This window comes from Macaca fascicularis, chromosome 11, assembly GCF_037993035.2.
Source record: "Macaca fascicularis isolate 582-1 chromosome 11, T2T-MFA8v1.1".
Lineage (NCBI taxonomy): Eukaryota > Metazoa > Chordata > Mammalia > Primates > Cercopithecidae > Macaca > Macaca fascicularis.
In genome coordinates this window covers 138,354,336-138,426,159 of record NC_088385.1, presented here as the reverse complement: position 1 = coordinate 138,426,159, position 71,824 = coordinate 138,354,336, and the positions used below count along the sequence as shown (strand labels likewise).

At 51.5% G+C, this 71,824-nt stretch overlaps 1 protein-coding gene and 1 long non-coding RNA gene across 2 annotated transcripts; one reads left to right on the top strand and one right to left on the bottom strand.

Annotated features, from left to right (window-relative positions):
* Positions 1–13,169: 13,169 nt before the first annotated feature.
* Positions 13,170–14,154, bottom strand: LOC107126849 (uncharacterized). The gene is given in 2 exon segments (XM_015431909.3): positions 13,170–13,944; positions 13,947–14,154. Coding segments are annotated over 2 exon segments (693 nt in total). The 5' UTR covers positions 14,043–14,154; the 3' UTR covers positions 13,170–13,347.
* A 25,333-nt stretch (positions 14,155–39,487) lies between these two features.
* LOC123567704 (uncharacterized) lies at positions 39,488–68,902 on the top strand. The gene is made up of 3 exons (XR_010579664.2): positions 39,488–40,156; positions 66,082–66,197; positions 68,184–68,902. It is a non-coding gene; the product is annotated as an uncharacterized lncRNA (long non-coding RNA).
* The last annotated feature ends 2,922 nt before the right edge of the window (positions 68,903–71,824 follow it).

The window sequence follows — 71,824 nt, the reverse complement described above, 5'->3', positions numbered from 1 at the left end:
TGAGACGCTCCCAGGCTGTGGGGTTAGGGGCAGCAGCCGGTCAGTGTGCATGGATTTTCATTTGTCTTTTTCAGGTTCTGGCTGTGTTTTCCCCCAGAGGAGGCCTGAGAATCTCAGAGGCTGCAAGAGTTCCACGTCCTCCAGGACTCTCTTTAGTTCCTTTTCTAGGGAGCAAAGGCCACTCCTACCTGCCCAGAGTCAGGAACCTCATTGGGGTTTGTGGGAGCAGCTCTGATTTGTTTTATTCCAGCATCATTTTTATCTGCAAGGAATTGGATTATAATTTTGAAACCATTTTTTTTGGCACTAAACAGAAATACAATCCAGGATATTATGAACATGCAACATTCAGAAAACTGGGAGAAACTGCTTATTGTCATGTGTCATTTAGAAATATCGGATGGTGGGCCAGGCATGGTGACTCACACCTGTAATCCCAGCACTTTGGGAGGCCAAGGCAGGTGAATTGATTGAGCCCAGGAGTTCAAGGCCAGCCTGGGCAACATGGCAAAACCCTGTCTCTACAAAAATAAATAAATAAATAAATAAATAGCATGGTGGTGTGTGCCTATATTCCTAGCTACTCAGGAAGCTTAAGTAAATGGATTGATTGAGCCTGGGAGGTTGGGGCTGCAGTGAGCCATGTTTATGCCACTGCACTCCAGCCTTGGTGACAGAATGAGATCCTGTCTTAAAAAAAACAAAAAACAGAAGCTGTCCCATTGATGTCAAGGACACCATAAAGATGCCTGATATCACTGTCACAAACAGTATTTAATATAGGTCCTCGATAATGCATAGGACTAGAAAAGAATAAGCATAGATATTGAAAAGGAGGAGACACCATTAACAATATTTGCAGATATGTCATGGCCTACGTAGAAAACCTCATTAACCAACATCATAAATCATAAGGACTAAAAGAAAAATTGCAAATACAAAACACTTCTTACTGATCAGCACTGTCTGATTAGAAGATGCAATAGAATACGTAAGATTCCATTTACAATAGCAGCAAGACGTTTAAAACATGTGCTAGTAAACCTAATTCATGAGTGAGATCTTTGTGAAGATGATTGTAAAACTCTCCTGCAAGCCGTTACCGTGCTCTCGGGAAAGGGAGGAGGAAGCTGCTACCCTCCTGAGCAGGGAGCCTGAGACTGCACAGTCGTCCATTCTTCTCATTCGAATCCACACGTTCCGCGCAGCGTCAACCCACATCTCCACACACACTGTCAGGGACATTTGCAAATGGATTCTAAATATACCATGAAGAGTAAGTGCTAAAACAGTGCAAAAAGAGAGGAAGAAAGAGAGGAAGAGGACGAAGAGTGGAGAGCAGTGATTCTCTCCCCCTTTTCAATAGATAATAAAGGCACTGTGAGTGAAACACCGTGGCACTGGCAAAAGTAGAGCAAGAGATCAATAGGATATAATGGAAGGTTCAGAGACAGAGCTGTTCGCCATGAACTTAAGATGCAATAAGGGAGCTGTTTCACACCCTAATGGGTGGCAACGAATGGTATTGAGATGCTTGCGTGTTCTGTGGGAGCAAAAATAAAATCAAGCCTCAACCTCACACCATTACCTAAAACAAAGACAGACTTAAGACCTAAATATAAAGCAGAACTATACAAACGATGGACAGAAATATAAGAAAATAGGCCGGGCTCAGTGGCTCATGTCTGTAATCCCAGCACTTTGGGAGGCCAAGGCAGGTGGATCACTTGAGGTCAGGAGTTCGAGACAAGCCTGGCCAACATGATGAAACCTCGTCTCTACTAAAAATACAAAAAATAGCTGAGTTTGGTGGCACATGCCTGTAATCCAAGCTACTTGGGAGGCTGAGACAGGGTAATTGCTCGAACCTAGGAGGCAGAGGTTGCAGTGAGCCGAGATCATACCACTGCGCTCCAGCCTGGGCAACAAGAGTGAAACTCTGTCTCAAAATTAAAAAAAAAATAAATAAAAAAATAAGAAAGAAAATGTAACCTGGGTATCAAAAGAACTTAAACAAGACAAAAACACATAGGGCTAAAATGAAAAATACATACTTTTGTCTACATCAACATTTAACATTTCCATGTCAGTAAAGATACAGTGAAGAGATTAGCTACAGACTCGGAGAAAACATTACACGACATAGAACAAAAGATTCACACACAGAATCTATAAATGCCTTCCTAGAGTAATACAGAAAAGGTAAACAACCCAGCAAAAATTCAGGCAAAGGACACAAACAATTTATGGGAGAGAAATGACAAAGGGCAACATGGAAAAATGCTCAACTCAGTAGGAATGAGGGCAAACAAGTTAAAACAAGATGCAATGTCTCACCTATCTGATGGGAGAAATGAGGACATGATCATGTCAAGTATTAGCCAAGGGCGGGGCGCGGTGGCTCATGCCTGTAATCCCAGTACTTTGGGGGGCCAAGGCAGGTGGATCACGAGGTCAGGAGTTCGAGACCAGCCTGGCCAACGTGGTGAAACCTCGTCTCTACTAAAAATATAAAGTTAGCCAGGTGAGGTGGCACAGGCCTGTAGTCCCAGCTACTTGGGAGGCTGAGGCAAGAGAATTGCTTGAACCCAGGAGGTAGAAATTGCAGTGAGCCAAGATTGTGCCACTGTACTCAAGCCTGGGCAATAGAGTGAGAGTCTGTCTCAAAAAAAAAAAAAAGAAAAGAAAAAAGAAAAAACTATTAGCCAAGATGTGTGGAAAGAGGACTCGTGTATGCTGTTTGTGAGAATGTAAGTTTGAACGGTCTTCTGGAGAACCATCTGGACGTATCTATTGGCGCAAGAAGTGCACACATGCCGTGGTTCCCAATTTCACTTCTCAGCATCTACATGAGCATGGGCAAAGGAGGCGGGTGCTAGACTGTGTGCTGCCACGTCAACAGTCATCCTGGAGACTTGGGGAAAAATAAAACTTTAGTGTCTTCCAAGGGGGATTTGGTTAAATAAAGCCTATGGTATGCCCATGTTGTGGAATATTGTGTAGCAGCTGATGCAGAATGGTAGAACTATATATATGGATGTGGAAAGATTTCTAAGGCTTGCTGTTCTACAAAACAAGCAAGAAAGAAAACATGGCCCCAGTGTGGAGGGTGTGTGTGTGTGTGTGTGTGTGTGTGGTGTGTGTGTGTGGTGTGTGTGTGTGTATAAAAGCCATGGTGAAGGGGGCAATTATCTCCATCCACATGGATGTATGGGTGTAAAAGCTTAGAAACCCTCTGGAAGAAGAGTCCCCCACCCAGGCCACAGTGTTTCTCTGGAAATGAAGAGGAATGTGGTGAGCAGGAGGGAAAGGACGGGGTGGAGTCAAGAATGACTTTCACTTTAATCTTCAAATGCACAGTTGATATTTGCAATGATCTTGAATCCATGTATGGGGAAAAACAGCAAAAACAACGTCTTTGCTCTAGGGGATGGTGTGTGGCTGGGAGATTAAGGAAAGGGTCTATGTGAGAAGAGGGGCGGGGCAGGAGGAGATGGGGTTTGAAGAATCAGGCAGGATTTACCCATCACCCTTTTTTAGTAGTTATTTGAGGCATCACTTACACTCAGTTAAATAACAAATCTTACGAGCACAGATGGATGGGACTTCACATATGTACAGGCCTTGTGACCACTCCCAAGTTAAGGCACAGACATCACCACCCCCAGGAAGCCCCTCACGCCCTTTCCAGTCCACACCCAGAGGTCACTGCTCCTGTGATCGGTTTCCACACAGTCTTGCCTGCTCAGAAACCTAAGTGACAGGAACCGGAAATAAATGGAATTCTGTGACGTGTAGTATTTCATGACTCCCATTTTTTTGTCAACATGATTTCTTGAGATTTCTCCCTAAAGCTGTCGTTCTCAGGAGTGATTGTAGAATAACATTGCATTGTATGAAGATTCTGCTATTTGTTCTGCATTTGCTTGGGTTGTTTCTGGGTTTCACTATTTTGAACAAAACTATTGTGTCATTCTTGTGTAATTGTTTTTTGTTGACATATTTATGTATTTTTCTTATGTTCCCAGGAATGAATTTTCTGGGTCATGGGGTTACTCTATGTATAATCTTCTTAGAAGCCATCTAAGAGGGTGTCTTAGGGGTCCAACACTGCACCCTCCTCCACAAAACCTATCAAAGAGGGTGACTTAGGGGTGAACTATTACTCCGTCCTCCACAAAACCCACCCAAGAGAGTGTCTTAGGGGTGTACCATTGCACACTCTTCCCACAGAACCCATCAAAGAGGGTGTCTTGGAGATGCACCATTGCACAATTCTCCACAGAACCCATCCAAGAGGGTGTCTTAGGGGTCCAACATTGCACACTCCTCCCCAGAAGCCATCCAAGAGGGTGTCCTAGGGGTGCACCATTGCACACTCCTCCCAGCTACACACAGGAGTTGCAAGGGCCTCACTTGGTCTTCAGCAGGAGGTCAGCTGTTCCAATTCTAGCCATTCTTGTGGACATGTACTGGAGCCTGGCTATGGTTTAATTTGTACTTCCCTGATGCCTGTCGATGCTGCACAACTGTCCCTGTGCTTATGAGACATGTGAGAATCCTCTTTTGTGAATTGACTAATCTAAGTTTTTGACCAATTTTAGTCATCACCTTAAAGCATCTAATTAATAGAGTCTCAGGTCACACACTCATGATTCTAAAATCTAGACAGAGCAGAGTGTAGAGAACACTTTCTCTGTTCTGTGAGTTTATCTTTGCTTAAAGCTGCGTCTGTTTAAGTCTGCGTAGCTCCTCCCCTCTCCCAAACCCGGTTTCCTCTTGTGTGAAATAGCGCAGGCCATGACTGAGTGCTGCTCTCCTGCAGCATCTGGGCAGGTGTGGCTCCCCTGGCTGGGCCTTGGAAACCTCTGGAGGCTCTAGGTTGATTCCTTTGCCTGTCAGTCAATTTGCTGAAGGGCAGGATTGGAGGTGGGAGGGGCAGTCGGCCTCCAACTGCAGAGGGAAGCCGCCCAACCTCCCTGAGATGCCATGAGGCTGAATCAGGAGAGTCTGCGAGTCCTTCAAGGGGTGGCCACAGTGCGGAGAGTTGAATTCCAGGAAAAATCCCATTTCCTTCCCTGGCTCAGCCAGAGAGCAGCCAGAGGGCAGGGGTCTCAGATCTCTTGGTGTGTGCAGTGCTCAGCCTTTTGTGCAGTCAGGGGAGGAGCAGACATTTGACTGCAGATGTGAGTAAAGGGTTGCTGGGTTGGAGGTGATGGAGCTGCTGTCCCCATTGAGAGATGTATCCCATCCATGGCCCTGTGGCCAGGTTCACTGTGGGGTGATCCCCTGCCCCCATGGTGCCTGTGCACTAAACACATAAACTTCTCTGCCCAGGATGCCACAAAGCCCATACCCTCATTTTGGAACTCAGCATCTTCTCATCCCTGTCCTGGGACTCAAATTCATTGCTCACAGAAGTTCAAGGCAGAGAGAGATATGGGTGAGGATAATGGCGGTTTAAGCTCCCATCTCTGAACACATTTGACATTGTAATGAGGCAGGTTCAGCAATACACTGGAAGTGATTGATATCGACAGGAGAAATTCCCGTCTTCCAAGCCAGCTCTGCACTCTTATCCCAGGTACCACATCAGCAGCAGGAAAACAAAGAGAGGCACAGGCAGCCTGGTGCCACATTCTGGGGGTGAATCCAATGCAGGAAATGTTGCCACAATTAGCTGAGAAACCGTACAGGTCTGTCTCTGGGAGTCAACCGGGGGCTCTGCAGAGAGGACCCTGAGCAACAATTAGTTATGGGACAGAAGGAATCCTCTCATGGCCCCTAAGAAGGTACCTCTCATGGTGAAGGAAAACGGGGAATTGGAGGCCCTAAAGCTTTGCTACTCTGGGACCAGCAGCATCAGCATCACCAGGAGCTTCTCAGAACTGCAGACTCTCAGGCCCTCCCTCCATATCTGCCCCACCTGTGGATTAGAGCCCCACGTGGGATCTGGACCCACGGATATCCAGAGTGAGGACAATCTTCCCCAGCTCTCCTTGTGGCCTTGTGTGACCAAGTGACCCATTTCTGACCAATGCACTAAGATAAGAGGCCATGGGAGCCACTTCCTGGTCATTTCCTGACAGAGGTGAGCCCTCCCCTTCTCCTCCTCTCCTCCACTTCCTCAGCTGTGACATAGGAATGATGATGATGGTGATGATGGTGATGATGATAGTGATGATGGTGATGAGGATGATGGTGATGATGGTGACAATAATGGTGATGGTGACGATGATGGTAATGATGGTGATGTGATGATGGTGATGATGATGGTAATAATGATGTTGACGATGATGATGATTGTTACAATGATGATGATGGCAGTAGTGGTGACGATGGTGATGATGATGATGGTGATGATAATAGTGATGGTTATGATTATGATGATGATGATGGTGTGGTGATAATGGTGGTTATAATGATTATGATGGTGATGATGGTGATGATGTTGATGATGGTAATGATTGTTATGATTATGATGATGGTGGTGGTGATGATGGTGATAACGATGACGGTGATTATCATAGTGGTGATAATGATAATTATGATGGTGATGATTGTCATGATGATGACGGTGATGGTGGTGATGATGATGATGATGATGGTGATGATTATTATGATTATGATGGTAATAATGGTGATGATGATGATGGTGGTGGTTATAATGATGACGATGGTGATGGTGATGGTGATGATGATGGTAATAATGATGTTGATGATGGTGATGAGTGTTATGATTATGATGATGATGGTGTTGGTGGTGGTGATGATGGTGATAAAGATGACAGTGATGATCACGGTGGTGATAATGATGATTATGATGGTGATAACTGCCATGATGATGATGATGATGGTGATGATTATTATGATTATGATAGTAATGATGGTGGTGATGATGATGGTGATGACGGTGGTTGTTATAATGATTATGATGGTGATGGCAGTGATTATGGTGATAATGATGTTGATGATGGTGATGATTTTTATGATTATGATGATTATGATAATGGTGGTGGTGATGATGGTGATGATGGTGGTGATGGTGGTGATGATAGTGATGATGGTGGTGGTGATAATGATGATTATGATGGTGATGAGGATGATGATGATGGTGATGGTGATGATAGTGATGGTGATGATGGTGATGTTGGTATCCCAGAGAGAGAAGAGCATGAGGTGCGATCATGACAAGGCTCAAAGCACAATCCCACCACAAATGCTGTATGAAGTACACTTATTATTATTATAATCATCTCAAATTATTAGGTATGTGGAGACATTCCCCTCCCAGGGGCCATCTCCCCTATCCTGGGCTCCCTCTTTATAAACAGGAGCTGAGCTCCCCTATAGAAAACTTCCCTTCTGGTCTTCCCCTCAGCAGCACGCCCTCCATAGAGCATGTAAACATCCCCCAGACAAGGAGGAGACACAGGTGGGTCAGGTCCTGACCCTGTACCAAGGGGGTCACTGTGCCTGGCATCCTGGAAAGAGTCATTAATATAAGGAAACTTGTGTCCTTGAAATAGGCCATGATCAATGGCATTTGAGTTGTGCTTGGCTAAGGGATGGGATAACGGACATCAGATGGCAGGTGCTGAACCATTTTACTAATGAAGCCTCTGCCTTGCCCACATCATGAGAAGTTTTCCAGTGGCTTTGGAGCCGCCGCTTTTTGTTTGTTTGTTTGTTTTCCATAGAGATGAGGGGGAGGTCTCACTATGCTGCCCAGGCTGGTCTTGAACTCCTGGCCTCAAATGATCCTCCTGCCTTGGCCTCCTAAAGTGCTTAGATTACAGGTATGAGCCATTGTGCCTGGCCCAGGGCTACTGCTTTAAGGGAGGTGCAGCTGGTCTCCCAGGCTGCTGTCTGCGCGTCTTAGTACATTAGCGTGGAGGGGGCAGGCAAAAATGTCACACACCTGCTGAATTCACTGGCTGATTATTAGTGAGGTGGGACATCTTTTCTTTTGTTTAACTGTTTTTTGATGTTCCTTTTCTGTGAATTACCTGCTCATAATATCTGCTCAATTTTCTATCGCTCTTTCTTTCTGTTTGTTATTCACTTATGGAAGCCACTTAGATGTTGCATATAACAAACTGTTGACTATTAAGCATGAGGCAAACATCGCTCCTCAATCTCACCTATGTCTTTTCATTTGCGTATGGTGGTGGTGTTTACAGGAAGAGGTCTACAGTTCATCGCAAGGCTCTAGAGGAAATCAGGATATGCCAAACTGAGGTATGCCATTTTGGCATCAGAATTCTTTTGAGCAGAAAGCACTAGAGTTCCTAAAATTCTCTATCTGCCTAAAACCAGAGCCTCCCCAAACAACTCCATTGTCGTAAGTCTCTCCCCAGGAGCAACTGTAATCTCTTTTTTTTTTTTTTTTTTTGAGACGGAGTCTTGCTCTGTAGCCCGGGCTGGAGTACAGTGGCTCTTCTTGGAGGTGAGAAGCGCCCCCGCCACATCCCGGCAGACATTGTCACAAAGGACCATGTCTCCCATCTGCCCTCCCGAGGGCCCATTTATCTTTCAGTAAAGTCCTTTGTGTTTCCGTAAGTGCGCCTCTGCCCTCCCCACCCTCGTTAGGATGAGATGTGAGCTCCAGAATCTCACTGCTCCTCTGGTGTTTGCTTATTTCTGGGACACCCTCATGCATGTGAAGTTTAAAATGTCCAAATGCATGCTTTTTTCCCTGTTGATTTTTTTTGTTTTTCTTGAGACAGAGTTTAACTCTGTCACCCAGGCTGGAGTGCAATGGCGCATCTCAGCTCACCGCAACCTCCACCTCCCATGTTCAAGCAATTCTCCTGCTTCGGCCTCCCGAGTAGCTGGGATTACAGGCATGTGTCACCATGCCTAGCTAATTTTGTATTTTGTTTTAGTAGAGACAGGGTTTCCCCATGCTGGTCAGGCTGGTCTCGAACTCCCGACCTCAGGTGATCCACCCGCCTCGGCCTTCCAAAGTGCTGGAATTACAGGCATGAGCCACCGCACCCAGGCAGTTTCTTCCTGTTAATGACTTTTGTCAGTTTAACTCACAGGCCCCCAGCCACTGAACGTGAGAGAGTAGAGGAAAAGTTTTCCTTCCCCTACAGTTCTTTGAAATTAGTTTTCTCACCTAAACCTCCACTCTGCTCTCCCAGCAACCAGTGAAGGTTTCTCCATTAAATTTAGTTCAGGTCAAGGCTTTGTAAAAGCAGAAACCCAGGAGGAGAAGAAAGTCTGAGCAAAACCATTTTCCTAGCAGAGTTTCTGTTTTAATAAATTTCCCCAGGAGATGGGTTTCAGCTGGAGGCCCTTTTAACCAAGTTGATCTTTGCCCAGAGGGTGGGGGGAGATCTGTCCCTGACGGGCCCGTCCCTGCCGGGTTCTTTGAGGCTCTTCCCAGTGTGAATTAAAGGGTCAGGGCTAGAGCTTGGAAAAATCTCCTGGAGAATCCACAGAGCTGGGGGCTGGGGCCAAGGTCTGAGGTGCGGCCTCTGGAGGGGAGCCCTGGAGAACCCAGCTGCCCTGGGCCAGGCCTCCTGCTCTGGGCCGCCCTCTCCGCTGACCCAGTCCGGGTGGAACAGCCACAGGACACATGTGGGTCTCGAAGACTCCTGTCCTGCACTCCTGGGGAACAAGGCAGCTGTGGCCCCTGCTCTTTTCCTGCCTGGGTCACTGTCTTCACCAGGTGAATGCATCTCTTTAAAGCCTAGGATGGAGGCTGGAGGCTGGGGGATGGGAATGGGAAGGGGACTCCAGGAATCCCCGGGAAGGAGGAGGAGGAGAAGGTCCCGGCCTTCGGAGCCCAGTGAGGCCCCATCCCCTGTGAAGGCTGCACTCACCCTGAAGTGTGCCTGTGCCCCAGAGATTTGTTTCCACGTCGGGGTCTCATCTGGCCAAATTCAGGAGCCTCCAGGTGAACCAGGGAACGGGAACCTGTCATGGAGGGGATTCCCCATCCCGGTTAAATATTTCCCACCCCCACGTCCTGAGCTGGAACTGGGGCCTCCTGTCTACGTGGTGGGTGTTCTCATGAGGGGAACCCTCCTCCACTTCCTGCCAATCATACACTTTTTAAAAACAAATCCACAAATTAAAACATTTTGACAAGCCAAAGAGTTGTGCATGTAATGCCCAATGAATGAGAAAAGAAATGTGAAAAATTCAGCCTTATTTCACTCTGTGTCACAAAAATGAATGTGTTGCTCAGGCTCATAAATTTTCGAAAGGAGTTTTTGTTAAAAAAAATTGCAGCCTTCAGAAATGTTGTCTGCTCACAAGGCTCTGAAACAAAAGCATGCCCTCCTCCAAGCAGGAGAGAGCCCAGCTCTGCTCCCGGGCACACCCAGGGCCTTCACCCCAAATAGTGGATCCTGTGGGACCCTTAGCACTGGGGCCCTGGGGCACTGGGTGCTGGGCCTGCATGGATTTCTCAGGCTTGCTAGAATTCCGTGCTTCCCAGCAAACACCTTCATGCGGGGGAAGCCAAAGGAGAAGGCTCAGGGAGAATGGGGTCTAGAGAAATGACAGGTGCCCTGTCCTGGGGGAGTCAGGAAGGGGTACTGCAGCTCCTGGTGTGGCGCTTCCCCCATGCACAGTCCGAGCCCCCCACCGCTTCTGCAAGGCCCATCTCAGCTCCGGGTCCAGGCTGAGCCAGCGCTCTCTGTTTCCTCAACTGTGAAATGGGTTGCTCAACCCACTTGCAGGGTTGTTGAAGCTCAGGCCATATCCTCGGGGACAGTCAGTTCTGGAAGCCACAGGCTGTTGTCTGCAAATGTGCTCCTCAGATCGCCTTCCCACCCACAGCCCCTCAGCCCACCGTGGTACCAAGTGGCCAAAGTCTAAGGCCATACCACCCTGAACACCTACGATCTCGTCTGATTTCCGAAGCTAAGCAGGGTCGGACCTGGCTAGAACTTTGATGGGAGACCAAATGGCGAAGGCACTGGGCTTTCTTCTTCAAACCCCACGACCACAGCGCGATCCACAGGGACACTGTTGGAGGCCACGTGGCTCACAGGCCTGTCCCGGACCCAGCACTTTGGCGAAGGCAGTGGGGATCCCGGTTGGCCGCCCAGGGCCACAGACCCTCCCAGAGCCAGACGCGGAAGGGGAGGGAGCTCTCCCAGGAGCCTCACGCGGGACACTGAGCACAGCCCTCCCCGCACACGCGGTTATGGATAAACGGAGACTTGACACATTCGTGGATTCTGTTTTCCCGGGAGGGTCGCTGGGACCGGTGTGAATTCTCCCGTCTCACCCCGCAAATCCTACTAACAGGCATCCGCGAGCTTTCTCGTCTCCACTTTGGACAAGTAAATTGTGTTTTCTCTTTAAAATGACAAATAGCGCGAGCTTCTGGCGCCCGTGTCAGACTGGAACAGACGCTGTCCCACGGGGGAGAGACGCTGGCGGTTGAGAATTCTCTGGAACCCCCAGCGGCGCTGACATCCCAGCGCGGAGCCCGCCCCGCGCCTCCCTCCCCGGCTTCGGGTCCCGCTCGGCCCTGCCCGCCCGGGCTGCGCTCCTGGCGAGTCTGCGGCCCCCACGCGGCCCTGGGACCCAGCGCGGGTCTTCTGCGGACGCCTCCAGCCAGCGCCGGGTCCCCGCCCGGAGGACGCTAGTTCGTGTCCTCGAGCAGGAGAAGCAGGTGGAGACAGAGCCGCTTCCTGCCCTCCCCGCCCGCCGCCCCACAGCAGCCACCGAGCCTCGACCTGCGGCTCCCGAATGCACAAAGTCCACGCTCCTGCCCGGGACCCTGAGTCAGGGCCTGTCCCGCCCGCCGCCCCCTCTACGGCCCTGACCCCTCCTGGGCACACCCGGCCCGTCCCCGGAGGCGCCTCGGGCTCTGCCCTGCGGTTCCCCATCCCGCGCGGCTTCCTGCCCTCCGTGGGGGCCGCTCTTCACCCCACAGGCCCCGCAGCTGGAGAGGCCCCCGCTGGCGCCCCCCAGATGCCCACGAGGCGCTGCCCGGTTCTTCCCTTCCCACCCTCCACGCCTCTGGCTTCGTCTCATCCCTTCTTTAACGGATGCACTTATTTCAGGGGAGCTCCAGGAGGGCAGGGATTTTCTTTCGCTTTTGGATCTGCAGAGCCCAGGACAGCACCTGGCACGTAGTAGGTGCCGCAAGAAACGCCTGTTAAAGGAAGGAAGGAACGAACCAACGAGCATTGCAGAAGGACTAAATGAAAGATCAATTCATCCCGTGTCATGATAACAGGCACCCTCTTTCCTCCCGGCCCGAGATTGGAGAGTTTGTTTTCATCCTCCTGTTGTCTGACACAGCACAGAGCAATCCTGAGACACAAAGCAGTGAGCCTTTCAAACTTTTTGATAAACATGGAGTCTTGCTATTCTGGCCAGGCTGGTCTTGAACTCTTAGCCTCAAGCGATCCTCCCTCCTTGGCCTCTCAAAATGTTGGGATCATAGGCATGAACCACTGTAACCAACCTCAAGGCAGGCTTTCCAAGACACAAGATTGCGCCTATCAACTGTAACCACGGAAACCATTCCTTAGTTTATTGTCACCGCCATTCCTAACTCTGATGTGAAAATCCCTGCTTTCCTCAACATAACCCAGTTAGGGTCGCACTCATCACGGGGCCCCCATTGCCTCTGGCGCACCCCATGACTGACGTCTGTGGGGCCCTTCCTGGTGGGCTTCGAGTTTCAGCTTCTGCACCAGGCCTGCCTTTCTGCATCGGTCAGGGTGGGTGTCCTGTGTGGATTGGACCCTCTGACCCCCCCACCCCGCCGCTGCAGAGGGGCTGTTCCTTCCCTTAAATCCCTTGTGCCTGAATCCACCCTGTGTGTTCCCTTTTCTCAGCAGGACGTTTTAAAAGCCCAGACCCCCTCCTTGCAGAGCAAATGTCCAGGCTTCGGTGGTCACTGTCACATCCCAAGATCCCCCTTCATCAGGGGCCACTCTTGAGACTGAGCTGAAGCCCCCTGTAGAGATGAGCTTGGTGGGCTCAGGTTTAGGGAACTTTGAGGTTCACTGCCCTTAGGAGGGGCCCTCTCCAGTTCTCCACAGTCCCCACCACTCCCCACTCCACTCCTGGGGACATGCACTCCCACGTTCTGCCTGGGCCCTGGGGGCATTTGAGCCCTGGGCGCGTCCTGAGTCGGTTTTGAGGCTGGGCTGTGTGCAGCCATGGAAGGCCGTGGGCATGGCCAGCTCACTGCTGGGGGCCTGGTTTTCTCACTGTCCAGCTGTGTGGCTCGGGGGCCCCCATGTCTATGTCTCAGTGATGACAACGCTGGCCGTGTGGGTCCTGGTGGGCCTTGAGTGAGTTCCTCTGCTCAGACCTGAGTGCTTAGACCTCGCCCTAGCTCTGCCCTGTGACCTTGGCAGGTCACCCAGGGTCAGCTTTCCCATCGGAGTGTGGGGACTGGAACCAGCCACTCCCAGGTCCCTCCTCTGAGGTCTCTCTTGGCACTGGTCTTGGGGATAGGGCTTCAAGGGACTCTGTCCTCTCTCTCCCCTCTGAGTCCCACTTGCCATTGTCCTGCCCCCTGAGATGAGGGCATGGACGGCCGGGTACAAGACGGGGCAGGCAACCTTGCAGTGGTGGTAACCCTGTGCATTAAAGCCGGGCCTGGCACGTGGACCTCCTGTGACCTTCCCCACAGGCCCGTGAGGCCGAGCTCAGCACTGCCTAAGGCCACACCGTCCATGTGCAGTGGAGCTGGGGCCCAGGCTGCCCACCAGGGCAGTGACTGCAATGGTGGCAGCAGGGAATGGTCACTGTCGTGAGCTGAAGCCAGGTGCTGCACTGACCTTGAGGGAGGGCTCCATGCTTCCCCTTCCCACAGCTGCAGTGAGGCCTAGGAGAGCGGGGTCGGCTGTAGGTTTGAGTCCTGGGGTGCCCCTGGGCTGACAGGCCCTGCCTAACCTGCTCCTCCAGTGCCCCAGCCCTGCCCCACCCACCTCCCCTCCTCTCACTGCCCCCCCTGGCCAACTCTGCTGCGGTCTCGGTGCCTTCCCAGCCTGGGCATCATCTGGTGGGAGGAAAGTGAGGGCCCCAGACTCTGTGTGATCCTGGCACATGACTGTGATGTGAATCCTACAGCAACCTTGAGCAGTGTGCTACCTGGGCTACTGCACCTGGCAGCCCTGGTTCCTCTTCCTGCTCCTTCATTCTCCCTCAGACCTCTAATTTTCACTGAGATTTTATGTTTCATTTAACAAATGTCTGTCTCCCTGCTTGAACAGAACCTCCATGAAGGGGGAAGGGAAGAGTGTCTGTTGTATAAAAGTTGTATTTCAGTGCATAAAACAGTGTCTGCCTCAAAGGGAGGGCTCGATAAATATCTGTCGAATGAATACTTGCCTGGGTCAGCAAATGAATGGCTGAATGAATGATTTCCCCTTCCCCTTGGCACTGTCTGGAGTCCCCAGAACAGGTGTGGGCAGCAGTCCCCGGGCTGTGGCCTGTCCCACTAGACTCGGGGTCTGATGCTTGGTCTGGGTGGAGATCACCCACCAGGCTCCCAGGTTGATCCTCTGCTCACGGGAAGCTGCATCCAGCCCAGCTGCCAGGAGCTCACTGCAGGGTGGAGGGAAGAGCAGGGACGATCTGCGAGTGCCTGAACAGTACACAGGAGCCGAGAAGCCGCTGCTTAAAATGCAGGCGTCGAAAAGAGTTTCGATTCCTTTTTTGAGTTGAATATGAGATTTCTGAGCAGCCGTGACAACTTGGGGTTGGTGGAGACGGGGAGTCCATTCCTCAGTCAGATGGAGGAGGGGGTCCCCCTGGATATCCTCTCGGGGCTCGAATCCTGATACTTCATCTCCTTCCACCTGCCCTGGGTGTATCTGGAAAGCTCCTGGGAACAAGTGGGTCCTTGTTTTAAAGGTTGTAAGTTGAGAGCACGTCACACAACTGCCCGGGGTCGGCTCTGACGGGCCTCAGTCTGCTTGCGATGTCACACAGGAAGCCCCTGGGGACTCAGCCACCCAAGCCCTCCTGGGTCAGACCAGATCACTGGGCCCCGCGGGCTCCTCTGTGAGTCCAGCATCGTTTCCTGCGCAGTAACCAGGCCGGGTCCCCGTGGGCTCTGACTAGGGGACAGTGGGACTCGGGGTTGGGGGCCTCATTTCCTGCGCAGTGACCCAGGCCGGGTCCCCGTGGGCTCTGACTAGGGGACAGTGGGACTCGGGGTTGGGGAGCCTGTGTGAGTCATGGCTTCACTGTCTACTGTGACCGGGACCCCCAGGGGGATTTCTGGGGCACGCATTCGCCCACTGCACTGGGGTTTCTCTTTCAGAAACACAACACCCTGAAAGGCAAGAAATGGGGAGCTGCATCCGCATCCCAGGGTCCCACCAGCCCGGAACATCCCCGCCGGCCTGGAATTCCACCCCACGTGCCCCGCTGGTCCTGGGCCTGTCCCTATGACCAGGAGATGGAGTCCAGGGACTCCCCAGGCCTGGGTCACACGACTGCCCTAGGAGCCTGGCATCAGGGAGCGGTGCTGTGTGCACCCCCAGGTCCACTGAGAGTAGGGAGGGGGCTTCCCCACAGGTAGGTGGGGATGGAGGGTGGTCCGAAGATCAGGAGACGGAGCCCCACCCCTCTTCTCAGGTGAGCAAAAAAAGCTCTGAACAGTTAACTGAACTACTTAGGGTGGCTGGCGGGAATCTAACCAGGTCTGCCTGACTGTGTGTCTGCCTGTGTGTCTCTGCTGTCTCTCCATCTATCTGTCTGTCTGTCTGCCTGTCCATGTGTGCCTGTCATCTGTCCACTCATCTGCCTGTCTGTGTGTCTGTCGGTCTGTGTGTCTGCCTGCCCATCTATCCGTCTGTTGTCCATCTCTCCATCTGTCTGTCTGCCTGTCTGTCTGCACAGCCCCTGACTTCACACTCAGGCTGCGTTTGCAGCAGCCGTTTCCCATCTGAGCATCTGTGTCCTCCTTGCTGAGTTGGAGGTAGGAAGTCACATTGACATTCTGTGTGTGTGTGAAAGTAAATAAAATTACAGACACAGGAGGAGCAGACCGTCTGCTTCTTAGAGATAATGAAATGACTTCTGGCCATGAGCAAAGTGGACACACTGTCTCCGGGGTCAGCAACCCCCTGCTGGGCCCAGGTCCCTTCTGTGTCCTGGGGTGTGAGGCTCTCGGGAGGCCATGGTCGGTAGAAAAGGGTCCTCTGAGTGGGCCGGGGCAGACAGGAAGCCAGAGCCACCCAGGGAGTCCCATGGGGGCCACTTAATCATGGAACTCGTCACAGAGGGGCTGGAGGAGCTGCAGAAGAAACGGGGTGGGGCAGTGACCCCGAGTTAGGCATCAGCAGGAAGCCACTGCCATCCAGGGCTGCAGGGGCCGGAAAGGGGTGAGCACAGCCAGGGACTGGGCGGCCAAGTCCAGGGCACCAGGCACCAACGTCCCTGTCCTCTCCCTGTGGAGCCATACCAGGTGTGCTGAGTTCCTCCAGCAACGTGACGTGATGGCACAGTGAGACATCGCCCACCAGGGAAGCCCACGGAGACTCAGCGCCCAGCAACTATGGGGCTGCTCACGGGGGCACCTCTGCCTGGCGCGCACAGACATTCCAGATCCCCAGAAGGCAACGGGCTGAGGATAGACCACGTGGTTTCCACAGGAGTTTAGACACAGGAGCTCCTCACTATTGAGGGAGGCTGTTTGTCTGTGCAGGGAACTGCTGCAGTTAGATTCCCAGACACCAGCCAAGGGCACCCTCACCAGCAGGCCTTTCCCTCCTGGTCTGGGAATATGTTGAAAGCCCTTAAACAAAGAACGTAAGAAACCTAGGACCAAAGCACCCAAGATTCAGTGTCTTTTTTTTTTTTTTTAACACCTGTATAGCGTCTCACTCTGTCGCCGAGGCTGGAGTGCAGTGGTGCGATCTCAACTCACTGCAACCTCTGCCTCCTAGGTTCAAGTGATTCTCCTGCCTCAGCCTCCTGAGTAGCTGGGACTATAGGCAAGTGCCATCGTACCGGGCTAATTTTTGTATATCTAGTAGAGATGGGGTTTTACCATGTCGGTCATGCTGGTCTCGAACTCCTGATCTTGTAATCCCCCCACCTTGGCCTCCCAAAGTGCTGGCATTACAGGCATGAGCCACCACACCCAGTCAGCGTCTTGTTATTCCACGTGTCCTGCAGCACAAACGCTGGAATCTTGCTCTGAAGAAACAGTATCCTACGAAAAATAAGGCAGAGGCTGCAGAATATGCTGCACGCTGGCCACGAGAATGAAAGAGGCCAAAGAAAAACATCAGGAACAGACTGCCGGGAAATGCAGATCCTCCAGCGATGAGCTTCTACTTTTAAGTCTGCATCCAGGCAAAAATAAGATTTTTTGAGTAACAAATAAGATCAGACCCTTCCAAAAGAAAATACCTATAGAAGATGCACAAAAGAAAATAAGAAAGAAATCAAAGCAGGTCAGTACAAAAAAAAAAAAAAAAGAAAGAAAGAAAGAAAGAAAGAAAGGCAGCAAGAGAGGAAAAGAGGAACAAATAATTATAAGACAAACAGAAAACAATAAAATAACAACAGTAAGTCCTTCCCCGTCAGTCATTAATTTAAACGTAAATGGGTCAAACTCCCCAGTCAAAAGACATAGAGTGACTGAATGGATAATAAGATGCAGCTATATGCTGTCTACAAGACACTTTATATTTTTTTATTTGTACAAATTCATGAGGCACATGTGAAATTTTGTTACACATATATAATGTATAGTGATCAAGTAAGGGTATAGGGTGTCCATCACCTAAGTACAATATACTTTTGTTAACTATATGAACCCTACTCTGCTATCAAACCTTGAATTTATTTTTTCTATCTTATTGTTTTTTGTACCATTCAACAAACTTTTCTTCATCCTCCCCCTATCCCCACTCACCCTTCCCAGTCTCTGTTGTCTGTCTTTCCACTCTCTAACTCCACACCACTTTAGATATAAGGACATACACAGGTTCAAAATGAGAGGATGAACAAAGGTACTCCATGCAAATGGTAAACAAAAGAGAGCAGAGGTGGCCACACTCATGTGAGACAAAATAGACATCAAGTCAAAAACTGTCACAAGAGACAAAAAGGACTTTATACAATGATGAAAAGGTAAATTTACTGGGAAGATATAGCAATTATAAATATATATATGGACCTATTAACAAAGCACACTAATATGTAAAACAAACTGACGGAACTGAAGGGAGAAATACACAGAAATGCAGCAGGAGGTCTCAATATCCCATTTCCAATAATGGATAGATCAGCCAGACAGAAGAACAGGGAGACGGAAGACTTGAGCAACAGCATAGATCAACTGGGCCTGACAGACACACATAGCAACAGCAGAACACACATTCTTCCTAAGCACACATGGAACATTCTCCAGGAAAGATCATATGTTAGACCACAAAATAAATCATAAGCAATTTAAGAAGACTGAAATGCTGAGTATCTTTTCTAAATATGGGATGAAACTAGAAGCCAACAGCAAAAGGAAAATTGGAAAATCCTACAAATATGTGGAAATTAAACAACACATTCTTGAATAATCAATGGATAAAAGAAGAAACACAAGGGAACTAGAAAATATCTTGAGGCAAACGAAAATAAAAACACAACATACCAAAGTTATACATTAGGTACAAACATATGGTACTAAGCAAAAGCAGTACTAAGAGGGGTGCTTACCATGGTAAATGCCAACTTTAAAAAGAGAAAAAAGAAAACCCTCAAATCAACAACCTAACTTCATACCTCACAGAACTAGACATAGAACAAATTGAATCCAAAATTAACTTTAAGAGATATAATAAAGATTAGTGTCAAAATAAAATAGAAAATAGAAAAACAATAGAAAAAAATCAATAAAACTGAGCTATTTTTTGAAAAGAATCAATAAAATCAACAACCCTTTACTAGACTAAAAAAAGAGAAAAGATTCAAATAACAAAAGTCAGGAATAAAACATTACAGCTGATGCCACAGGAGAAAAAAAAAAGATCATAAGAAACTAGCAAGAACAATCATATGCCAACAAATTGGATAAAGTGGAAAAAAATAGATACATTTCCAGAAACATCCAACCTACCAAGATAGAACCATGAAAAAATTAAAAATCTGAACAAACCTATAACTAGTAAGGAAATTGAATCAATAATCAAAAACCTCCCAAAGAAGAAAAGCCCAGTACCAGATGGCTTCATGGAGAATTCTACCAAACATTTAAAGAAGAATCAACACCAATCCTTCCCAAACTCTTCCAAAAATTGCAGAAGAGGGCCATATGAGGCCAGTATTATCTTGATACCAAAATCAAAGATACTACACAAAGAGAAAATTACACCAAATTTCTGATGAACATTCATGCAAAAATCCTAAACAAAATGCTAACAAACAAAATTTAATAACAGATTAAAAGTATTTCACATCATGACCAAGTGGCATGGATTCCTGGAATGCAAGGATGGTTCAACATATGAAATTAATGTGATACACCACATAAACAGAATGAAAGACAAAAACCACATGATCATCTCAATTGATGGAGAAAAAACATTCAACAAAATTTAATACTCTTTCGTTATTTAAAAAACCCAGAAAAGTATAAACAGAAGGAAATTATAAATAGGATGAAATTTTATTCTATTTATGTTTATAAATGGAACATAATAAAGTCCATTTATAAAAAGCTCCCACATAACAGTGCTGAAAAATGGAAAGATTTTCCTCTAACATCAAAAGCAAGGCAAGGACGCCCACTCTCACCACTTCTATTCAACATAATATTGGAAGTTTTAACCAGAGCAATTAGGCAAGAAAAAAAATACAAGGCAACCACATCAGAAAGGAAGTAGTAAAATTATGTCTATTTGTAGAAGACATATTATATTTAAAAAAACTTAAAAACTCCCACAAAAACCTGTTAGAACTAATAAACTGGCTGGGCACAGTGGCTTACACCTGTAATCCCAGCACTTTGGGAGGCTGAGGCAGACAGATCCCCTGAGGTCAGGAGTTTGAGACCAGCCTGGCCAACATGATGAAACCCCATCTCTACTAAAAAAAAAAATACAAAAATTAGCTGGGCATGGTGGTGGTTGCCTGTAATCCCAGCCACTTGGGAGGCTGAGGCAGGAGAATTGCTTGAACCTGGGAGGCAGAGGTTGCAGTGAGCTGAGATCACAAGGCTACTGCACTCCAACCTGGATGAAAGAGTGAGACTCCATCTTAAAAAAAAAAAAAAGAGAAAAGAAATAATAATGAAGAAATAATAAACTAATTCAACAATGTTGCAAGATACAAAATCAACATGCAAAACTCAGTGTCATCTCAATACACTAACAATGAACAATCCCCATTACAACACTGTCAAAAGAAAAAAAATTTTAGGAACAAACTTAACCAAGAGGCGAAATACTTGAACACTGAAAACTATAAAATGTTCTTGAAAGGAGTTAAAGAAGACACTCATCAATAGAAAGATATGCTGTATTCATCGATTGGAAGACTTCGTAGCATTAAAATATTCATACTACTCAACATGATCTACAGATTCAATGCAATCCCTATCAACGTCCCAACGGGACTTCTTGCAGAAATAGAAAAATTGGAAAGCATCCTAAAATTCATATGGAATCTTGAAGAACCCTGAATAGCAAAAACAATCTGGTGAAAGAAAACCAAAGATGTGTTACGAAGCTACAGTAATCAAAACAGTATGATATAGGCATAAAGACAGACATACAGATCAATGGAACAGAATAGAGAACCCAGAAATAAGCCCTCACAGGTGTGGTCAAATGAACAGTGTGGTGTTCTTCAAAAAATCCCTATGATCCAGCAATCCCACTTCTGGTTATTTATCCAAAAGAACTGATCACAGGATCTCAGAGAGATATCTGCATACCCTTGTTCACTGCAACCTTGCTCACCATAACCAAGAGGTGGAAGCAGCCTAAATGTCCTTTGAAGAGTGAGCGGACAGAGAAAGTTTGGGATTATACACAGCAGAATCCTCTTCAGTCTTCAGAAGGAAGAAAATCCTGCCATGCACTACAACATGGATTAATTCTGAGGATATTATGCTAAGTCAATAAGCCAGTCACAAAAAGACGAACACAACATGAGTCCACTCATGTGAGATTCCTAAAGCAGTCAAACTCTTAGAGGCAGAAAGAATGGCTGTTGCCAGGGAGGGGGAAGAGGAGTTGCTCAATGGATAGAGAGAGATGAAAAAGTTCTAGAGATCTCGTGTGCTACCATGTGAGTTTGGTTAACTCTGCTATATATACACTTAGAAAAAGAAGGTGAAGATGAGAAATTTTATGTTATGTGTCTTTTATTACAATTAAAAAAAACCCAAAAAAACAAAAAAACAAGCAACTTTCAAGAAGTCAGGCAGGAAAGGGGGAGCCAAATCCCATGGTCTGGGAAGATTTCTGGGCCTTGGCCTCCCCTGTAGCAGGGACTACAGGCACACGTCACCACATCCAGCTAATTTTTAAAATACTTTTGTAGAGACAAATGAGATCTTTCAGGGCGACTCACACTCCTGGCATCATGCAATTCTCCCACTATAGCCTCCTGAAGTGCTGGGAATACTGGCATGAGCCACTGCACCTGGCCTGAAAGTGATTTTCTGATTAAGTGAGGAATCTGCTCACTTCACTGATGACAAGTGGGGCTCCAGTGTCAACTTCTGTCTGACCTGAGCCGACACATGTGACGTCATCTCACTTAGGTCAGTGTAATGAAATTACAGCCCACACACACATCCGAACTGCACCCATTTGCCAGTCCTGCGAGTCTCTTGCTGAATCTGACAGTGAAAACATTTACTCATTGTCTATCTTTGCCAAATCTTGCTTGATTTGCAGCCACAGTGTGTCAGCCTGGGTTCCGTCAGGAGAGAGAAATCCCACAGTGATTTGAACCGGGCAGGTTTTATTTAATGGTTTGTTCAATTTAACAGAGGACTGCAGAAAGGAGGAGTTGAGGATTAAGGAGTACAGAGAACTCCAAAGAACCTGAGAAAGCTCATACAGGCACCGGCACTGGAGAAGCCACCAGCCCAGCACGACCCTGCAAGGGAGCCCAGCCCAGACCTTCCAGTCCAGCCACTGGAGCTGGTTTAGGGACCCGAGAGCAGCACCTTTCCTCCTGCCAGGCCTCCTCGGCGCCCTCTGCTGACTGTGCTCAACACAGCACCAGCTGATACAGGAGAGCCGCTGCCGGGCCCAGATGCATTTCCACCGAGCAGACAACGCAGGACAACTTTGGAACTCAGAGGCAATAAATCAATAGCCGGCACCCAGAAGTCAACTATGAATAGAACAGTTCAGTAAGAATCAGTGAGAACATCCTGCAACAACCACTTGCAATATGGAATTCACAATAAAGGGCGTGGTGTATTTCACTATTGAAAATCTGGGTGCTGCAGAGCCTCTGTGTCAGTAAAAATGAAAATCTGTGCACACGTGTGTGAGCATACACACATGCCAAGAGATCCCATTGTTCTGCCTCTGCCAGCACACCACTGGTTATGGGGGAAAGTATCCACACATTTCTGCCATCTTCCTTCTCCCCTTTCCTCCAGCCCCTTCTTTTCTCCCCACGATTTCTTTGCAGAAGGACAGGGCTGTGCCATTTGTCCTGTGAGTCCCCTGTCCAGATGGTGCTGATCACATCCCCAGGCATCCTTGGAGGTGCTCCTCCCTTCCCTGCATTTCATGTAAGTTCTGGGGTTAGAACCAGCAGCTTGATTTGATGGCATTTCCTTGTAGTTTGCTAGGAAGGTGAGTCATTCCTCAGGGACACACAGCACCCGAACCCTCACTCCCCGGGTCGATGAAGCAGTCTGGTTCTGTGTGAAGAGCCTGTTGTTGGTCCCCCATTCCCGAGCCTGGGCACGTCCCACAGAGGAGAGAGGACGGGGCCTCCCCTGGGCTCAGACGTCAGAGGAGAGAGGACGGGGCCTCCCCTGGGCTCAGACGTCAGAGGAGAGAGGACGGGGCCTCCCCTGGGCTCAGACGTCAGAGGAGAGAGGACGGGGCCTCCCCTGGGCTCAGACGTCCTGGAGGGTCTCCCACCCCCAGCTGCCTCTGATCCCTTGCGGAGGGAGGGGTGAGTAGATGCGGAATAACAGGGCCTGGGCTCTGTTTCTACTTTGAGTTCCTGACGAAAGGTCCCTGCATCCCCTAAGCTCTAACTTAACTGGTGCCTCCTAACTTTCCCTCAGGGTGGCCCAAGTAAGTCAGCGGCCCAAGCACATTCTGTTTCCAGTGCTGAGTGGAGGGTCCTGCGAGGTGCTGATCAGTCCCTCAGCGAGGCAGGCATGGGCTGGCTTTGCAGGGCGAGAGCTTTTCCCTCACAGTCCACAGAGGCTGAGTCCACGGTGGCCATCCAGCCCCTTCCCCCTGCAGGGAGCCGGGGCCCCAGGCTGATTCCTGCTGACCCCTGACTTGGAGACTCCCAGCCTGTGGTCTCATCTGATCCTTCTTGGGGAGAACCTGGAGCTCTGGTTTCCAGCTCGAGCACCTCGTCCTCACCCCACACACATCCTTTCCCACAGCCATCCCACAGGGGATTTCGATGCCTCTCCTCTCTAATGCCACGGCCTCAGTGACCAGTTGTCCAACCCCATGGGTGCAGGGGACACTGGATCCAGCCATGTCAGGGGAGCTTCTCATCATCCCCCACTGCCTTCCTTTCCTGCAGCAGACTCGGGGTCTGCACGGCCCTGCAGAGGGGTTGAGTGTAGTCATGGATTTGGGAACCCTGAAGGGGGAATGTCATTGTCAAAGGGCTGGGAGACAGGCTGGGTGTGCAGGTGTGCAGGTGGCATGTGTGTGTACAGGTGTTCATATAGATGTGATGTGGCATGTGTGTGCAGGGGTGTGTGCGGGTGTGTACATGCATGTGTGTGTTGTGTGGATGTCAGTGTGCCTGTGTATCTGTGTATCCATGTGGGTGTGTGGATGTGTGCGTCTAGTATGCATGAATGTGCAGACGTGTTTTCATGTGCATGTGTATGTGTGTGCATGGATGTGTTTTTGGTTGTATGGATCTGAGAGTGTGCATATGTGTGTACATGGGTTATGTGCAGGTGTGTATTTGAGCATGTATGTACACACAGGTATATGGGATGTATGGATGTGAGTGTGCATGTGTGCATATGTGTGTACATGCATGTGTTATGAGTATTTGAGCATGCATGTGCACACAGGTACCTGGGATGTAGAGATATGAGTGTGTATATGTGTACACATGTACTATGTGTAGGTGTGTACTTAAGTATGCATGTGCACATGTACATGGGGTGAGTGGATATGAGTGTATGCATACATGTGTTCTGTGCAGGTGTGTACTTGAGCATGTGTGCGTAAGTGTGCACACGTGTCTGTGGGATGTGTGAGTGTGAGTGCACCTGTGTGTCTATGTGTGTGCATGGCATGTGTGTGCTGTGCATCCGTGTGGGTGTGTAGCTGTGTGCAGGTGCGTGCAGATATGTGTTTTAGTGTGTGCATGTGTGCACATGTGCATTTTGTTTAAACTCAGGGGGAACCTGTGGTGAGAGGCGTCCCCACAGCAGGCTGCTCCCCACTGAGCTTACTCCGGACGCCCTAGACCTCTCGCTGGGGGAGTGGGGCTCAGGTCGTCGGCGGCAAAGGCCCAGGTCACATCAGGGTCACAGCACCAATGCCCAGGGCTGGGTGGATGTGGCTGCCAGTCCAGCTGAGCTGGTGGGAGCTGGGTCACTGGGGAGCAGCCCCCAGCCTTGACTCTGACAGCCAACTCTGGCCGGGTGCACCTGGGGATGCCAGGACTTCCAGTTCTCCAGGAGGAGGTGGAAATCCAGGTTTTACCTGGAACATCCCGACTTTGATCTACTGGCAACAGACTCAGAATTTCACAGGACGACATATGGACCACATGGAGCGTCCCAGGCTGGGTGAAGCCCCCGCCCCACTGGCTTTCTCAGGACTAATGGTGGCAGCAGCTCACAGCCCTGAGGCAGGAGCCATCCATGCTCAGGGTTTTAAGCGCTTTTTCTCATTTTGTGCTCCCTGGGAACTGCAATTTAGAGGTGATGGAAACCAACAGAATGGCTGACCTTGGGGGATTGGCCCAAGGTCACCCGGGCTCAGGAGCGGGGCCGGGATGGACTCTCCTGGACTCTGTGCTGCAGCTCCCCCAGGCCCTGCACTTCACTGGCTCCCTGCCTATTAAATCATAATGCTAATAATTAGTAGCGTAGTCACCATCGTTATCAGATGCCACTGCTTCCGGCTGGAAGGTCTGAGGCTGTGCAGGGAGGAGGGAGAGGCCCCTGTCTTCCTCCCTTCCCCACCCGCCTCCCCTGGAGAGCAGCGAACGGAACAAAGCGTCCCTGGGACCGGCTTGCACCTGCTCAGAAGCTGGGGATGAGCTTAAAGCTTTCCTTGAGGAGCTTGAACCCGAGCTCGTCCTGCCGCGGTCAGCATGGGGACCCTGCTGTCCACACCTCTGGGGACCCGTCCACCCAGGCATCTTTCTCTCTGTTCCAGGGGGGCCGACACCCTGGGCCTCTCCTCTGGGGTCTCTCGCCACCTGGAGGAGAGGTGGGCTCGCCGCGAGCTCCCATCAGCTGCTGCTTTTGCTGGGCTGCCTGTGCCTTCCCTTTGAAGTTACAATTCACATTCATGGTGTCTGTGCACATTCCTGGTTCCAACATCTTCTGCAGAAACTCCTCACCCTGTAGTCTCCCTGCCTTGCTATGCTGTGTTAGTGATCACCCACAACGACGGTGACAGGTTGCATTAAAGTCATGAAGAGCAGAGCTCCTTGTGAGTGGTCCAGGATGCTCCACTTGGCTGGTGGATGGAGCAGCCACATTACAGGACTTCCGGGGACAGCTGTCTCTTCTCTCAAGGTCCTGGCTCAGTCTGGCTGCTGGATGCCCCATTTTCCCATGTGTGTCCCCGAGGGGCCTCTTCCAGGACTGTCCCAGATGAGAAGGCCTCCTGGGCCCCTCCTCCCTGCTCCCCAGGGCGACTGTGAGCTCTGTGGGGCCCAGGACAGCCCCACAGATTTCCCCGCAGAGAACTGGGCAGAGGCTGACCTCCTCAGGCACCCTGGGCCCCTGACCATTTGACGCTGCTCACTGTTCTCCAGACACTCATCCGACCTGAAGTCACGGGTGCTGGTGCCATGGCGACTGGTGCATAGCAACCCACACATTCTCCACTCCAGGGCAGGTGGCTTTATTGCTCTTAGGCTGGGTTAGTGACGGCAGCACCGGGGACAGTCACTGTCAAAGCCGCCTGGAACACAGGGCCTGACCATCCAGGAGCGGCCATGAGAGGACAGCCCCAAGCTCTGTGCAGAGGACATGAGGTCACACGTGGGGACATGATGGCACCAGTGTCCCAAGCTCTGTGCAGAGGACATGAGGTGACACATGGGGACACGATGGCACCAGTGTCCCGAGCTCTGCACAGAGGACATACGGTTACATGTGGGGACCCATGGGCCCCAGGGCTTCTCTCCCGCACCGTCGGTCAGTGGCCACTACCTCGATTTCTGCATCTCCACTCCAGAGCCCCGTCCTTCAGCCTGTAGACGAGAAAATCAGTGCCCACGTCTTGGAAGAGTTGAAGAGAAAGCCTATTGCATGTCAGAACGTGTTAAATCTCCCTCCAAATGGAGCTGCAATGGGGCACACTCCTGCCCGGGAAGGGCTTCTCCCACCCGCGGGGGTGCTGTCTGACTCTGGCACTCACGTGGATGAACCCACCTCAAGGGCTGGGACACACTGGGTCCTGGGATGACCCTCAGCGCCCGAGGATGTCTGAGCCCCTCTGGAAGAAGACGGCCGAGCTGCCCAGGCCCCAGCTCTGCTGAGGGCTGAGGACGGGCTGCGGCCAGGGTAGGTCCTCAGTTGAGTGAGGCAGGGAGCCCCTGAGTCTGGAAACAGCCATTCAGCGTCATCGAGGGCATTGTTGTGTCATCCTCAACAGAGATAATGACAATGACGCTGGCAGCTGCTTCCCTCCTTCCAGGCACTCTGGAAGCACCGTTTCTAATCCAGTGCCCAGAGGCTGGGACTCTGAGCCCCGTTCCTTCTTTGCCAAGCCTCTTTCTTCTGGAGTGGGAGGCCGGGACGGCAGGCAGCAACCTCCTTGTGGGGCTGACGTCGAGGGTGGTGATGATGACGCTGAGCTCACTGCGTGGCCAGCAGGGATCTCAGCAGACCCGGACACCTGGGTGCAAGTAAGCCTGGCTCTCCATCTCCCTCCCAAGTACCCCAGGAATGCTACCCAGCCTTCTGTGCCTGTTTCCTGCTCTGTAGAATGGGGATCACACCAGTGGCACTGTCCCAGTTAGGGCAAGGCCACTGGAGCGCCCCCAGCACTCAGCATTGTGACCAAGGTGTGTCTCTCACTCGAGTCTGGCACAGATGCATCCGACAGTCAGTGGCTCCCTCCATGCCCAGAGGCCCTGCAGTCTGGCTGCAAAGATCTTGAAATTCTTAATTTTATGTTTGAATTTGGGCTTTGTAAGTGAAGTTCAATGGAGCTTGCTCTGGGGGTTTGGAACCTGGGTCTCTCAGCTCCCCCTCACTACTCACTGAACGCTGAGGCCCCAGCCCTGTCCAGCCTCCCCTCATGCAGCGACCAGGCCAGTCGAGGGAGGCTGCATCCCACCTCCATCCCTGGCAGGGGTCTGGGTCAGGCACCAGGAGGGTTGGAGTTGGTGTGTGCCATGAGGCAGCAGAGGGTCCATCTGCGCCCCACACGGCGGGGGTGGGGGCGGGGAGGCTGGTGCTGGTCCCTGCATGTCTCCTGAGGACACTTACCATGTATTCCTGCCTATTAAGTGCCCGGCACTGGGCTAGGTCTGCTGTTGCTTCATCTCGTTTCATACATACCCTCCAGGGGCACAGATGCACCTGCATGACACAAGGGACGCCTGGGGCTCAATCCCAGGGTTGCCAGACTCTGAAGCCCATGCATCAGCCTCCACCAGACATGGCTTCTGAGTCCAGGAGGGATGAGGGAGGAGGGCCCCAGACCCCGAGGTTCCAGCAACTGGGGAACCCCACGGAGCTGTGTCTGTTGCCCTAGACCCCTCCCGTGGTCCTACTGCCCCAGGCCTCAGAAGGAAACAGGTGCCATGGAAACACTGCTGACATCTGGTGTGTCCCCTGCCTGCCCCTGGAGAGAGCCTGGCTGGGATTCAGCACCCAGATTGAGCAGGGAAACATCTCCTCGCAGGAAAGGAAATCTCCATTTCTACCAATGGACATTCCATGCAAGTCACCCTGAAAATTCATGGTGGAAGGTCAACTCCAAAACGGATTTCCTGCTCCATAGCTCTGCCTTCAGAACCTTGAAAATTCATGGCGGAAGGTCTGTTGCAAAACCGATTTCCTGCTCTATAGCTCTGCCTTCGGAGGATCTCACATACATAAGGAATGAGATGCAGATGTGGAAGGAAATAGAGACTCCGTGATCTTAAGAGGAGGGAGCTGGAAGCTGGGAGATGGAGAAAGAGGGCAATAATAAAATCAGAGGTGCATAACCCCCAGCCCCTCTCCAAAATCCCATCGTGGTGATGCTGGTTGAGGGGATGGCACTGTCCCCATATGGCCTCCAGATTTAAGCCCAGAGTCTGTGTCCCTTATGCTGAGACCACAGGTAATGACGTGTGGACTCCTCCTATAGGGCAGGACCCACCCCGTGACACCTGTGTCCATTTTCCAGGTAGCTGAGGCACGGGAGGCTGAAGGAGACTGACAGCCAACTCCTTGCACCCCAGCCCTGCTAGACACAGTGTGGCCCCTGCAGACTGTGAAGTGCAGCGCACCCCAGCAGGGGGTGGGAGCGCCTTTGCTACTCTCACTGGCTTCTGCTCCGCGTGAGGTGGAGGGCAGACGCTCCTTTCTCTGGAGCCCCGTGCAGACCCTGATGGGTCAGGGCCTCCTGTGCTGGGGACTCTGGGAGCATCTGGGACTGTCGCGGCCGTTAGAGCCTACAAAAGGCCAAGCCTCCCTCCTCCCCGCCTTTCATTAGAAAATCCGAACAGCCGCGTAGCTCATTTGAGAAATAAATATTCATTGAAACCACATAATATGGATGCTTGTATGGCTGTATTTGAGGGGAAATTAAAGGAATAAATAACCCATAAGTCTTTGAATATGTTGTCCTTAGGTAGAAATGTCTCCAGGTTTTCTATGGCCACCTACTGAATTATTTAAGTTAGTTAAACTTAGATGTTAAGAAATAGTCAAAACAGTCCTAGTTCCAACATTCTTATTTCTTATTAAGATCAAATGTTTATGCAAAGCGTATGGATTGATTACTCTAATGAGAGTTCAGTAAAGTTGGGGCAAATAACATTTTAAGGAAATTTCAGGGAGATTCTGCAAATCTCTAACAGAAATCGCCAAGGCTCTCAGGGGAGCAGATGGTCACCTCATCTTCCCCAGTCTGATGTAGCCCTGGGATGGGGGCGATGTCTGCAAATTGCAAGTGCAGGCCCTGCCTGCTCACCCCCGACCCCAGGCAGAGGCTTCTCAAGGGCAGCACTGGGTGGGAGGTGAGGGTGGGTGGGAAATGGCTTTCACCCCCGGGGGAGCTCATTCCTGGACGTCAAGCTCACGTGCCCCTGGAGGGCTTCCAAGAACAGGTGCCCGAGTTGTGCTGAGCCTCGTGTCAGACAGAGCCCGCTCCCCACCCTGATGGAAGCGACCCCCAGGAGGAGAAAGCCTGAACAGGTCCACGGAGCCCAGACACCCACTCCTTCTAACTCATGCATGCCTGGAGGCCTTGGGGTCTCGCCCACACCCCACGGGCAGGTGTCCTCCGGTTACCCCCAGGGATGTGGCCTCTGGGGGACCCCTCCTCTGAGGCTCCCCCCAGCAGAAGCCCTGCGTGAAACTGCTCCTGCTGGCTCCCCTCCCCCACCACTCAAGGCCCCTCTGAGAGGCTGGGAGGATTCTGGGTGGAAAGGGACAGAGCTCGGTTGAAGAGAAGATCCTGGTCTCCGGGGTAGAGCTCCTCTCCCTTCCCCTCTCCCTCTCCACACACTGTGGGTGCCCTAAGGGGCTGGTGGTTGTTTCAGGGCTTGTAAAACTTTGGACTGACCCCCTCTGCCCCGTCCTAGAGTGGATGGGTGGATGGTCCTCGGGGCGTTTGTAGCTGTTTCAGGACCGGGTCTGCTCTGAGGCTGTGAGCTATGGGGAGAGAGTCTGCGCACATGCTGCTGTGAGCTATGGGGAGAGTCCGTGCATATGCTGCTGTGAGCTATGGGGAGAGTCCGCGCACATGCTGCTGTGAGCTATGGGGAGAGTCCGCGCACATGCTGCTGTGAGCTATGGGGAGAGTCCGTGCATATGCTGCTGTGAGCTATGGGGAGAGAGTCCGGCTTGGAACCGCAGACCATCCCTGAGAACACACCCCAGCTGCCAGCCGCAAAAAGCGATCAAGTTGCCACAGGGATCCCAGAGCCCATTTTCCGTTTGCTGTGGCCACATGTCCCTCATTGTGGCATCCACATCAGGGAGTTGTCAGGGCAGTGGGGCCTGACAGAGGGGCTAGATCGGGGTGCATTGGTGCTCTCACATCCTGGGTGACAGTACACCGAGTGACCTTGCTGACCATAAACTAAGCACAACCATCAAAGCTACAACTACAACAGCCACACAAAAATCAATCAGACGGGCCCTCCAGTTCCTGCCAAGACAGAGCAGTGCCGCCCTCCTGGCTTCTCCCTTTCACAGCAGAATATCCTGGGCATCACTCAACAAGTGCAGGAAGACTCTGAAACCTGGGGAAAAGGCAAACCTGGGGCCTGGGACAGAAAGAACCACAGGCCTGGAGTCCTCTGGGCTCCAGCTGCTGCCTCCCTCACAGGCCTCCCCCATCTCCCCCCTGCAGCCGTGGGGCAGAGCAAACCCCTTGGGCCCACTGAAATCAGGTGCCAGGCAACCATTTGGGCAGCTCAGACGGGAACCATTAGAGGTGAAAGGAGGCTCTGCCAAATGTTGTTTGACTTTTGCATGCTAATCAGCTATAATTGTTAGATTCACATTTATAATGCAAAGAGAGAACAGAATTCTCACCCTGAAGCCTGGAGTCTGCTGCTCCCCAAGGCAGAGCGCCCACTGGGGCTGGGGTTCAGAAAGCCAATGCTTTGCTATTCCAACTGCAGGGTGTGCTCTGAGGCAGGAGGCCTGCTTAGCATTCTGGAAACCTCTGAGCTTCTCTACAAAGGAGCTCCATGCCTCTTTCCCGATGTCCCAACTCCTCCTCCTCCTGCAGCTGAAGCTGGCAGTTACAGCAGCAGAGCAGAGGCTACACTGGTGTCCTGAGTCCCCGGGCTGAACCAGAGGTGACCCCGCAGCAGAGCAGAGATGACACTGGTGCCCTGGAGTCTCCGGGCTGACCTGGAGGTGACCTGCACGATGCTGAGGCCCCGGGGAGACCACACCCACACTTAGGGCTGAGTGTCTCCAGTGCCACTCACCTAGTGACGGGTGGAGGTGCAAGCAAGGACGATACAGCTTCTGCCCCACGGTGGGCCCTGAGTTCATGGGGGTGTGGGCGGTTCTAAGGACGGGAGCTCCGAGAACGGAAGCGACCTCCTGACCGAGGATGCTGGAGCTGGCCCTAACTCCCTTCCCCCTGGGAAAGGAAAATATCTTGGGCCCCAAAAATCACTTGGGGAAAAAGTCAGGCTGGGAACTGCTCAGGGCAAACCCGCCCCCATTCTATTCAAAGTCACTCCTTGGCTCCCTGAGATAGATGCATATCTGATCTGCCTCCTTTGGAAAGGCTAATCAGAAACTCCAAAGAATGTAACCATTTGTGTCTCACCTACCTGTGACCTGGAAGCCCCCTCCGGCTTCCGGTCCTTCTGCCTTTGCTTCCAGTTGTCCCTCCTTTCCAGACGGAACCAATGTACTTCTTACATATAGTGATTGATGTCTCATGTCTCCCTAACATGTGTAAAACCAAGCTGTGCCCAACCACCTTGGGCACGTGTTGTCAGGACTCCTGAGGCTGGGTCATGGGTGCATCCTAAACCTCGGCAAAATAAACTTTCTAAATTAACTGAGACCTGTCTCATATTTTCTAGGTTCACACCCCAGACACGGGCAGATCCCTTCCCACGGGCAGAGGACGCAGCCTGAAGGGAGAGCAGAGAACCCACCAGCCTCCCTCCCAGGGCCCCAAACCAGACCTTCCCCACCTGCCAGTCCTTAGGCTCAGACCCCTGAGGGCAGCTCATGGGGTCCCCAGCTGGGGGTCCTCAAGGCCAGGCTGTGGGAAAGAGCTGGAAGCCCTAGCCGTGGGCGCTGAAGTTTCATCCTGGAGAAAGGGGATTTGATCTCAGCCTCTGGAGAAGAGCACCGTCTTCCCATCGGTAGCGTCTGTCCATCACAGCAGGCTCTTGCCTGGGGTCTGTGTGGACAACTGGGTCTTACTTTACTGTGTTGTTTCATAGGTAAGGCTCCCAGAGACGGAGAATCTCAGCTCAGTGAGGACAGAAGTGCGGACAGAAGTGCGGAGAGCCTCACCAATCACAGCCAAGCCACCGAGGCAGACACAGCCACACCACGCTGGAGGCCCGGAGGCTGGAGGCTGGGTGGCTGCTTAAGTTTCCCAAGGGAAGAAATTTGGTCTGAAATCGTTTCACAGTCAGGAAGAGTCCTAGACTGAGGTCTGAAGATCTGGGGTTCATTTCTGTCTCCAAAATCTAAGCCTAGGATAGAGAACTCAAGTTCAAATAGTCCAGCGACCCTACGTGGATGGCATGTGGCAGTTTCATGTCATTGCTGGGTCACCTGCACCCTGGCATGGTTACAGTGGGGAGACAGATCCTTAGAACCAGGTTAGCAGGTGCCGGAGCAGCCTTAGGAGGAACAGGCATTGACTTAGATTCCTCTCGGAAGCTCCCATTAGATCAGCGTTGCTTCAGGATGCTCGCTCAGGAATCGGAACAAAAACCCCTCTGAGGGCTGGGAATCACGGCCCACATGGGGTTCTCTGCTCCTCTAGTACCAGACATTTGCGCTCTTCTTCCTCCGGCTGTGGCATCCGATCACTGGGCCAAGCCTCTGTGTGGGTTTTCTTTCATCTCCATGCAGTTTCTGCCGTGACCTTTTTCCCCAGCACCGAGTTTACAGGAAGTCCACTTAAATGGGGCCCGCATTTCTGTGTTCAATAATTCAATGCTTGCGCTCACGGCCAGGCTGGGTAATTTAGTAACAGTGGGGAGCGCAGGCTGCCTTCCACCCGTAGATCATGTTCCATCATGTTCCGCTTTGACTTCCAGAGCACACGGGTGGGTGAGGACACTGTCCTTCCCAGCGACGGCTGTGACTTTTACATGGCCATTTAATGCTCCCAGTTAATATGATGGTGAGAGGAAAATGACCTGTGCTGATAGCAGTCCTGGCCACCTAAACGTTCCCAGCATTTTCCTCGTAAAACGCTAGTGCCACTAATAGGCAGCTGTATGCAAACAGTGTGCACATTTGTAATACAGTGGACACACACCATATTTCAAAAGCTCTCTGGCAGGGGTTTGAAATTAAGTGACAAGACATCCCCATCAAGGGCAGGACAAAGCAATGTTCCATGGTTGCGAAGATGCCAAGTTATTTGGACAACAATTTTCCCTTGTCCTAAAGAGCTACTGTTGATTCCAAGGGACGCATCCTCCTTGCAGTGACCTGGGTGACAAATGACTCCTGGGCCCACACTCTTCCGTACCAGCCCTGGAGATCTTCCTGGCTCTGTCCCCGGAAGGAGGTTTTGAGGTGTAGCCCTGGTATGGCCAGGGACGTGTCCCCCAGGGGTGGCTTGCAGACAACCTGCCTCAGAAACAGCTTGGCGGGGGGAGGGGAGGGCTTCAGATATACATGTTTGTTCATCCGTGTCCCGAGCCAGACGCTGAGATGGAGGCTGCCTTTCCCACATTCCCGGGGGTGTCCCCCGCTTTGGGAACCTCCGATGCAGGGAAGGAGGCCAGGGCTGGGACCCAGGGGCCTCGGGTTTGCCCTGTCCCTGCAGTCTTCTCCGTGATGGCACATTGCTCCCTGGGCTGTGCCCTTGTTACTGTGAGTACCTGTCAGGTGCTCTGGGAGCTCTGTTTGCAGTTTCAGGCAGTTCTGAGTCCATTTCTAAGGGAGGAGAGGGAGTGGCATTGGGCAGAGAGGAGGCGTTGGGAACCGGGGGCAAGGGAGACCCCAGACCACATACCCAGGTGTGCAGAGGGGGGCTCTCTGTCTCTGGGAATTGGTGTGACCTGGGATGGGTCTCCCTCACTGCTGGGGGGAAACAGATTCCCTTTCTCCAGTCCCACTCTCCAACTGGGGCCTCCCTTGGCCAAACTCAACAGAAATTACTAGTGGCATCTGTGGGCAGCAGCCCCTGTATTCTGTCTCCGGGGTCAGAGACCAGGATTGAGAGGCAGCACATGGAGAACGACCAGCAGCATCCATCAGTCAGTCACCCTGCCCAGCCCACCCTGCGTCTCGGGGGCCAGGGCATGGGGGGTGGGCGTGGTGTGATGTGGGGGATGGGTGTGGGTGTGATATGGAGGGTGGGTGTGGGTGTGATGTGGGGGATGAGTGTGGGTGTGATATGGAGGGTGGGTGTGAGTGTGATATGGAGGGTGGGTGTGAGTGTGATGTGGAGGGTGGGTGTGGGTGTGATTTGGAGGGTGGGTGGGTGTGATATGGAGGGTGTGGGTGGTGTGATATGGAGGGTGAGTGTGGGTGTGATATGGAGGGTGGGTGTGGGTGTGATATGGCAGGTGGATGTGATTTGGAGGGTGGTTGTGGATGTGATATGGAGGGTGAGTGTGGGTGTGATGTGGAGGGTGGGTGTGGGTGTGATTTGGAGGGTGGGTGGGTGTGATACGGAGGGTGCAGGTGGTGTGATGTGGAGGGTGAGTGTGGGTGTGATGTGGAGGGTGGGTGTGGGTGTGATATGGAGGGTGGGTGTGGGTGTGATATGGAGGGTGGGTGTTTTGTGATATGAATCTCCACCTGGGAAAAGCCAGGGCCCATCTCCCATCAGATCACCCCACGTTTATACCCAGCACAGGGTCACAGGATAAGGCCCTTCTCTCTGGCTTCCTCTCCAACCTGCAGTTCCCTGTCCATCTTGGCCAAGTTCATCTGATTTGCAGATGGGGAACCTGCCTGGCACGAATCCTATGGTCCCAGGTAAGCATTGTGAACCAGAATATTCAGCTGTAGTTTTCAACAGTGCCTACGTTCCCTCAAGGAAAAGCCACTTTCCTCTCTCTCTCTGTGTCCTTCTCTCTCTCTCCGTCTCTCTCCAACTTCCTTTGGGAAATCAAGAGCAAAGCTCCCTCCCAACTCCTGGTGTTCCCTGGAATGGGAACCACTCCAGGCAGAATGGAAGCCGCTGTGTGAGTTGAAGAAATGAATGAAGTGATCGGGAGCTGAGTGCCGGAGGAGACCATCTCCCCGGGCATATGTGAAAACCTGGGACCCCACTGAACTTTTGAAATCCAAAGAAGAGAATCCTGAGGAAAGATCTGTATCATTTGCTGGGGTGTAAGATGTGCGAGGATATTAACAATTTAACAAACACATATCAAAGGAAGGTATAAGTACCGTTTTCAGTGATAATTTTCTATTGGAAGCATGAATGATACATAGACATATATTTTCTTGACCTAGTTTAGTAAAATATTATTAGTATTAGATAACCAAATTCCTACTGTAACCCAGAGGGCTAAATTGTATATAAACAATGCTGTCTGATGTCCTCTTTGCCAGACACTATGGACTGCCACCCCGACGTCCTCCCCACCTCTTCTTCCTGGCCCTCTCCAGGCAGACGGTTTGGAAACTCAGTACTTCACTCACCTTCCCAGGCTCCTTTGAAGTTCTGAGCTGCCTCAGGGCTCCTCACCAGAATCAGCTCTTGGGATCCAGGCTTTTCTGACTCAGAGCCAGCACAGGCTTCAGCCCCCACACCTCCTCCTGCTCGGCCTCCTCTGGCCTCGGTTGATGAGATGGAAGCTCCCTCCCCTGCCTCCCTGTGCCCAGGCTCACAAACCCGTCACTGGATGTCTTTATTTAGGGAGATTTCCTGCCCAGGCCTGCTTCCAGGGCACGATGTATTGATGCAAAATCCATCACTTAGTGAGTCTGGGCATTTAATCAATGAGGCTGCAGGGAGCCCCGTGTGACTCAGAGGGTGCTGGGAGTGAAGGCCAGGCGAGGACAGCATCCAGAGTGGGTGGAAGGGCGGTTTTAATTTTGATCCTGTAATGTCAGGCTCCAGCGATTAGATGTCTATTCCCTGTAATGCTGGCACTGCAGCAGAATTCCACTGCAACCCGGATATTTGCCCAGGTACTCATTGTATAACACCCATGTTCATTCAATAAATACCCCACATGTATCCTGTGTGCCTGACACAGATCTAGATGCTGGGCAGAGTGAACTAACAGCTCACAGGTCACACTGAGCTTGTGGTCCCTAATGGAATGATGGTGACGATGGTGTTGATGATGATGATGGTCATAATGGTGATGATGATGGCATCATGGCAGTGATGATGGTGGTGATGGCATCATGGCGGTGATGGGGATGGTGATGATGATGGCAATGATGATGACGATGGTGATGTCATGGTGGTGATGGTGATGGTGATGGCAGTGATGGTGATAATTAAGGTGATGGTGATGATGATGATGGTGGTGATGATGGTGATAATGATGATCATGATAGTATCAGCAGAGGAAGCAGGCACAGTAGTAGCAATCTGAATAAACATTACACAGCCCTTACTATGCACCAGATGCTGTTCTAGACTCCTCACATATGTCAGGTCACTCAATTGACACCACACTACCTGAGGTAAGTGCTCATGATCTCCATTTGATAAATGAGAAACTGAGGCATAGAGAAGTTAAGTCACCTTCCTAAAGGCACACAGGATGTGCTAGTGCTGGGATTCAGAGCAGGCACCTTGTCCCATAAGCAGCAGACTCAGAAACAACACTGTAAACTAATAGGTAGATACTTTTAGACAGTGACAAGCATCATGAAGACCATCAAGCAGGTGATGTGAGTGTGACTTGGTGTGAGGAGGCTGCATTTGATGAGAGGTTAAGGAAGGCCTCTCTGAGTAGACACTGACTGAGGAGGGGAAGGATGAGGCTCTGAGCAGTGTTCAGGCAAGTGTCACAACAAGTGCAAAGGCCCTGGGGTGGAGTGAGCTTGGAGCATTCAAGGAACAACAAGAAGGCCAGAGAGGCTGAAGCAAAATAAGCGAGGGGGAGATGGAGCCTGGGCCATGGGGGCCTCACAGTCCATGGGACACGGTGTGGGTTTATTGTGAGTGGGTGGAAGCCCCTGGAGCCCCTGCAGGGAGTCACCTCAGTCACTCCATGATGCCTGAGTCTGTCATGCTGATTCTGGGCTATGGGGCAGGTCGAGGCCTCTGCTGTGTTCTGGGGACAATGGGAGGAATCTGCTCCCAGCAATTACAAATGTATCACGAGCAGGACAGCAAGAGCCCTCTCTGAGGTGGTCATGTTTGGGAAAGGCGCTCCTAACACACCCCATTTCCAGGAGCTAGAATGTCTTGACCTGGCCGAGGACACTACTGTGCAAATCAAGGGACGTGTGTCCATTTGAGTGGATTGCAGCAGCCAGGGTGGGGCCCAGCGTTGGGAATTAGATCCAGGTCATGCTTCTGTGAGAGTTTCTCTCTCTACACAAGTCAGCAGCACCGTGGGAGCCCTGGTCCCTTCCCAGGTCATCCGGAGACTTTGGGGTGAATTTGTAAGTAGAGGCAGCTGAGCCCTTATGAAGTCGTCCCAGACGTCTTGGAGGCCTGAGTGGGCCACATCTCTGCAGGCGGGACCACCAGGCAGCGGGTGGGCAGCTTTGTTGTCAGGGGCAAGGCTGCAATTAAACATCTCATTGCTCTGGCTCCCGCTCCGGGGCTGCCTGCAGGAAAATCAATTACCAGAAATGCAGCTGGTGGGGCGCCCAGACTCCTCGGGACCCTGCCCTTATCTGATGACGCTGCTCGGCTTTGCACAGGAACTGTGCCATCCCAGGAGGCTGTGCTCTCATGAGGAGGTGTGTGACTGTCTTAATGGGACGTCCCCGGCACGGAGCCAACCTAATCTCAGCTCCTCAGGGTGAGTTCTCTGAGCTCTGACTGTCCTTAACCCCCATGACAGCCTGGCTGGGTCCCGGGGGATGGGTGCTCTGACACTGAGATCATGTATGGGGCTGTGTGCATGGAAGTGAGGTAGGAACTGAGGGGTCAACCCTGGAGCAGATTGAAGACTGACTGAAACAGAGAAAAGGCCACAGTGCCTCTCCATAAGACACGCCCACTAGTGCCAAGACAGTTTACCATTGCCATGACAACACTGTGAAGTTCCCTCACCTTTCCATGGCAACAACCCAGGACCTGGAAGTTACCACCGTTTTCCTGAAATTTCTGCATAAATCTTTCCTTAATTTGCATGTAATTAAGAGTGGGTATATATAGATACATATGACTGCAGAGCCTCCCCAAGCCGCTCCCCTCAGCTCACTGCCCTGGGCTAAGCCCCAGTTTTGGGGCTCTCCTGCCCTGCTTCAGAAGGGGAGACCCCAGCATGCCCCAGGCTAGCTCCCGCCCCCTCCATCCTCTTCCCCATGCACTGGCTTCATTGGGGAATGCTTGGAATTACTCCAGGGCAGCTTTGTCATTTGCCCAATGCTGTGTCCCCAGGTAAACTGTGGGTTCCCGCAGAGAGAGGTCCTCACGGGGGCAGAGTCTGCAGTGCCCCAGACCCTATGTCCCCGCCTCCCCCCACCCCGGGTACATTTAGACCCATTCCCAGCCTCCCTGTGTCAGGTGGGGTCAGGTGACCAAGCTCTGCCCAGAGCGCAGCACTTCCAGGCAGGCCCATGAAGAAGAGCCGCAATTCTCACATTTTCTCTTCCTTAGGAGCCAGTTAGACAGAGAGGACCCCAGGGGCTCAGAGGACAGTGGAGGGAGTCGCTGCAAGAGTCCGGGCCCTGAATGACCGTGGGGTGGGCGGTGATCCTGTGCCCCACTTTGGAATGTCCCAAATGAACATTCGACTCACACTGGTTGAAGTCCCTACAGGAGTGGGGTTGGCTGTTAGGGTCTGTCGCCCACCCTGACCAAACAGCCATGAGTCCGGACTCAGTTCCTCCCACCTTGGTCTGAATGTATTAGCTCCCTTATTCCAGCGGACATGATGCTCTGGGGGAATCTGATATGGGGACGAAGGAGAGAAGACTGTCCACCTTGCAGGAGAAGGGCCTGAAGTCAATTCTGTCTGGAATTACCCATGTCCTCTTTCCTCCTGACTTGAGGATCTCACCCTGCAGTGTACAGGAATTAACCTCGTTTGTGGACACTCGGTTGGATCCTGCCAAACGTCTGTTCTCCATCCCTTTGAGACAGTTCTTACCTTTCCCTTTCCCACCTTCCCTCCATCACCTGTGATTTGAAGGAGGCTGGTCCATCCTCCACCCCAGCTCCTGTAGCCCAGGCCTGGTCAGCGTCAGCCTTGGCCCTGGACTCAGCGATGGGTTAGAGATGGGCTCACGGCCCCTGCCAGGCCAGGAGGCTGAATTCCAGACCTCTGTGGGCACCGGCAGAAGCGGGGAGCTCTCTCTCCACCGCCGTTGGGAGGCTGCTGGGGTGTCAGCCTGGGATGGCTGAGAGCATCGCACGGAGAAAACCCTGTGAGGAAAGGCGACGGAGGAAAGCAAGTTAAAGCTGGAGAGAGCCTGAGAGACGGAAACGACTGCCCTTGAGGTCTGGACAGAGGCTCCCGTCCCACGAAACGGCACATGGGTTGTATTTGTTTTTTCACCTAAGCCAGCTTCAGTTGCGTTTGTCACTTGCCACAAAAAAGACCCCGACGAATGTAGTTTAAGAAGAAAAGCTGGAAGCAGCAAATGCAGAGCAAACCCCAGGAACATTTGCCCTTTGAGTCGCCGAATTCCATGCTATTGCTGGAGCAAGAGCCTCTCCTGTCCTGCCGAGCTGAGTCATCACTGCGGATGCAAGGGGAGGATCTGGCAGGAGCCCTCCCCACCTCATTTGGGTGCCCTCAGGGACGGCCGCCCAGGGGTGTTGTGGGAAATTTAGCAGGGAAGGTAACGTTGATTTTATTTTCTTCTTTTAATGTCTCCCTAACGGACCTGTTTATCTCCGCTGTTCATTTGCCATTTCTTTTCCTGCAACGGTAAACTGTCACTCACAGGCTCATTACCCGTGCTTGCTATTCTGGGCTTGCTCTGTGGGGGTGTCCTGGAGTTCAGGATCATTCACAGAGGTCGGGGGGCACGCATCAGGGCTAAATGAGGCTATTGACATTAGTTTCCAGGGAGGCTGAAAGACACCCATTGTGACCACTGAGCACTCCAGGAAAAGACTGAGCCCAAAATTCTATCACAAGCGATGGAAGCTGAGTGACAGCTGGTCATCTGCGGCCTGTCCTGCAAATGTGGGGTCCACGCTTCCTTTCTCCCCACACTGAGTATGGGGCAGGTGCAATGCTGTGGGGACTACCACCCTGTCACATCACAGTCAAGCATGTGTTTAGAGCTCTGCAGAGAAGGGGCCTGGGTCCAAGCTCAGGCAGGGAGAGCTTGTCTCTCATGGGAGGTGGCGGGGAGCAGGGGTCTCAGTGTCAAGGCAGACAGATGTCTTGGTCCTTACGATATGATCCTGAACAGCGTGGAGGAGCTGAATTGCCTTCTCTCTGGGCCTCCATTGCTCCTCCTGTAAAGTACAGGCCCTGGAAGAATCATCTACGCATTCAGCAAATGTCTAGCGGCATCATGCCGAGTACCGTCATAAAAATGACTCTCTGTTCCTCATCTGCATGGATTTTATAGTCTAGGCAGGAAATCCTGCATTTAACAAATAATCATAGAAACAAATAAATCATTATAACTTGTGATAAGTTCTGGGAAGAAAAAAAGACAGGTCGCTCGAGATCATTTCAAATGAAGGATGGGATGGAGAAGTGGTGGATGTACATCCCAGACCTCGAAGTGTGAGCTGAGACCTACAGCGTGAGTAGAAACGAGCCAAGCAAAGAATGGAAGGGAGAGGCCGTCTCCAGTCACAGGAAGGGCACGTGCAGAGGCCCCAAAGCTGGAGAAAGCTGGGGGCCGGGAGAGGAGAGAGGTGAAGAGACGGTTTCGGAAAAAGGCAGGACGCTGACTACGAGGAGGTTCTGAGCAGAAGGACACTCGTATGGGGGTGCCCGGGGCCTCCCCACTAGCACTGTGGACAAGGGATAAATAGAAAGGGGGCTCCTATGGTCCCAGAACTATCATAAATTGTATTAGAGGTAACCGAGTGCATGTGAGTGTGCGAGAGTGTAATTGGCCTTGAGAACTATGTTTCAACGGCACTGTGGGTTCCACCCGCATCACCCCGCTCAGAAGGCATGGCTGGTCCCAGAGAGAGCCACGACGGCCCTTCGTGCACCCTCAGAAAGGGTCCCTGTGTCCACCTCTCAGGGCAGCCTGGGGCAGCAGGACCCTTGCAGGGTCTGGTCAGCTGGTGAAACTGCCGTCCTTCCTTGGGCCTGTGGTCCATGAGGACTGTGGGCGGCTGAGCGACCCCAACCCCTCCATCAGCAGGGACAGCCTGGTCAGGAGCGGTGGGAGCTGGGGCCCTTCATTGCGGTCTTGTGCTCCCACGTGACCCCTCTCTCCCCCAAGCGGCCTCAAAGGAGACAGGCAACATCACAGCTTGACTGTGCTTTCAAGAAGGCGGGAGGATGTGCTGGTGGCTGGAAGATGAGGGTTTTCTTGAACACAGGCCTGGGATGGGGAAGCTCGGGTCTCAGGGGTCACTGTGGCTGGTCTCTGAGCTCCAGGTCCCAGCCTGTCTCCTTTCCCTCCTGCTGGCTGCAGTTTTCACGGGTGTCTGAGTCTGTGCACTTAGGTGACCACAGGACCCTCGAGGTTACTTTGCTTTTCTCTTCCACCCGGTTTAGGGAGGAAGAGATCTTCCAGCTGTTGCCCACACTGATCAGTGTAACTTTCACAAACATTTCGACATAAGACTTTTAAAGACACAGAGGCGGTTCCCAGGCATCTTCAAAAGACGTTGCCACATTGTATTTTCTTATTGCAATGATTCACTGTAGAATGCCTGAAAACAGAAATGATTAGAGAGGAAATAAAATTTACAAGTCCTGCACACATATATATGTAAGATAAAAGATAATACCATAGACACAATGATAATACCAACTTTTTCCTTTTAAAATTACTTTTAATTGTGGTAAAATACACATAACATACAATTCACCATCTTAACATTTTTAAAATCTTTTCATTGAGGAATCATTGACATACAAAAAGCTGTCCATATTTAATGTGTGCAACTGGGTGGGTCTGGAGATGAGTGTACGCTCATGAAACCACCACCACTGCCGATGCCATAAACACACAAAACTACCGCCACTACTGATGACATCAACACACAAAACCACCGCCACCACCGAGGCCACAAACACACAAAACCACCACCACCACTGATGCCATAAACACATTGTCTAAAAAACAAAACCACCGCCACCGCCAATGCCATCAACACCCTCTAAAAAGTTCCCCCCACCCTCTGTGTTCATTGGTTTTTTTCTGAGGGTGATAAGAACATTTCACATAAGATCTACCCTCTTAGCCCACAACAGGACTTGGAGACAAGGCTCCACGCCTGCAGCAGACCTCAGGGCATATTCGTCTTGTGAGATGGTTTGGATCCATGTCCCCACCCAAACCTCGTGTTGAGCTGTAACCCCAGTGCTGGAGGCGGGGCCTGGGGGGAGTGTTTGGGTCAGGGGGGTAGACCCCTTATGGCTTGGTGCTGTCTTTGTGATGGTGAATGAATTCTCAAAAGATCAGGTCCTTTAAAAGCGTGTGGCCCTCCCCACCCCCACCTGCTGGCTCCCGTTCTCCCCATGACATGCCTGCTCCTGCTTCACCTTCTGCCGTGAGTCTAAGCTCCCTGAGGCCTCCCCAGAAGCAGAAGTCGCGATGCTTCCTGTGCAGCCGGCAGAACCAGGAGCCTATTAAATCTCTTTTCTTAGAAGTTACCCAGTCTCAGGTGTTTCTTTTTAGCAATGCAAGAAGAGACCAATACATATTGTATGAGGGAAACATGACGCCCTTGAACTCACAGCTCCCCGTCCCCCTCCCCCAGGCCCTGGTACCCCCGTGCTCCTCTCTGCTTCCACGAGCCTATTTCAGATGCCTCATATAAGGGCATTGTGTGACATTGTCCTGTGGCTGGCTCATTTCGCCCAGCACAGCGTCCTCCATGCTCACCCATGCTGTCTTAAGTGGCAGGGCTTCCTTGCTTTCAGGTGAATAATGCTCCATTGTGTGGACATCCCGCATTTCCGATATCCCCTCACTGTCAGTTCCCGCTGGCTGCTCCCGCCTCTTGGCCGTGGTGGTTGTTGCCATGTCCTCCCGCTGGGCGAGCCCATGCTGGGTGCACGGCCAGCATGCAGGTGGGGGAAGGAGCTGCATGGCCTGGTGGCTCCTCCTGTCCACTCACCCCGCTCTGCTGGGTGCCTGTGCTCAGCCCTCAGGCTCCCAGCTTCAGTGTAGACTCAGAAGCAACATCTGAGGCAGTGACGTGGAGTGAGATGCTTTGGGGACATCAAGGGGGCCAGGCAGTGGGGATGAGGAATGGTTCTTCCAGGGATTCCCAGTTGCCTGGCAGTGATGCTTCCCCATCAGTACCTTCCTGTCCTTGTCCCAGTTCTCCAGGGACCACCGAGTCTGCACTTGTTCTGCCCCCACACTACCCCCAGCTCAGAGCCTGACGGGCAGAGGCAGCGCTAACTTCCGAAAGCACTGGGGGGCCGGATGCCAGTGTGAGGGTTTGCAGCCCCCGTGACTACCAGCAAATACCGCTTCTCTCAAAGTCACCTGCATACACCGGGCTACCTGCTGCACAGCTCCTGGAGGGGCCTCCAGCCCTCCCCACTACCCCGACACACAGAAGATACACAGGGGCAAGCTGGATGCACTGATGCACTTGGAATGTCGTAGTCCCCAGAGGAGGCTCACAAGGTGCCCAGCGGTGGCTGAAGCAGAGCCTTGAGCAAGGGGCACGCCTGTTCTGACATCACCCCGTCCCTGCTGCAGGGAGAGGTGGCACACTCTCCCACCCACACCGCCTGGGTTCACTGTGTTAGGGGAGGGCGGTGGCAGGGATAATAAGGTTTGATATCCAGAAGTCATGGGGGCTGGAGACAACCCAGGTCTGGGTCAACTTGGGAGAAATCGGAGGGACACCTAGGGTTGCCAGATTGGGAAATAAAAAAGGAAGGATGTGCAGTTAAATGTCCATTTCTGCTAAAATATGCACGTGTGCATGGACATAGATATCTGTGTATACAGAGGTTTGCATTAGCGGCGGCCGTGGGGACCTTTCTGTGATGCCTGGGTGACACAGGCTGCCTTTGTTTTGCTGGGCCCCTGGGTGCCTCGCAGAGGGTCATCCCCTCTCACCAGCTGTCCTACTCCCCAAAGGACCTCTCTGCCCCTCCCGAGTGGCCCATGTTCATAGGCACTCACAGATTTTTTTCAAGAGGAGCTCATGGTTACTTATTTCTAATGTTCCATTTTGCTCTGAAAAGTTTGAGCCAGTCTGAATTTTCCTGTAAATTCAGGAAATTGACCAGTCCTGAAAAATGACTTGATTTTTGTTGCTATTGTTGTCCAAAACCGCTTCTCTCTGAAGTTTAGTGCAATGAGAAAGTAGCCTGGGGTTGATAAATCTGTACTGAGTTTACCTGGAATATCTTACATCTTTGGATTTCAACCCTTCTTAGATTTCAGGAAAGCTCTCTTCATTGTATCTCTGGATACTTTTCCATTTCACTTTTCTCTTCTCTGCAGAAACAAACTACGCGTAAGCCTTATCTCTTTGTGCTTTCTTTTCTTTTCTTTCTTTCTTTTTTTTTTTTTTTTTGAGAGACAGAGTCTCGTTCTGTCACCCAGGCTGGAGTACAGTGGCACGATCTCGGCTCACTGCCACCTCTACCTCCCGGGTTCAATCAATTCTCCTGCCTCAGCCTCCCGAGTATCTGGGATTACAGGCACGCGCCACCACGCCCAGCTAATTTTTGTATTTTTAGTAGAGATGGGTTTTTGCTCTGTTGGCCAGGCTGGTCTTGAACTCCCGACCTCAGGAGATCTGCCCGCCTTGGCCTCCCAAAGTGCTGGGATCACAGGCATGAACCACCACACCTGGCTCTGTTTGTGCTTTCATATGAATTGTTTTCTCCTTAATTCTTCTTGAAATTATTTCTTTCCGTTTATTTTGCAAATGTATCCTTCTTGTTGCTGCTCTGTTTCCATCCATGCCCTCTGTCCTTCTTTCTGTGATGATGATCTCCACTTCTGTGATGTTTGACTTTTTTCCTTCCTCCTTTTCCTTGAGCGCCGCCACCTCGGTTTTCATCACCTTGTGTTGTCTTCTGATGTCTTCCTCGAGCCTGTGCCTCTGCCACAAGTGTCTGATCCACGGAGGCCACTGGTAACATCCGGTTCTTTGAACCCGTGGAGGACTGTGGGGCACGGGCTCCTCTGCTTCACAGCCACGCCATCCAGCCGTGTGTCCTTCACCCGCCGTTTGTCGATTGCTGCCTCCCTCCCTCCGGCTGTCAGCTGTGCCTCTCTCTTCCTCCCTCTCCCTTCCTCCCTCTCCATGTGTACAGCTTGGACTTTAACCTTCTTTTGCTCTCAAACACCTGAAACACGGGGTTCCTAGAGGGCCCTCGTCAGAGCCACTCTTACAGCCAGCCAGTTGCAAAGGGGCAGATCCCACGCCATCTTCCACAGCCAGCTGCCTGCCACTCTCTGCAGCTCAAATTTCAGGGGCTCCTGCACCCGAGACATGGATCCCTACTTTACGCCAAGCATAGGGCCGTGGGGTTCCCTCGTGTGACTGTGAGGTTCGCTGCAGACTGTGGGCCTGCCAAAGCGGGCTCTGCCCTGCCTGGTGCCCATCCTGTCTCCGATCCACCCACACGCTGCATCCTGGATCCGCACCTGCCACACCTACGGATTTCAGCATCCAATGCTGTTTCTTCATGTTCCCTCTCACAGGCTCAGTTCCTCATGGACCTGAGACCTTCCCACCCAGCATCTCCCCGAACACCACCGGTGGTGTTCAGCCTTTTACCACTCCTTTCCACCACTCGACTTCTTGCCAGCTGGTGTCCAGTTACATTTTGGCAAAGGTGGTCCCCGGGAGGGCCTGGAGAGAGGGAAGACACGGAAGCCCTCTCTGATGTCTGCAGTGGCATCGTGAGGGGTGGTCTCTGGTGGGCCTGCTGGGTGAATTGTTGGGTGTCAGTGGCCAAATTAGACCCAGTGGAGGGGCGGGGGTCAATGTGGAAGGACCTGGCCACTGCTCCTTTCCTCATTCCAGAGCAGGCTGCGGCCGGGTCCCTGGATGAAGGGGCTTCAGATTGCAGATCTGAACAGAAGGGCTGCTGGATGATGTTTGAAGCCACAGAGAATATGCCTGGAAAAGATAAAGGGCCAGGGCAGAGCCTGAATTAGGGCCAGGGCCGAGTCTGAATTAGGGCCAAAGCTGGGCCTGGGGCTGAGCCTGAATTAGGGCCGGGGCTGAGCCTGAATTAGGGCCAGGGCTGAGACTGAATTGCCGAAGAGAAGAGGGGAAATCATGAAAGGAAACGGAGGAGGACCGAGCCCGGGCTGGTGGAATATCCACCTCCATTTTGGGTCTCAGGAAGGCCAAGCCAGAGTCCTTTCTCGGAGGAGTGATAGGTCATAGCGACTCAGGCCTGATCCTGCTTCGTACCTAGAATAACAGAAGATCTGCTTCAGACACCTCAAGCTCCGAAGATGCCTTCAGACCCACGAGGATGGAGTGTGAAATTCCATGAATATCGAGTCTATTTTCTGGACCCCAGAGGTGAGCATGGGCTGACAGAGAATGTGTCATTCACAAATCTCCCAGGATAGTGAGGGTGGGAGACACACGCGTGTGCCCTCTGATCCCCAGGGGGCCTCACCAGGAGGTTTTTTTATGGTTCTGGAAAGCTGTTCATCTTCCTCTCTGTCGGGCTCATTTTGAACCACAATCCCGGCATCCACAGGGCAGACGCTTCCTGGGCACTCTGAAGAGTCACAGGACGCTTGGGCCACTCAGGACACGCAGGCTGTGGCTGCAGAGCTTGAAAATATTTATTTTAAAAGCCCAAGAAGACAAATACAGCATCTTGCACATTACTCCATACTTTAAAAAATTTGGATTAATTATACAAAAAATTTGCATTCAAAAGCTTTTATGTAAATAGGAGTTAAACATTGCAGAGTGTGTGGGAGGAGAGGGTCTCCCCTCAAGCGTCTCCAGGGGAGCAGAGCCTCTGGGCTCCGCCTGGCCTGGCTGGTACCGGTCGGCGGTCACTCTGACGAGTGACGAGTGTCAAGCTGGCGAGTGTCGGACTGGCTGGGTCGGAGGCCCATGCCCCCTGTGAAGCAAAGCTGGAGGTAGACCCCACCCTGACCCCAGGCCTGAGACCGCGGGCACTCGGCTGTCTTTAGAGGTGGGGTCCGATGCCCGCCATGTGGACTCTTCTCAGATGGTGACCATGCCGGGTGCACCCGGGTCTCTGTCCCGTCTCCTGCGCTGCTGACTTTGTGCAGAAACCATAGTTCCTGGGCTCCTGGGTCAGCGCTGGGCCCAGACCCCGAGAAACCATCCTCATACCCCTCCCAGCCCCATCACAGCTGCTCAGCCTTCACCAGACTCATTCTCCTCCTGCCAGGGGGGTGGCGCCAGGCCACTATTCCTCTTGGACAGGGTGCCTGTCTTACCATGCGGAGATGCCAGGACCAATGAGATAAAGTGGGGGCACAGATTCCCAGAGAATGAAGGTGCCTGAGATGCAGCAGTGTGAAGCGGGGCAGGGGCTCCACTGTTCAGACAGAATGCAGGTCCCACCCAGACACAGGCGGGTCTTGGTTGAAGGGGGCGGAAGACACAGGCAGGAGTTGGTGGGCAGGTCTGTTCTGCAGGTCACCACCACTCAGCACTCACTCACCTGTGCACCCACTCATTCGCTCACTCACTCTCCCATGCATGCATTTATTCATTGATTCAGTCATTCACCCGGACGTGAATTCACTCACTCGTTCATCTGTGCATGCATGTATTCATTCACTCACCCATGCATGTATTCACTATTCACTCACTCACTCACCCACCCATGCACCCATTCACTCACTCACCCACCCACCTGTGCACCCATTCACTCACTCACCCACCCACCTGTGCACCCATTCACTTACTCACCCGCCCACCTGTGCACCCATTCACTCACTCACCCGCCCACCCGTGCACCCATTCACTCACTCACCCACCCACCCATGCACCCATTCACTCACTCACCCACCCATGAGCCCATTCACTCACTCACTCACCCACCCATGCACCCATTCACTCACTCACCCACCCACCCACGCACCCATTCACTCACCCACCCACCTGTGCACCCATTCACTCACTCACTCACCCATGAGCCCATTCACTCACTCACTCACCCACCCATGCACCCATTCACTCACTCACCCACCCACCCGTGCACCCATTCACTCACTCACCCACCCACCCGTGCACCCATTCACTCACTCACCCACCCACCCGTGCACCCATTCACTCACTCACCCACCCACCCGTGCACCCATTCACTCACTCACCCACCCACCCGTGCACCCATTCACTCACTCACCCACCCACCCGTGCACCCATTCACTCACTCACCCACCCACCCGTGCACCCATTCACTCACTCACCCACCCACCCGTGCACCCATTCACTCACTCACCCACCCACCCGTGCACCCATTCACTCACTCACCCACCCACCCGTGCACCCATTCACTCACTCACCCACCCACCTGTGCACCCATTCACTCACTCACCCACCCATGAGCCCATTCACTCACTCACTCACCCACCCATGCACCCATTCACTCACTCACCCACCCACCCATGCACCCATTCACTCACCCACCCACCTGTGCACCCATTCACTCACTCACTCACCCATGAGCCCATTCACTCACTCACCCACCCACCCATGCACCCATTCACTCACTCACCCACCCACCCGTGCACCCATTCACTCACTCACCCACCCATGAGCCCATTCACTCACTCACCCACCCACCCATGCACCCATTCACTCACTCACTCACCCACCCACGCACCCATTCACTCACTCACCCACCCACCCATGCACCCATTCACTCACTCACTCACCCACCCACGCACCCATTCACTCACTCACCCACCCGTGCACCCATTCACTCACTCACTCACCCACCCATGCGCCCATTCACTAATTCACCCACTCACCCATGCACCCATTCACTCCCTCACCCACACATGCGCCCATTCAGTCACTCCCTCACTCACCCATGCACCCATTCACTCACTCACTCACCCATGTGCCCATTCACTCACCCACCCACCCATGTGCCCATTCACTCACTCACCCACCCATGTGCCCATTCACTCACTCACTCACTCACCCATGCACCCATTCACTCACTGACTCACCCATGCACCCATTCACTCACTCACTCACCCATGCGCCCATTCACTCACTCACCCACCCACCCATGCACCCATTCACTCACTCACTCACCCATGCTCCCATTCACCCACTCACTCACCCACCCATGCACCCGTTCACTCACTCACTCACCTATGCACCCATTCACTCACTCACTCACCCACGCGCCCATTCACTCACTCATTCACTCACTCACCTATGCACCCATTCACTCACTCACTCACTCACTCACTCACTCACTCACCCATGTGCCCATTCGCTCACTCACTCACTCACCTGTGCACCCATTCACTCACTCACTCACTCACCCATGTACCCATTCACTTACTCCCTCACCCATGCACGCATTCACTCACTCCCTCACCCATGGACCCATTCAGTCACTCACTCACCCATGCACCCATTCATTCACTCACTCATCCATGCACCCATTCACTCACTCACTCACTCACCCATGCACCCATTCACTCACTCACTCACCCATGCACCCATTCACTCACTCACTCACTCACCCATGCACCCATTCACTCACTCACCTATGCACTCATTCACTCACTCACTCACCCATGCACCCATTCACTCACTCACCCATGCACCCATTCACTCACTCACTCACCCATGCACCCATTCACTCACTCACTCACTCACCCATGCACCCATTCAATCACTCACCCATGCACTCATTCACTCACTCACCCATGCACCCATTCGGTCACTCAGTCACTCACTCATGTGCCCATTCACTCACTCACTTACCCACCCATGTGCCCATTTACTCACTCACTCACTCACCCATGCACCCATTCACTCACTCATTCACCCATGTACCCATTCACTCACTCCCTTACCCATGTGCCCATTCATACACTCACTCACCCACATGTGCATTCATTTATTCACTCACCCATGCATCATTCATTCACTCACTCACCTGTGCATGCATTTCTTCATTCACTCATTCAACAAACATTTACTGAGTCTTGATCATCTTTCAAGCACATGGCAGGTACTGAGGACACAGAAATGAATAAAACAAGGTTTTCTTGCTTTCCTGGACAATGCGTTCTAGAGGGAGGGGAGAGATGGGCAATGAATGAATGAATAAGTAAATGGGAAAGGGCATAAAGGGGGCCCAAGTCACCCTGCTCCTCCCACTGGGATGAAGTAATCCATCTCCCTCCTTCCGCTTTCCAATTCCCCAGCTCATCTTCCCCAGCACAAACCATCACCAGATGGAGCCAGATGGTGTCCCTCCCATGGTGGGACACTTCTGTTCTCTCTCAGTGCTTGGAATAAAATTCCCATCGAGGCCAAGGAGGCCTCTGCCCATGAGCTGCACTCCCCAACTCCCCAAGTCACCACCTGCAGCCTCACAGGGGCTTCTTCCATTCCTGAATGAGCGTGGGGGCCTCTGTGCTCACTGCTTCCTGTCTGGACTGTTCTTCCCCTGGATTTCTGGAAGATCCCAGCCTCCTTGTTCGGGTCTCTTCTCAAAGACCACTCCCCAGCAAGGCCTTTCCTCCCTTCCCTATCTAACGGCAACTCTTCATTGCATCTTCTCTTCTGTGTCATTGTTACCAGCCACACCCTGGGGCTGACCATCGGGTGCAGAACCTTAGAGCTTGCCCAGTACAAATACTGCAGCTGGGGAAACTGAGGCCTGGAGCGGGGTTAGAGTGGGTCCAGTGCAGATGAGGACAGGAACTCCTGGTTGTCCACCCAGCACTCTTTTCTCTAAGCTGCCAGACTGTCTTGAAAATGAGGGTCCAGCGTTCTGATGCAGTAGGAGCCATCATGTCTCTGTCACACGGGGAGGCATTTTCTTGAGATCTCACTCGATGCGGCTTTTAGGTCTGAGTCAGGCACCACTCCAAACTGCCCCCGTCTGCTGCCAGATTCTCAGAGGTACTCAGAGCTGTGCAGTCTCTGAACTTATTTTGAAACAAGAACTGTCCAAGGAGGAGCAGCTCTGAGAAACCCTAACTCTTGTCCTCTCAGAAAAGAGCCTGGGTTTCATGAACCTCCAGGTCTGCTCCCCATTCCTTGTGGGTTCCTAGCAAGAATTCTTCCCTGAGATCACCCAGAGACTCTGAGGGGAGAACAAGAAAGGGGTCGCCTGTTTCTTTAAAAAAATTGTTTTTGAGAGAATCTCACTCTGTCGCCCAGGCTGGAGTGCAGTGGCCTGATCATGGCTCACAGTAGCCTTGACCTCCCTCGGCTCAAGTCATCCTCCTGCCTCAGCCTCTCAAGTAACTGGGACTACAGACATGTACCACCATGTCTAGCTAATTTATTTTGCATTTTTTGTAGAGATGGGGTTTTACCATTGTTGCCCAGGCTGCTCTCAAATTGCTAGGCCCAAGCAATCTGCCCACTTTGATCTCCTAAAGTGTTGGGATTGCAGGTATGAGCCACTGCACCTAGTTGCCTGTTCTGGGTGAGTTTTCCACCCAGGAGCACTGAGTGGAAGTTGAGCTGCAGGAACTTCTCTGCTTCTGCTTCTTGTTCATCATGCATCTGTGTTTGTGACCATGGCTGGTTTCCCCTTAGCTCATTCCCTGAAAAGCAGTGGCAGCAGCGTTTAGCCCATTATTCATAGGACACTCACTTGGGGGGGGGTTTGTTCCTGCTGCTTAAAGCTCAATTGGTTTTCACCACTTGATTCCAAAGACCCAAATGAAAATCAATTGAAGATACAGATGGTCCTGCACTTGTGATGGATTAACTGGTGATGCTTTGGCTTCACAATGTGTTTCCCAGGGAGTAGCCCCCATCATAAGTCAAGGAGTGTCTGTAAATGGTGCATCCAAAGATGGCCTTCCACTGGCTCTAGATGCTCTGAGGCCTCTCTAGGTGGGGTCCATGGACTGACAGTTTGATGTCACTCGGTGCTTGCTGGAAGTTTGGACTCCAGGCCTCACACCAGAGCTACCTGATCAGAACCTCAGAACCTGCACTTTAACTGACCCCAGGTGCCGCTGTGCATATGCAGCTTGAGAAGCTGCTGTGAAGAGCAAGTGGGAGTGATCTCAGGATGCAAGGATGGTTCAAGTGCTCACACCTGCTGTGCCTCAGCATCTCCCAGGAAACCTATGCACCTCCAGACTCTGGGTTCACTGAGGCAGGCTGAGAATAGTTAAATCTCCCCAGAGATCCTAACATGTGGCAGAGCTTAAGAATCACTGACTGGGGAAAACCAGAATCGAAAGCAAGAGGACCCATCATCCGGCATTGAGTGGCCTTTGTCTCTAACCCATGAGGGCTTCCTCTTGTCATATGATCCAACAGGTGGCTGTGTTTTCCCTCAAAGGACAACAGCCAGGGCTTGGGAGGGACCCAAAGAGAGAACCTGGCTAGGACTGTCCATGCTAAGGGACATGAAGTTCAAAGATGTCTTAGGATCCTTGGAGCCCCTAACAAACCATTTTTGCTGGTAAAGCTTTTTCTTGTAAAAAGCCAGTTCTGTGTGACCTCCTACTGAGGCCTGCTTGAACACCCTGCTGTGGCATGGTGCCAGACTCTCATGCCCTTTGCAAAACAGGACTCCTGCCAGGTCACTGGCCTCTGGTCTCACCTGGAATGGACACAGTAACCTGACTCCCCACAGCAAGCCATCCTGCTGTGGAGATCCAGGGGTGGATGGATTGATGAGGGTAATGCCAGCTACTGGAACAGATGCAGCCATGTAGATGGCTCAGCAGGTAAGCAGCCATGTGTCCTCGCTTAGCAAAGCCCAGCATGTGAGCTCCCGACGGGGATGTCTCCCCTCCCAGGGCAACTTAGGGACCCCAGTCACTACCTTCTTGTAACTCCACCAGTTCCAGTGTTTGGGCTCCAAGGTCCCAAGGTCACCTGGGTCAGGTGGGTGGGAGGTAAAGAGTGGGATAAGAGGCTCCAGGGAGGTTTTTTTGGGTCTGCCCAGCAGGATGGCTTCACTTCTGCTCCCTTCCCCTGACCTTGATCTCATCTCTCAACTTCACATAATACCAAGGGGCCCAGCGTGTGGTGTGGCTATGTATCCAGGAAGATGAGAATGCAGGTTTGGCCACAGCAGGCAGACCTCGCCCCGAGGTGTCCACGGAAATGGACATGGGGCAGGTGAACTCTGTTGTTCTCTCAAGAAGGGGTCGGGGGCCAGGTGCAGAGGTGCCCGCCTATCATTGCAACACTTTAGGAGGCTGAGGCAGGTGAATCACTCGAGCCCAGGAGTATGACACCAGCCTGGGCAACTTGCTGAAATTCCATCTCTACAAAAGATACAAAGTAGTCTCATCTGCTTGGGAGGCTGAGATGGGAAGATTGCTTGAGCTCAGGAGGTAGAGGGTGCAATAAGCTGAGATCATGCCCCTGCACTCCTGCCTGGGCTAGAGAGAGACCTTGTGTAAAAAATATATAGATATAGATATAGATATAGATATAGATATAGATATAGACATAGACACATAGATACAGGCACATAGATATAGACACATAGATATAGATATAGATATAGATATAGACACATAGATACAGACACATAGACATAGACATAGATATAGATACATAGATATAGATACATAGATATAGACATAGATATACATTTAAAATAAAAGAAGACGTGGAGGCCGAGCTCTAGCAAATGGGTCCCTGGGTCCCTGTTCCGGACACAGTGCTGAGGGCCACCAGCTCAATACAGCACCATTACTCTGCCTTCACTCTTGGATCCAAGACCAGGGATCTGGGTCAACATTGCTGTACCGCCAAGCTGAGGATTCCCCTGGGAACTTTTGCAGCAAATGTAGGGTTGAGCCTTGAGGCTCAGAGGCCAGCTCCTCAGACTGCAGTGGAGGCCGAAGCTCAGTCACCTCCTGGAGCACTGCGGAGGTCTGCACCTGGCGAGTGGGGGAGGATCCCCAGCCAGGAGGTTACTGTGGGGGCGCATGCCTGGTGTGGTAGGGAATGTCAAGGTTACCTGTGCATGTAGAGCCAGAAGGAAGGGCAAGAGGTGGGCACAGAGAGATGGCAGGGCTGGGGGGATGGGGCCAGGTCACGAGGCCTGGCAGGCTTTTGTCAAGACTCCAGATTCCACCTGGAGTGAGGCAGGAGCCCCTGCAGGTTCTGGGCAGAGAGTGAGGGTGTCTGACTCCTCTTTAGAGCGTTCCTTCTGCTTTTGTGTAGGCAGAGGGTGGGCGGAGTCTGATGACATAACCCAGAGCTGGGGTGAGTGTGGCTAGATCTGGGGGTTGAAATTCAGGTGGAGGAAAGAGGACAGACACGTTGAATGAGACAGATCCTGCAGGATGCTGACAGGTGGGAGTGGGGAAAAGAGGGCCAGAGGCTTTGACGGTTTGCGCCAGGCAGGCAGGAGGATGGTAAAGGCCTTGCCAAGATAGGAAGGTGGTGGGGAGTAGGTTGGGAGGTTGGGCTGATCTGCCGGGGTGCGTTACATCCCCTGAGCATGTCCCGTGTGGGGGGCATGGTGAGGACCTTACCGTGCCATCTCATTTAATCCTCACGATGCCCCATCAAGTAGGGTATATCCATCCGGTCTCACACTGCCATAAAGATACTACCTGAGACTGGGTAATTTATAAAGGGAAGAGGTTTAATTTACTCACAGTTCCACATAGAGGTGGAGGCCTCAGGAAACTTGTAATCACAGCAGAAGGGGAAGAGGAAGCAAGGCACATCTTACATGGTGGCAGGAGAGAGTAGAGGGAAGCACTAAACACTTACCAGACAACCAGTGAGAACTCACTCACTCTCATCAGAACAGCACGGGGAAACTGGCCCCGATCCAATCACCACCCTCCCTCATCAAATGGGGATTACAGGTCCCTCCCTTGACACATGAGGATTACAATTTGAGATGAGATTTGGGTGGGGACGGGCAGGACACAGAGCCAAACCATATCTTAAGACTTGCCATTTCACCCTTTTACAGACAAGAAAGGCACAGAGGGTAAGCAACTCAGTCAAGGTCACACAGCAACAAGGTTTCAGAGTAAAGACATGAGCTCAGGTTTAGCTGACCGAAGTCTTTTCATGGCCACATTATCTCATGTCCCTGTGAGAAGGTACCTAGACCATGACATGTGAACTTTAGCTTTTCCTTTTTGGATAAATCTGGTTTGGCTGTTGAAACAGACACTGACTTTTCTCTTTTCATTGCATATAACTTTCTTGGAGATTCTGGATTTGAAAGAATGAAATTTCCTGTAACATCAGACCCTCATCTCCTACCCCCAGTGATCTAAAGCTGCCGGAGGTCTGCAGTGGATGGAATCTTTGTTCCTAGGGGAGTCTAGATCCTGGGGTTTTCAGTAACTTCTGTTACACTAGGGGGCCGCAGCTAAGGTAGCTGCATCACCTGCATCCTCCATGTGCAGGAAAGTAAAGAGCTGTACGCACCTGGGCTTTGTCCATGCTCCATGGCAGGGGGTGTCTACCGAGGTGGCCCCTGCAGGTGTGCATGAATTCTCTGGCCAGAGGGCTCGGGATGACATATAACTCAAGTCTGGGATGGAGCTGAGGACAGGCAGGAGGAAAGGCCACCTAGATGTTGGTCCCCTCTCCCCCAACTGCATTCCAACCTCCAGAGAAGGCAGAGAGTCACAGCCTGGATAGGAAGGGGCACTGCTTAAATCACCAGGACATGGGCTTTCAGAGCAGATAAGGTGAAGACAGCATCACCCCAGCCCCTCAAAGACACAGGAGGAACAGGCCTGGTGGGAGACCTGGTTCCCTAAGACTACTCAAGCAGGAGAGGGACCTAGACCCCTACCCAGCACACTGGGCTCCCCAGACGTGTAGCAGCAGGATGCCTTCTGAAGGAGATAGAGCACTGGCAAATCAGAAACCAGGTCTGGAAAAAAAATGATTTGTTTTAATGTATCTGAAAAGTGCAGGCTTGGCTAGATCGATGGGCTCTACCTTACCTCCCCAGAATATATTCTCTCTTCTGTTTCTATCACACACACACACACACACACACACACACCCCTCCTGTGCTCACCGCTGAGCCAGGTGCCAGGTGCTGTGGTCACATGTGTGTGATGTATGGGCCTGGCCTGGGCTATCTGCCCCAGGTAGGATGATAGTGGGGAAGGGCTGGTCCCCAAAGGTCAGAGCTCTCTCACCAGAGCAAGGACAGCTTTCCATCAGATGGCCTCCCCACCACCATTCTCTAGAGCTCCACACCCTTTCCTGAGAGTGAGGGAGATGCTGGGAAATGGGTCCATTCTCGGCCTGAGCTTCCCTACGCCTGTCACTGTCTAGAGTTCCCAGGAGCCAGAGGCAGGGCACAGACAAATGAGAAGCAAATCAGATCCAGGAGACAGGTGCAGTGCCCGGGATGAAGTAACACGACCTCTGGAGTCATGCAGGTAAAACCCACCACCCACGTCTTCCGGGAATCAGGGCTGGAAATCCCTCCAGGACAAAAGAGCAGGTTGGACTTGAGTCCCTAGAATTCACAGGCAGGACCCAAGAACAGGGCAGTCCAGGACCCTGACTCCCGTTGGGGCTGAGCCCTCCTCTCCACATAGGAGGCCAGGTGTATCCTTGAGTGGGGTCAGATGGGGATCCAGCCCTGCAGCCTGTCCTGTTCCTTTGGTCCTGTTTCCACGTTCTTGGTCTCACAATCCAGTTCCCATGGTCCTGTTCCCATGGTCCTGTTCCCACGGTCTCGGTCCCACAGTCTCGGTCCCATGGTCCTGTCCCCACAGTCCTGTTCCCATAGTCTCGGTCCCACAGTCCTGTTCCCATGGTCTCAGTCCCACAGTCCTGTTCCCATGGTCCTGTTCCCACGGTCTCGGTCCCACAGTCTCGGTCCCACAGTCCTGTTCCCACGGTCTCGGTCCCACAGTCTCGGTCCCACAGTCCTCTTCCCATGGTCCTGTCCCCGCAGTCCTGTTCCCATGGTCCTGTCCCCACAGTCCTGTTCCCATGGTCCTGTCCCCACAGTCCTGTTCCCACGGTCTCGGTCCCACAGTCTCGGTCCCACAGTCCTCTTCCCACGGTCCTGTTCCCATGGTCTTGGTCCCACAGTCTCGGTCCCATGGTCCTGTTCCCATGGTCCTGTCCCCACAGTCCTGTTCCCATGGTCTCGGTCCCACGGTCCTGTTCCCATGGTCTCGGTCCCACGATCCAGTTCCCATGGTCCTGTTCCCACGGTCTCGATCCCACAGTCTCGGTCCCATGGTCCTGTTCCCATGGTCCCGCCCAGGGCTTGGGCCCCACACAGGCTCTAGGGAACTTGGGGAATGAGAAGCTACACTGTTTCCTTGTGGGTATCAGGAAAGGGCGGCCCCTCTGTGACCTCCCAGTTCCCAGGAACTCAGACAGCCGGGACAGTTAGTGAGGGAGCCAATAGTAAGCCTCCCCACCTTGGGACCCTTGTGACACCAGACTTGCCTCCCTGCAATAACGGCCTCTGATTGTCACATGGGTTTCCTGGAAGGGCCAATCAGAGCCCCGAGCCCCTGAACTCAATAGTGGTAGGTTCACGATGTGCACGTGACCTGTGTGGGTCCAATCAGAGTCCTAAGACTGGTGTGGGCGGTCCCAGAATGAGTTCATTTATTGGGGAACAGAGCCCTGGGGTGTGGGCTGGAGATGGAGTGGCCACCTGCAAGGAAGCCCCGGCTCCTAGATAAGCTAGTGAAGGGACTGTCCTAATATAAACTAACACGGGGGCTGGAATTACGTAAAAGAACACAGGTGCTGTCATCACATAAATGAACCCAGGGACAATGAACCAGGAGATGGACCAGGAAAACTGGATGTGCACATTTTCAGCCTCTCAATTCTGCTCATTCTGGCTGGTGAGAGGAGTCTGGAAGGCTCCTGCATGCTCTAATACGGGTTGAATGGGTATTCCTTCTCTTGCCGCTGAGAGGCCCTGATGGACGTGTTCCAGGGGCACCCGGCACTGCCTCTGCCTCCCTCCGGTTGTACCCACTGCCCAAGCCTGGACCCGCTGTCAGTCAGAGGAAAGTGTGGTAGGGATGTGGACCTGGGATTTGGGACTCCAGGGACATGGCCTGGTTGGCCCCGTGTCCTCACAGTGAGATGCCAGTGTGTGCAGCTCTAACGTCAGTCCTGAGCCCAGCTCAGCTTCGGGTTCTTTGATGAGTTCAGACCAAACGGCATGTTGCACAGAAGGCCGGGTGTATCAGGCAGAAGCCTTCTTCCTAACATGGAGATCTCAGGTGCGAAGGAACCAGAGCCTGGGCAGCATTGCAGACCCTGCACGGGGCTGTGGGACGGGATCGATCCCGGGTTGTCCCGGGAGTAGACGACTAGTCTCTTAGAGGAACTGCCAAGAGGACTGGGCCAGGATGCCCAGACACCTTGATGCGCTGAGACGCCACCCGAGAACGGTTAATTATCCCTTCCGGACAGAGTTGCAACCCTCCCCTGAGAACCAGGGCCACCGGCCGTGCACTCCTGGAATCTCTCCAGCTTTCCTCTGGAAGCTGTTTCCACTGTCTCCTCTCCATTTTGCAGCAGCACTTCTCCAGAGGCCCGGGCACCAAGACCTGCAGCTTCAAGAGCCTCATGGCCAAGCTGGCCCATGCTCAAAGGGCTAAGACTGAACGCTGTCCCGTCAGCTGACTCATGTGCAGGGCCTGGGGTGGCCTCATGTCTAGAAATCCACCATGGGGAATGAGGGGGAGTCAACCAGGGCAGCATCCAGCATGTGGGCCTGGCAGATGCCACAGTTCCTGGCCCAGTTCCTGGGAAATGATTCTAAGAAATGTGGGGGCCTGGCGTGGGCTCATGGTTGGAGACTCAGTCTCACAAATAACTGAGAAACGGGGACAGTTAACATCCAGGGACTCCTGGATATTTCCAGGAGATTCAGCCTGGGTAGTCTGGAGTCAGCCTGGTTAATGGTTGGAGAATCAGTGTGGTCCATGAAGAGGAATAAATCTTCATACCAGGTGACTCAGTCTGATTAATGTTGAGAGACTAAAGCTCTTGTGTCCCAGACGGAGAAGGAAAAGCAAATACTCCAGTCTGTTCTTAAAAGGTAAAAAGGTGATTGTTAAATGCCTGCTCTAAAGTCTCCCACAGTGAGTGAGAGTCTGAGCTTGAATAGGTGCCTTGGTTCAGGTCCACTGTGAAGGGCCCTTCACCTTCCTGCTCCTGGGTCCATTCATTCCCCAGCTCAGCACACACCAAACATCTCACCACTTCCTGGATTTTAATTCCCCATTGAGCTACTCTGAGATCCACGGACTTCTGTACTAGAATTAGGAGAGACCAGTACTTGTTAAACTTATGCAATAAAATATGAACTACAATTAGAAACAGCCCTTGGCAAAACTCAGTTCAAGAGGATGTTTTGGAACTATAAGTGCAATTACTCAATGTGAAGCCCTCCAGGGATGGTCATCTGTTCATCTTGGTGAGATTATGAAATAAGGACTCCTCGTGGTCAGGGTCCTCCCAGGGGGAAGTTGCTGGAGTGTGGGAGTGGAGCTGTAAGGGTCACAGAGATGAGTTGGGACACTGCCTTTCTGAAGTCTCAGCCCCTAATTATCTTAGGGGGTAGGTGGCTTCCTAATGGTGTGGAAACAGTCACTAGCATCTATCCATCATCCACCCATGTATTCACCCATCCACATGTCTGTACCTTCATCATCCATTCATTCACCCATCCACCCATCTACCCATTTACTTATTCGTCCACCCATCCACATACTCATCCATTTGTCATTCACACATCTATCTACTCATTCACCCATCCATCCATTTGTCATTCATCCATCACCCATCTACTCATTTACTTATTTATCTATTTCCTCTTCTATCCATTTACTTATCCATCCGTCCATCCGTCCATCCATCCATCCATCCATTCATCATCTATACGTCACTGACTCATCTGTCCCTTCATTCAAACAACATTAATCGAATGTCTGCTCAATCTCAGACACTGCAGGGCAGCTGGTTTTGTAAAAGACCATGAAGAGAGTGGTTGTGCTGCCAAAGGCCTTCATACTCCATCACAGGTAATCTTGGGCAAGGTCATAAGATGCCTTAACAAAGACACTGCCTAAGGGTGGGTGGCAGATGATGAAACCAGGGCAGCATCTATGTAACATTGATGGGGCCTCTGCAGGGCTTTCTCGCCTTCTTATCCAGCCATGCAACAAGCATTACTTAGCTTCACCTGCCCCTGTACTTGATTTAGTAACTGGCTTAAGAAACTTATTGTCTTTTGGGGAGTCGGTCACAGGAACAGGACTTTTGGAGTCAAATCAGAGAAATGCAAGTCAGAAATGCTAAGACCAATGGGAACATTTACTGACTCAAGGAATCCAAGAAGGGTTGTTTTGCACAAGTTATTCTCTGACTGCCCCTCTGCATCAATTCCATGCCCTTCTCTGACCTCGCTGTGCCCAGCAGGCTGACCTCTATAAATGGCACCAGTGGGGCTCCCTGCCCTCTGGATTCTGTTGGATTTGGCTGATGAGAGTCAGCAGGAGAAGCCTGAGGGTGGGAGGAGACAGAAGTTGGAGCCTGCTTGACTGACGTTTGGCAGTGGAGGTTTTCCTTCAAATAAGATCTCCGATCCTGCCAGATAACTCCTCTCCCAGAGTTACAACCCTCCCTGCATTCCAGAAACAAAGCCCCACACCTGTGCCCTGGGGCTTACGGCAGATAACAGCTTCCCTGCGGTTCAGTTCCTGGGGTGCAGCCTCCCCATCCCTACCTAGACCTCTGTAAATAGCCTCTGCTTTGAACTCTCTGCAGGGAGCCCTGTGGCTCTGCTCTCAGACTCAGGTTGTGCAGCCAAAGAGCAGGTCAGATGTGCAGGTGAGTGTCGGAGCAGCCGCCCTGGATGGTCCAGCCCCACCTCCTCTGTCTTCTAATGAGACTGGCTTAAGTCTTTGTCATGGTAGATCAGCCTTCTCCATAGGACAGAAAACATGTGGTCTCTTCCTCTTCTTGGCTTCATGTAGTTCCAGTTTGAAAAACCCCAGAGAATGCTTCCAATAGACCTGCCTGCGGGGTCAAGTGACCACCGATAGACCAATCAGTGGTGGCTATGGGGGCGGAGTCATATATGAGCACAGTATATTCCTGGAACCAGACGGCTGGATGGGAGGAACATCTCCCTTGAGAACAGAAGGTGCATTTCCACACACGGTGGGGGCTGCTGGAATGACGAGAAGTGAAGCCCCTATGTGGATTCCGTTACCTGTGGCCGTCGTGATGTCATCAAACCGACAGCACTTATGAAAATTTGAAAACCTGTCCAATCCATTTTTAACCCAGGAGCCCAGATGCCCATGGCAGCAACAGCCCCAGTACTGAAAGGTGCCCTGAGCCCCAGATCTAAGAGGTGGAGGGGGCTTGTCTGAGGGCTTTCAGAGCCCCAGGCACTGCAGGTAAACCCAGGACAACCGCCCCCTGAGAGGGTGACCCAGCCTGGATCTGCCCTCGAAGATCAATAATCTTGAAGCCCTGCCCTTGTCCTCTGGGGCTCTGCACCCCACGCGCTGCTGGAGGACTCAGGCCGCCGGTCTGGATTCCCCCGTTCCCCCCACCCCCGCATGCACAGCAGTCCCAGGCTCAGCTCCCCACGAGGGACACGGGTCACTCACAGCGTCGGTAACTGAGAACCAAGACCGCCCACCCCACTCCAGGCCTTTTACATGCTCTGGCAGTTTTTTTTCTTCTTTCTTTTTTTTTAGACAGAGTCTCAGTCTGTCGTCCAAGCTGGAGTGCAGTGGCGCAATCTCAGCTTACTGCAGCCTCCGCCTTTCAGGTCTACGCCATTCTCCTGCCTCAGCCTCCCGAGTAGCTGGGACTACAGGCGCCACCACGCCTGGCTAATTTTTTGTATTTTTAGTAAGAGACGGGGTTTCACTGTGTTCGCCAGGATGGTCTCCATCTCCTGACCTTGTATTCCGCCCACCTCGGCCTCCCAAAGTGCTGGGATTACAGGCGTGAGCCACCGCGCCCGGCCCTCTGGCAGTTTTAAAGAGGTTGGAAGCTGCAGTTTCTCTCCGCACTTTGAATCTAGGGTGATTACTAGGTGGCCGGCACTCCTGAAATGTCTGACTGAGAGGTACCTGGGGTTTGGCTTCTAGATCACTGCCATGGACGCGTGTGCGTGTGTGGGCATGTACGTGTGTGCGTGTGCATGTGCGTGTGTGTGTGTGTCCAGGTCCTGCGGGAGCTATTTAAGGAGGCTGCTTTGCTGCTGATGGGGTTGGACGCGTGTGTGTGTGTGTGTGAGTCTGGGTCCTGCGGGAACTACTTAAGGAGGTTGCTTTGCTGTTGATGGACAGACTCAGATGTCCGTGTCTGAAAAGCATGGACTCACATGCTGAACGCTGAAGGGGGGACGCCTCGGTGCTGAGAGTCACGGTTGCATCAGGGACTGCCTCTGGGTGTTTTATCCGACAGGCAGATGGACCATTGCTGCTGGAAACGGAAGGCAATGTGCAGGCCATTTCACAGGGAAAATACCTCATCAAAAACAAGAGGTTGGTTCCCCGCAGCGCCCCACTTCAACTTCTGTGAGCACAGAAGTGGGGGGGACTCACATTTAGATGCCTGAGGCTGGCTCATGAGTAGAGAGAAAGTCTGGTTAATGACCAGGGCAAGCTGAGGAATATCAGAGGCCTGAGTCTGGCTGAAGCTGGGAGCCTCGGGTACAGGTGACCCAGTCCAGGAAATAACTGAGGCTGAGGCTGATTAACGTCAGTTCAGGGACCCTGCGGGGTGATTTCGGGGAAGCTACTTGACCAACCTCGGGAGACGCAGCCCAATTACAGTAGAAGGGATGAACCTGACGAATGCCAGTGACTTAGGCTGTGTAAAGTCTGGAGAACCAGAGGGTTGGGTCAGGAAAGAGGGACAGGTGAGGATCATCCTAGAAATGCACACAGAGCCGGGAGACGAGCCTGCTATAAATGTCCCTGGGACACAGCCTCAGCCCGGGTGAGAGCAACGCTGGAGCTGCCGCCAACCCTCCTGCCCCCAAGTGGGGGCTCCTTCCCTCTGCTTGAGTTCATGCACTTCTCCTCACAGCACACACCTGACACCTCCACAAGTCCCAGGTGCTGGCTGCTGGTGGAGAGTTCTGAGGCCTCAGAGATGCGAGCTCTCGGGGTGGGGAGAGCAGCCCCTATTCAGCTGATGGAGGAAGGGAGGAGCAGAGCCCAGCCCAGGCGTGTTTGAGAACGATGGGGCAGTCACCAATGGGACAGCCTCCGTGGGCTGCTGGGGTGGGACTCGTAGAATGAGTGAGCAGGGGCCTTGGAACCCTAGGCCTGATTCATGGTGCTGGTGTGGCCATGAGCTCTGAGGGCCATAGATGAGTGTTAGCTGGGCCTCTGATACCCCAGCCCCAGGGTGGTTCTGTGGGAGGGTTCCCCGGCTTCCTTCAGAGATGGCGGCAGTCACTAGCATTCATTCATTCATTCAATGCCCTGGCCAGTGGCCAGGCAGGGCATCCATGGAAAGGTGTGGAGAGAAAGACTGAACTTTTTTCTCCCAAACACCTCCATGTGTCCCACACAGAAAAGCTTGGAGAGGTCACATGATGCATTTCCCACCTAAGACCTGAAGAGAAGATCACGTGACCTACCATGGCGAGCGTCTACATCAGCGTGGCCTATGGCCAGATGGTGGAGACTCTGCTGTGGACGTCACTATCATCCAAGGAACCACTCAACGAATATCCCTGAGCCCTGGCTGTCCAGCAGGGCCTGTGCTCAGCCACAGTCTCTTTGAGAAGCTTCCGGTCCAGCAGAAAGAGTCATGGAACTAGGACACCAGCATTCAAGCAACAGTGGATCCCTCACCCTGGGTCCCTGCAGCACCAGGGACTGGAGGCACAGAGGGCAGGTGCTGGCAATGGAAGGAGGCCCTGCAGCACCCATCTCCAGCCTCCTGGAGTCTCATGCGGACAGCAGCTGCCGCTTTCTGAAGGTGCCCTCAGCCACACTTGGGCCTCCTCCTGGGAAGGGAGGGTTCTGTGATGGACATGGGAGGCTCCTGTTCTGCTCCCTGAGGGCGGGACCTGGACATTGGAGAGGGAGAGACTCTGCAACCTCCATCCCTGACCGAGGAACCTGCAGAGAGAGAGATGGGCAGTCCTAGATGAGACCTGGAGTCCTCTGAGCAGAGCACAGGCAGCTGTGCCACGCTGGCCTGGAGCACCAGAGCCAGGAGACCAACTGACCTGGGAGGGCAGGCTCCTCGTGTGGCCGCCAGCTGGCCCCAAACCTTCCCGAATGCGCTGCTGTGGTCACTTGCATTCCCTTCCTGAGGTCTGGGTCTGCAGACATGCGGGCCCTCGAAGAGCAGCTGCTGCAAGCGCTGGCATTCCTCATGGAGAGAAGGATTCCTTTGATTTCACCCTTCCTGTCTAAGGGGCTCCAGCATGAAGCAGGGTCTACGGGAAAGCCTGCGCCATGTTGGGAAGCCCAGGGTCACGTGGGTTACGTAACTCGGTGCTCTAACACTGGACCACAGGGGACCCGTAAGGCACTCCATGCCTTTTCACAGTGGCTGCAGAATCACCAGGTCACCCCAGGGCTCACTCTACCCCTGGAACCCTGACTTCTGTGGCAGCAACAGCTGACATACGACCAGCCCATCCCCTGCAGATCCAAGGGGGAGGGGCCTTGTTTTGGTGTCTTCTAACACCCTACTCACTGCACAGAGCCTGGCAACCACCCCTGAGCTCTTCTGCCCTGGCTGGTGGTCCCTGAGCCCCTGTCTAGGCCTCTATGGAGCCCCACGCCCTGGATAGCTCAGGTGGTCCAGTGCAAAGCCCCTCCATCCCAGACCCCAGCAGCTGCAGGCTCTGCCCCGTGAGGACCACAGAGCACCTCAGGGTTCACGTGAGACGACTTGCTGCTGCCACTTCCCTGACATCTTCCAACCCTTCCAGAGGAAAGACTAGACTCGCTGGCTGCAATTTCCCCCTCCCTGCACATGAGAGAGTGATGTATCAGGTGGGCAGCGTTGCTGAAACACAATTAGAGACAGACCTGGGCGTTTAGTTTCTGGATCATTGCCAGATTTGGGCACAGGTGCCTGTGTGTGTCTGGGCCTCCTGGCTCCCTTTCAGGGGCTGCCTTCCGAGCACAGACTCAGGTGTCCACCTGCAGACGCACTGACACAGGTTCAGAGAGCTGCAGAGAAACCCTCAGCACTGGAAACATGGTCGTGCTCCTGCACTGTATCTTGGAGATAATTCTTTCATCTGACACTCGGGTGGACAATTATCCCCAGAAATGAAAGACAAGTTAGTGGCTATTGTGCAGGAAAATTGTGCACGAAAAGAGAGAGAAAGACTAGTCCTCACACAGCTGGTGGTATTGTCTTCTGTGCATACAGATATGGGGGGTGTTCATTTTTAATGTCTCAGCAAGACAAGAGTCAGAATGGCTGTGCATTCCAATTCTCCTTTCAGACGGCAATTTTCCCATGTGGCGTCTGGGCCTTGTGTGCCCATGGAGCAGCAGTATTGCCCATGCCTGCTGACTGGAGCTCCACGGGCAGAGGGACAGAGCACCTGCCTGCCCCAACGTGAGCTTTCTGAGTGATATCAGATACCAGGGAAGGAAATAGTTGTTTGGGAGATTGCTGTGTTTGAATTCACATTGCAAAGGGAAGATAGCCGACACATGGATTTTTATGAAATGCATTAAATGGCTTGTCCTCATGACAAATAATAAGAGCAATAACTGCTAAAGAGAGTCCAATAGCACAAAAGCAACTTAAAAATATCATTAGGCATTCATGGTAGGCTTTTCTGGCTGCTGTAGCATAAATGTTTTAAGAAGCAATTTCCACATCCTTCCCAAGTGGAGCTGGCTGTTTTCTTTTTCTTTTTAATTTTTAAATTTGTATTATCTAATTATTTCTAGGAAAACAATTACTCATGAACTTAAAATTCCAGCTTGTTTGAAATTCCCTCTTTTTCTCTCCCTAACTTTGTGGGTGATCACCCGACCCAGCTGAGATTTACCTCGAGTTCTGCTTTGTTCATCTCTAATTATTTGCAGTTAGAAATGGGAAGGACCCTCAAGGCTTTGAGACTTCCCCTGGGCACAGCCTTGGGACAGTGACTGCTGCTCCCAGTGTGCTTTCCTCCTCTTTTGTGCTGTGGTAATAGAGTTGCCAGGATTTAGCAGGATACATGAGCTCCCAGAATAAAGACTACAATTCCCAGCCTCCCTTGCAGCAAGGTGTGGTCACATGACCCTGTTCTGGCCAATGGGATGAGAGAGGAAATGGTGTGTAGTACTTCCAGGTCATGCCCCTAAAGCCTGCCCTCTTCTTTCTCTCCACTTGCCCCTCAAGAATAGTGGATGCCTGAAGCCATATTGGATCACAGTAGGGAAGGGGCAGCCAGGGCTGGTAGAGTAACCATATAAGAGAATTGGGGCCTTGAAATCCTGGGGTCAACACAGGGCCCTGGACAATTTATGCCTGGAGTGTGGATAACAAGAAAATCCCCATTTCATTTAAGCCACGCTTATTTGGGGCTGAACCCCACAGCTGAACCTTCCTGACTATGCACTTCCTCTCACACATGGAGCCATGGACTCCTCTCCCCTGTTGCTCAGCCGAGATTCCTGCCTCCTCAGGGACATGGGGTTGTTAGGTCCTCAGTAGTGTGCATCCCTTAATTCATTCTAACCATGTTCTGCTCACTTACTATGTGCCAGGTTTTGTGTTTCACAGTGGAGCTACAGCCATGGACAAATGTTGAAAGTAAAAAGTTCCTCTTCAAAGTTTCCCTTCTCGTTAAAGAATAAATCATAAGTGTTAGAAATAATAGTTTCTTTTAAGGCTAACTTTCTTCAAAGCCTTCTTACTTTTTCTTAATAACTCTTTGTTAAGCCCTACCCTATGTAGCTGTTAGACATAAGGGAATAAGTACGTTCTATGTCCTTGTACTTTAACCAAGATGTCTGTGCTAGACATGCTCACAGTCATGTCCCAGCTCACAGTCTATGCCCCTTCCCTATTTAGAAATATTATTACTTCTCTAAGTCTTTTCATAAGCAATTTCCTCTTTTCCTTTGTTCTCTATTGCCTTTACCTATTTAAGAAAGTTTTAAATTATTAGCCAGTCGAATTTAGTTTAGATTGTGCAGTCTGGCTCCAGCCAATGGAGACAGGACACAGTAGCAGGGACAAGCTGCATAAGGGATAAAAATTGCTTCCCTCCTTTGTTCAGGTGTACTCTCGCCATTGTTCTATCTGCGAGGAGCACCCTGTCTGCAGAAAATAAAATTGCCTTGCTGAGAAAAACTTTTTTGTCTGAATGCTGATTTTTCCTTGTGGTACTGAGGAACAAGCATTCTATTTCTAAGTAAACATTTTACTTACAACAACAAGGCCCCTGGAGTCTGGTGCAGAGGTGTCTGCTGGCCTTCAGCAGCCTGCAACCTGTATTGGGAAGAGGGTGGGTAGCCCCCAGCTGGGGTGCTCATAGTGACTTCTGCAGCCCCTCCCTGCCACTGTCTCTCAATTCCTGAACTCTACTCTTCTGCCCCTCCCTAGGACAGCACAGGAAGAACCTCCTCAACATCCAGACTGCTGCAGAAGATTTAGGATGGATCAACAGACGAGAAATGTCTCCCCATCAGAATGATGTAAAATACTGGAAAATTGCAAAATCTTACTTGCACAGGCAGGAGAGTTTCTCCTGAACCCCTGTTTCTACCCCAGGCTCAAATTAAATTGTTAAACAGACTTTTATATGTACGAGATATGTGTTATAAAATGTTATTCCCAATTAAAAAACCTACATCAGATAACTCACAGTAAGACAAGTGAAAACGTTCATCTGCTGTCCATCTTTGTGTCTTCAGTGAACCCAATATAAATAACAAGCTTCAGCACAGAAAGCGTTAGGCATTTATATTAGTTATCTCCAGGCAAAGACTTGGGAAATATGAAGCAAGCCACACTGGTGAGCCCAGATAGTGAATTGCTGCATCGTCTGTTCTTCTCCCCATATCACGTCACAATTAGCAATGAGTTTTTTTCACTCACATCATCACAATTATGTTTAAAATAGTGCACAGTGCAGAGTGGGCACTGGGTGAATGGTTCTTGAATAGGTAAGTTTTCCCAGCTTGAGACACTGGCTCATGCTTCAGCTCTGATGCTGTGGAATCATGTGACTGGGGCAAAGGATGCCACTTCTCTCAACCTTAGTATTTCTATTTATAAAATTAAGGGGGAAAATGTGAAGAATAAAATGATTCCAGGGTGTGGCAGAGTCTACTGGTTATACCTCAATGACCATTCCTTGCATCTTCTGTCATCTAAAATATTTAGCTAGGTACATTACTATTTAGAACACAAACTACGTTCTCCAGTGTTCCGTTTAGCTATGTGTGGTGAAGCAACCAGTTTCTGACTAATAGGTCATGAAGAAAAAACAGCACCCTTAACAAAAAGGGTTATGTGTGGTTTCCACTGAGGTTGTAAAATGCTATAAAAAACATCATTCCTATACTGACAACAAGGAAAATCTAGGTAATCTACAAAATCATACTGGATTTCCTTAAAGCCATTAGAGAGCTGGGGTTTCATGGTGCCTCCAAGGAGAGATGGGGAGGGAGCAACTGGCTTAACTTGGGCAGGGAGTGGGGGCAACACAAGGCTTCTATAAATGCTGTTAGGAAGATTACTTCCAAAATGTTTAGCAAGTTTCTACAGTCTGTATATGTATGTTCTATCCAGTGAGTATAGAATTCTAGTAGGCACAGATACATGGGCAGTGTGCAACCATTTTCAGAGGTTTCTCCGTGGAGCTTGCTATATACTCAAAAGAAATATTGGAGCTAGGATGAGAGTGGAGAAAGCTCCCTTCTGTGGAACCAGCCTGGGAGTAGGGTACAGTTGTCACTGCAGAAAATGGATAGAGCCTTCCTAGATCTTTCTCTCCAATCTCACCCATGGAGCAAAAGTCCTAAACAACTGAGGGCATTGGGGATGGGACAACAAATCATGCTGCCTCCAGGCCATAGACAGAGACCCACTGTGACTAGACAAAGGGAACAGAGAAACACCCTCCCGGGGGAAAGCCAGAAATACCGTAGGCCCAGATTGTAAGAGATGCTTTCTGTTGAGGGAGGGCTGGAAACTCCCACACAAGAAACACCAAAACAACAAGACAGAGTTTGGATGCGGCTGGAGGGGGAGCAGGAGCACTAGGTGAGCCTCTCCCTTGAGTCTCAGTGACACAGAGCCTACCTAATACTTGTGCTAACCCAGGACAGCAGAGAATGTCCCAGCCCTCGTCATGAGGTTAGCAGGCATTGACAAGTCAAAACAGAACCCATGGGAGAGGGGTAAGCTGGTATAGAGAGACCCTGTCTGAGGCACAGCCTCATAAATACAGTCTAAAGCAGAGCGTGAAGCAAGAACATTGAGAAAAATTCTCCATTGACTCAATCCCTACTGTAGACACAGGTAACACTAGCATAATTTGAAGCTTTATGGTACACTGAGAGTAACCACAGAATAGAGACATTTAAACGCAGCTCACTGTCTAGGATCATTTACCTCCTATCCCAAATAAAGGCTTAGTTAAAGAAGAGACATATGCCCAATTCAGGTACAAGTACTGTTACCTCAATTTCTATTATCTATCCCATGTCTAACTTTTTTTTTTTTTTTTTGAATGAGACAGTCTCACTCTGTCACCTGGACTGGACTGCAATGGCATGATCTCAGCTCACTGCAGCCTCTGCCTCCTGGGCTCAAACAATTCTCCCACCTCAGTCTTTAAGTAGCTGGGACCACAGGCACACATCACCATGCCCAGCTAGTTTTTTTGTGTTTTGGTGGTGACAAAATCATGCTGTGTTGCCCAGGCTGGTCTCAAACTCCTGAGCTCAACCAATAAGCTTGCTTCAGCCTCCCAAAGTGCTGGGATTACAGGCATGAGCCACTGTGCCTGGTCCTCATGTCTAACTTCCAACCAAAGATTACAAAACACAAGAAAAGGCAAGGAAAAAAATCCAACGTCAAGAAACAACATGATAAACCCAGACTCAGATATCACACATGTTGAAACTGTAAGTCAGTGAATGTAAAATAATTTGGATTAATGTATTAAAGGTTTCAATGGAAAATATGAAGAATATGAATGAATATAGTAAATTTCAGCAGAGAGATGGAAATGACCACAGAAGATGAAACGCTCATGCGAGAGAAAAATCTCAGCAAAGGAGCTGCAGAATGCTTTCCCCAGACTGTCTGTTTGACACACAGGTAAGGAGACAAGAATAAGTAATCATGGAGATAGGTCAGTAGACCTGTCTCCATGGGAAACGGCTAAACCTGAAAGAGCAGGGACAAATTTTTAAATCTTCATTTCTCCAAGTAAGTTCTCAGCACACTCTAAAATGAGAGATGTTCTGTCCTATTTTGGACTGTGCTAGAGAGAACTGAGGATTCGATTTAAGGTAATTAGGGATGGACCAGGAAGGAAACACCCATGGTGAAAAGTGGGGGTGTGTCTTTGATCTAAATGCTGGCTCTGCCACTTGCTAGCTGCAGGCGTCGGCCTGGTTTTCTTTGTCTGAAAAAGGAAAAAGATCATAGTATAAATCTCACTGGGATGTTGTGAGAATTAAAAGACAGATCACAATTGTCCCTAATACAGTTTTTGGCACATGGCAGATGCCCAAGACATGGTGGCTATTCTTTTTCAGCAGGGATTTCTCCTGTCTGTCTCCTTTTGTTTCAAATTTGACAAAACTTTGTAAATAACCAGGAGCCACAATCGAAATATTCTAGAGAAACTCTGTCTCCTGAGGTAAGAAAGAAATATAGAAAGCCAACGAAATGTTTAGAATTATAATAATCACAATAGTGACAGTTAGCATTTACTGAGTACTTGCTGTGTTCCAGCCAGGCTTGGTGCTAACCTCTGTATATTTAGTAACTCGTCCGTCGGCTCTATGTGACATGTCCTACAATCATTCCTAGAGGAGGAAACTGACGGTAACAGAGATGAAGAGACTTTTTTTTTTTAGATGGATTCTCTGTCATCCAGGCTGGAGTACAGTGGCATGATCTCGGCTCACTGCAACCTCCGCCTCCTGGGTTCATGCCATTCTCCTGCTTCAGCCTCCTGAATAGCTGGGATTATAGGCACCTGCCACCACGCTGGGCTAATTTCC